Source organism: Oryctolagus cuniculus, chromosome 8 (genome assembly GCF_964237555.1).
Source record: "Oryctolagus cuniculus chromosome 8, mOryCun1.1, whole genome shotgun sequence".
Taxonomy (NCBI): domain Eukaryota; kingdom Metazoa; phylum Chordata; class Mammalia; order Lagomorpha; family Leporidae; genus Oryctolagus; species Oryctolagus cuniculus.
The window spans coordinates 48,310,478-48,382,566 of NC_091439.1; the positions used below are offsets into that span (position 1 = coordinate 48,310,478).

The 72,089-nt window shown below is 37.5% G+C and overlaps 1 long non-coding RNA gene across 3 annotated transcripts; it reads right to left on the reverse strand.

Annotated features, from left to right (window-relative positions):
- Positions 1-32,305: 32,305 nt before the first annotated feature.
- Positions 32,306-58,799, reverse strand: LOC138843382 (uncharacterized). Of its 3 annotated transcripts, XR_011378044.1 has the most exons (5): positions 58,247-58,799; positions 57,403-57,505; positions 52,109-52,298; positions 34,573-34,694; positions 32,306-33,692 (listed from the first exon to the last, which is right to left on the reverse strand). It is a non-coding gene; the product is annotated as an uncharacterized lncRNA (long non-coding RNA). The 3 variants fall into 3 exon arrangements; XR_011378045.1 differs by lacking the exon at positions 52,109-52,298; XR_011378046.1 differs by lacking the exons at positions 32,306-33,692; positions 34,573-34,694; positions 52,109-52,298 and adding an exon at positions 52,335-56,719.
- Positions 58,800-72,089: the final 13,290 nt, after the last annotated feature.

Here is a 72,089-nt window from a genome sequence, read left to right on the forward strand (position 1 = left end):
GCCTCTCTGTAACTCACTTTCACATAAATAAGTAAATAAATAAATAAAAAAAAGACTACCAGGACTACTAGATTTTTATTTTCTACACATGCACATCTTTTGGCTATTTTTAACCAAAAACTCCACAAATAAATAAGAGACAACATTTTCATTATTGACTTTAGTTTTTACTTTTGGAAAAATTATTTATCTGAAAACATCTTATAAGCCATTTACCAGCATTGCACTTGATTGGCTGGTTTGTTGATTGATTATGGTTTTGTTTTGCTTCTTCATCCACAGGGTCATGATGGAATGTAACAGCATGAGAATAGAGACTTGCTTGGTGGCAATATGCCTGAGGAGATAAATCTTCCCGAAATGTTGGGGATTAAGTCAACTAAAATGGTTCTATATATCCTATAGATATATCCTATATATCCTATATATCCTAGCTCTCTGTTAACAAAATAATAGGAAAGTTTTCCCCAGCAGGGAAGAAAATATCCTTGGCTGCAGATTACCTCAGTACTGCATTTGGACATACAGGACACCTAACATCAGAATTATGTCACTCTAAATCATACGAAAATTCACTCTGTTTCATATTTTTAAGAGATTATTTCACTACATTGACTCCCAATTTACTGTATTCTAAAAATTTACTGAAAGAAGAGGGACACAAAATCTTTTCTAAAGTAGAAGTGAAATGAAACAGTGAAAAATTACTGTGCAAGCTGACACATTTTCTCTTCTGTTCCACGTTACTCAATTGTTAAAGTTTTACTGAAAGGCCGATCCTTAGTAGTAGGCTAAGCCCTAGAGTAGGCTAAGCCTCTGCCTGAGGCACTGGCATCCCATATGGGCATCGGTTCGTATCCTGGATGCTCGTCTTCATATCCAGCTCTCTGCTTATGGCCTAAGAAACAGTGGAATATGGCCCAAGTGCTTGGACCCCTGCACCTACGTGTGAGACTCCTGGCTTTGGATTGGCTTAGGTCCAGTCATTGCAGCCATTTGGGGAATGTACTAATGGATGGAAGAGTTTTCTGTCTCTCCCTTTCTCTGTAACTCTACCTCTCAAATAAATAAGTAAAATCTTTAAAAATAAAAATGCTTTATTGAAATACAATGACTTTATCACTTCTTTCTATGTAATTTTAATTATGACTTCTATGTTAACCTTTATCTCACCTCCATTTTGTTTATATCTGCAGAACTACTAGGATTATAGGATTTCACTCCACAGTGAGGGGGTCTGTACTTTCATTTCACATATTTCTTTTTTCTTTTTTTTTTAATTTTTATTTGACAGATAGAGTTAGACAGTGAGAGAGAGAGACATAGAGAAAGGTCTTCCTTCCGTTGGCTCACTCCCCAAAATGGCCACTACGGCTGGCGCTGCATCGATCTGAAGCCAGGAGCCAAGTACTTCCTCCTGGTCTCCTATGCAGGTGCAGGGTCCAAGCACCTGGGCCATCCTCCACTGCCTTCCCGGGCCACAGCAGAGAGCTGGACTGGAAGAGGAGCCGCCGGGGCTAGAACCCGGCAACCATATGGGATGCCGGTGCTGCAGACGGAGGATTAACCAAGTGAGCCACAGTGCCAGCCCCTCATTTCACACATTTCAAAGCTGTCTCTCATGCATAACCTGAATTTGACATGGAATAATATACCTTCAACAAAAACTTTAAAAGTAATATTTATTTCTTCATGTATACATTATGATGTAATGATTGTTATGAAAAGAAAGGAATAATGAACAACTTTCATCATTTTATTGCTTGAATTCTATTTCTATTGTGTATATGTGTAGTTTATTTTCTCAATATTTGTTTATTTATTGAAATCGCAGAGCGAAACAGAGACAGAGACAGAGGCATTCAGACAGAGACATTCCAAATGCTGGTTTATTCTCCAAATGCTCCTAATAGCTTGAACTGGACAAGGAAAAAGCCAAGAGCTTGAGAATCAACCTGTGTGTCTCATTAAGAGGGCAAGGATCCAAGTAATGGGGTCATCACTGCTGCCTACCTGGGTGCACATTAGCAGAAAGTTGGAATGCAAAGAGAAGAGAGAGAAGGAGAGAAACACACACACACACACACACACACACACACACACGGTGGCGGGGGCCGGGGGGCAGGTCTCCCACATGGGTGTCAGGAATGCAAGTAGTAGGCTGTCTTCTGCTGCTACCTAGGTGGATTTACAGGGAGCTGAATCAGAAGGACAGAGTAACAGAAATAACAGAGTGACAGAGTACAGGCACTTGGATACAGGATGGTGATGTCTAGAGCAGCGAATTAATCCACTGCATCACAATGTCTCCCTCAGTAATTTATACTTTTGATGAAGAAGAAAAGAACTTCTAAACATTTTCATCTCAAAAAAGAGGCAATTTACTACATTTTTTTATATTCAGTATTTCTCATTTTGGGCAACCACAGAGTAAAGATCAATAAGGATAAACAATAAATGCAGGGCCGGCGCCGCGGCTCACTAGGCTAATCCCTCACTTAGCGGCGCCGGCACACCGGGTTCTAGTCCTCGTCGGGGCGCCGGATTCTGTCCCGGTTGCCCCTCTTCCAGGCCAGCTATCTGCTGTGGCCAGGGAGTACAGTGGAGGATGGCCCAAGTACTTGGGCCCTGCACCCCATGGTCTCAGGAGAAGCACCTGGCTCCTGCCATTGGATCAGCGCGGTGCGCCGGCCGCGGCAGCCATTGGAGGGTGAACCAACGGCAAAGGAAGACCTTTCTCTCTCTCTCTCTCTCTCACTGTCCACTCTGCTTGTCAAAAAAAATAATAAATGCAGAACATTTTTTGAACTCTGACATTAATTTTGAAATCATGTAAGATGAAACAAGAAAGGAAATATTAGCAATGATTCTTTTAAAATGCTCCTTCATTTGAAATGTAATAGTTTTATAACATGCTTTCTTATATGATAAGACATGTAAATATGTAGATTCTCTTGGTCTTTGTCAATTTTCTCCTTTTTATAACCTTCCTCAAATAAAATGTGACAGTTTCTGTATAGCTAGAAATAAAGTGGCATATTCTGTTATGTGCTACCTACACAATGAAAAGTTTGACTAATAATCATGAAATAATTGCTCTCACAGGGGTCTCTTGAACAGAAACTATAGATCCAACCTTTCCTTTTCCCTACGTATGCTCCTATTTGCAGGATTTCCTACAACAGATTTTCCAAATTTAATATATTTTCTTCCTCTTTGTCCTCACATGAGAGAGGGAAGGAGGAAAGGACAGAGGGAGAGAGGAAGAGATAGAGATAGAGATAGAGATAGAGATAGAGATAGAGATAGAGATAGATAGAGAGGGGGGTGGATTTTCTCTTACTGCTGGAATTGAGGACTTTAAAAACCAAAGTCCACAATAATATAGTGTGAAGTTTTAGAAACCATTTCAAAATGCGTACCCATGGAAGAAAAACAATGCCACAAATTTGAACTATATTACTGTGAGAGGGTTCCCTTCAAACACCCTAAAAAAAGAGCAAGATCATGTCCCTATTCTTCATGTCACCTTCCACTTTTCTTCCCAAACCTACCTGTTTGCATATCCTTACCCCCTGGCAACACGCAGTTATGTGGGCTCACCTTTTCACATTATAGTACTTACAACTAAGTCTCTCCTTCATATTGTGCAAGTATAAAAAAAAAAAAAAACAACTATTCCTTAGAGTAAATATTTTTATTTCCAGACAAAATCTAGAAGTAGATAAATTATATCAGCATCTACTCATTCAAATTCTTGTCCAGTAGCAGAACTTCAGTGATAAAATGTATTGGATCCAAAATCATGTAGTATTTTACTTCATATTTATTGCATACATTTCTTTAAGTAATTTTAAATAATTGAATTTCCAAGAAATATAAATTAAAATGCTAAACAGGAAAAATAAAAGTGCACAATAAAATTATTTGGACATGTCATATGGCTTGCCTATAATTTTTTCCACATTAAATTTTTGCAACTGTCAAAAAGCTATTAGGAACCCTCATTTTGGCAGTATATCTGGTGGCAAAGTGGTTTCTTTACAGATAGTTAGGTTTCAAATTTCTAGAGAGACTGGGTTGCCTCTGCTGTTTACATAAATATGTGGTTCATTACTGTAGGTAATGAGACTCCATCTGCCCTTCTACAATTTTCTACTTCACAACTTATGTTGTAATAAAAGCTTAAGTATTGGAAAAATTCTTAATATTTTCTGGCTCTGAGAACATGCTGACTTTCTAAAATTACCTAGTATTACAAGAATCTGCCAAATATAATTTTTGATTTAATTGAAATTAAACAAAGAAAACTTTCAGTTATCAAAGTTCGACAACAGATTTTAAATCATGATTCTTTAACATAACATTTGGAAAACAATCTTTTATTTTTGTAATATTTTCAAATCTCCAAAAAGTTTTCATAGTTTTATCACAATGCAACCAATATATAGATCCTTAGAATTTGAAAAAAAATGTTCAGTAATTCTCACTAGGAAATAACTTTAAATAATGTTAAGGAACAGATACATAAGAAAATAAAGTAAATTTGCTTTGATCAGTAATTCTCATTCAGTGCTTCACAGAAAATACATGTCTGGGTACCTTTCCAGTCCTATTAAATTAAAATCCTTGAGTATTATGCCTCCCACCCCAAACCAAAAGTTGAGAATGTTCTTTGAGGATCATACATCCTCATAACAACAAAGTGTCCATGCTAAATATGGCTTGTGAAATTCTATTTGTGTTATGAAATGTTGGCATAAACACATAAAGATTTAATGCTAGAATTCAAGGTACATAAAAAATACACAAATGCAAAGCGACCTTGCTTTATAAAAGTTCATGTAATTTTTGAATTGTTGTATTCACATGAATTTATAAGGTCAAACTTATCTTCAACAATTAATATTTGCTTATGTTAATGAATTCTGAATGATTTTTCCCATTTGCTTATTCTTGTATAATAATTTATATCTCTGAGCTTTCATAGCAATCAAAGATGAGTATTACTCTTTACATACAAAAGTAAAACATAAATTTACACACTGGAGATATAATGAACTCATCTAACATAATATGTATTTGGCCAGATTCTAAGAGACAATTTTATTGTCAAAATATATTTTAATATCTTACTCAGTTATTCAGTGTGGAATCACTTCACTGTGCTGTTCAGAAAAAAAATCACTTTTTCTGGAATTTGGTCTATTATCTGATTGTCATTTGTTGATTAGGACTTCCATGATAAAATACACAGATAGTTATTTCCGCATTGGTGAGGGACCCTGAAGTCTCAGAGTCTCAGACCCAGATGTCAGCAGGATTGCTTTCTTCTGGGAACTTTCTTTTTGGCTTCTTCCAGTTTTTCATAAGGCCTTTTCTTTTAGTTTGTTTCTGTCCTAATTTCTTTACAAAGATCACAGTTTTAATGGAAAAATCTCCTGTAATTATCTCATTTATCCCTACTTACCTTCCTATATTCAAATGAAGTCATTTTCTGTGATACTGGAGCTTAGATGTACAGCATACTAGTTTTTAGGAAATACAATTCCATCTTCAAAAATGTTCTCCAAAAATTTGACATCAGCTTAAACCACAGACTCAGCGCTTTTTACTTCACCAACAATAATCCATCTATACAGAATTTATCAGTACTCTCCAAAGTCCCCTCTCTATATCACATACTTATATTACTGTCATGCAAGTAATATTAAATTTGTTCCTGCACTTGTATACTCAACTGAGCTTTAGTAAATGGTATTTATAACTCTTATTGAGATGATTGATACATATGTAATTTTACAAACAGATCTTCAGTCCCTAAAGGTCGGGAACTTTTTCTTAGTTTGTTAAATTAATTTTTTTGCACATCATTCAGAATCAATGAATATTTATTGTTGTATGAATAATTTTAACATTAGAATTTAATATTACTATTTACTATTCATATGAAAGGAATCAATAAAATTTGCAGAAGTTATATTCTAGTCATTTTTATATTTTCCCAACATGGTGAATGCATAGGACATTTGTACTTTGGTTTTGTCAATGTTATTTTCATTTTGACAAAACATCTGACTTTTTTTAAAATTTAGGAATCTGCCTTTTCTTATCAGCTCTCATAAAGATCCAGTCAATGAGATTCTTCTTTCCAGAAGTCTGAATTTGAAACAGATCACAAAAATAGGATAGATTAAGTGTTCAGGTAACCTGATAATAATTCTGTGGTCTCTCTTATCTCATCTTTGGAGACTGAGGTGGTTTATATTTCCTTTGGTTGTGTGATTCTGTTGCTACCTCGAATCAGTTCCAGCTATCCAGAATCTGGCTTCACTCAGTCAGACTTAGTAATCTAGCAGATTGCTGCCAGAGAATCCAAACTTAAAAGTTGGGGTATTTTGTTACTTAGAAGCATTACTCTATTTAGCCATAAAGTGTTGTATATTTTAAAATAACTAGAAGAGAGGATTTTGAGTGTGCTTTTACAAACAAATGATAAATGTTTAAGGTGATGGATATGCTTATGACCCAGATTTGATAAACTCAAGTGTATATATGCATGGAAATATCATATTGTATCCCAATTATATAATTATTAAAGATTCTCAATATTTCATGCTTAAAACAATATTCCAATAAAGGAAATATTTTTGGTGGTGTCAAAAGTATCATTCTACATATAATGATCAATTATTTAAAAAAAAATGGACTTGCAGACAAGAAGATGGCTATGGGAGTCAGCTACAAATATGCTGTGTTAACATCCCAGCAAATTGTATTTGTTGTGTTGTGTTGTGTCCATGATATAAGTTTTGTGATCACTGTACACTATCATGCTACAAGTAGTTATTCATTACATGAGGATTAGACTGGTTATTCCTTCCTTCTTGTATGGGGAGACAATGTTCTTCCAAATCATCTCTGCAAGTTTTGATGGTTTTAGGTGATGGGAAGATCAGTGGTACCTTAGAGATTTAAATATAAATATATGTCCCCCTTCAAAAGCATAGCTGCTCCTAAGTTTATCTGCTTATAATATTTATTTGAAGAGTAAGGGTTTGATTTCTTGGGACTCTTCAGAGAAATATAGGGCATGAAACAATGAAGGTAATAACTGTATTATAAAAATTGATATCATAACAGGTCTCAATTTCACACATTTTTTTCCTTGAGACTTGTCTATGGGGGTAAGGGTTGGCCTAGTTGTTAAGATGCTGCTTGGGATTCCCACATTCCAGATAGACCAATGGAACAGAATAGAAACACCAGAAATCAATCCAAACATCTACAGCCAACTTATATTGGATCAAAGATCTAAAATCAATTCCTGGAGCAAGGAAAGTCTATTCAATAAATGGTGCATGAAGCAAGACCGCTATCTTACACCTTACACAAAAATCCACTCAACATGTATTAAAGATATAAATCTACCACCCAACACCATCAAATTATTACAGAACATCGGAGAAACCCTGCAAGATATAGGCACAGGCAAAGACTTCTTGGGAAAGACCCCAGAGGCACAGGTAGTCAAAGCCAAAATTAACAATTGGGATTACATCAACTTGAGAAGTTTCTGCACTGCAAAAGAAACAGTCAGGAAAGGGAAAAGGCAAGCGACAGAATCGGAAAAAATACTTGCAAACTATGCAACATATAAAGGATTAATAACCAGAATCTGGTGAGAGGAGGCAAGATGGTGGAATAGGAAGGGAGCACACTGATAGTCCGGGGAGAGACAGTTTAATAAAAGTGGAGATACTGCAGATTCAAGGAAGAGTAGGGGAGAAAACAGCAGAAGAAACTCTTCCAGAACGCGTGATTCACGGTGGACCTGCGTGGAGAGCGTGGGAGTCCACAGTTCGGGACACCAGCGGCAGACTCAACACACCAGCGCTGGAACGCGAGGTGAGCCGAACCTCAATAGCCCGAGACACCGGCAGGCAAGTGGAGAGAGGAGACTAGAGGGAACGACCCCTGGGGGGGAAAAGTTCACCAGGCTAACTGGAAGAGAGAGAGAGAGAGAAAAAAAAAAAAAGGTGACTGGTACGGACAAGGGTTTCTCTCTCTCCGCTCACCTCTCAAGGGCGAGCAAGACAAAGAGCAGGCGCCATCTTGGACATACGTCATAAGCAGAGCGACCTCAGGTCTGCACCAGCCCTGAGCCCAGCAGAAAAACCTGACTCTGGGAGGGGCGAATTAACAGGAGATTAGGACCTAGTAAATTTGTGGTGCTACTGAACTGAGACTGTGAAAAAAGAGACGGTGGGGAAGAGAACTCACGGAATTCACATGAGTACTCTCCAGAGACGCTACAATTCCGTAACTTTGGCAACCCAGTGGGAGACTGAAGGAGAATCTGAGCCCACCCTGAGGGCAGAACAGATTCCCTGTGTGGTCCTTGGGAAAGAGCTTCCGATCTCTGGCTCCTGTGGGTATATCATTTGCCTGCTAACTACGTCCAACTTCATTCAGCTGTGTGGAATTACTTCCCTTTTGATTCAAAAAAAGAAAGGAAGAGAGAGAGAGAGATCTACCACACCTAACCTGGGAGTGTAACCTTTGGCACACCAAACAGAGCTCTCAGGCCACACCCATCTCAAGCCCTAAGGCTCCATCAAAAACAGATAGTCCACTTAATCTAGAGTCATAGTATAACAAGAAAAAGCACCACAGTGAAGAAACCAAATATCTCCAATATGCCAAATAACAAACGCAAAAAACCGAGGTAATAAAAACAAGGAAGTCACCATGATGCCCTCAAATGAAAAAGACACCCCAATTCAAGATTATGAAGATGATGACATAGAAGAAATGCAAGAAGCAGATCTCAAAAAATTGATAAGAACATTAAGAAGTTCTCAAAAACAAATTCTTGAACTACAGAAATCCTTAATGGACAAGATAGAAAATCTCTCTCGGGAAAATGAAATATTAAGGAGGAATCAAAATGAAACGAAACAACTAGTACAACAGGAAACTGGGATAGTGATGAGAAATCATAATGAAGTGAAGAATTCAATAGATGAAATGAAAAACACAATAGAGAGCCTTAAAAATAGATTGGGTGAAGCAGAAGAGAGAATATCAGACTTAGAAGACAGAGAACAGGAAAGGATACAGTCAGACCAAAGAAAAGAAGAGGAAATTAGAAATCTAAAACATATTGTCGAGAATCTGCAGGATACTATTAAAAAGCCCAATATTCAGGTTCTAGGAGTTCCTGCAGGCATGGAGAGAGAGAAAGGATTAGAAGGCCTTTTTATTGAGATATTAGCAGAAAATTTCCCAGGTTTGGAGAAGGACAGAGAAATCCTAGTACAGGAAGCTCACAGAACCCCTAATAAACATGACCAAAAGAGATCCTCACCACGACACGTTGTAATTAAACTCTCCAGAGTGAAACATAAAGAAAAGATCCTAAAATGTGCAAGAGAGAAACATCAGATTACACTCAGAGGATCTCCAATCAGATTCACAGCTGACTTCTCATCAGAAACCCTACAAGCTAGGAGGGAATAGCGAGATATAGCCCAGGTACTAAGAGAGAAAAACTGCCAGCCCAGAATATTGTATCCTGCAAAGCTCTCATTTGTGAATGAAGGTGAAATAAAGACTTTTCATAGCAAACAGAAATTGGAAGAATTTGCCGCCACTCGTCCAGCCCTGCAAAAGATGCTTAAAGATGTGTTACACACAGAAACACAGAAACACGGTCATCAATATGAAAGAAGGTAAAGGAAGGAAACCTCACAGCAAAAGATCACAGGGAATTCAAAGCATATATTAGAACTTATCTTTGGTAAATGGCAGGGCAAATTTACCACTTATCATTAGTCACATTGAACGTGAATGGCCTGAACTGTCCAGTTAAAAGACACCGATTGGCTGATTGGGTTAAGGAACAAAACCCATCTATTTGCTGCTTATAAGAAACACATCTTTCCAACAAAGATCCATACAGACTGAAAGTGAAAGGCTGGAAAAAGATATACCATGCCAACAGAAATGAAAAAAAGAGCGGGCGTAACCATCTTCATATCAGACAACATAAACTTTACCACAAAAACTGTTAAGAGAGACAAAGAGGGACACTATATAATGATTAAGGGATCAATACAACAAGAAGATATAACAATTATCAATGTATATGCACCTAACTACAGGGCACCGGTTTATCTAAAAGATTTGTTAAGGGACTTAAAGGGAGACTTAGACCCCAATACAATAGTACTGGGGGACTTCAATACTCCACTCTCAGAAATAGACAGATCAACAGGACAGAAGATCAACAAGGATACAGCAGATTTAAATGACACTATAGCCCAAATGGATCTAACAGATATATACAGAACTTTCAATCCTACAGCTAAAGATTTTACATTCTTCTCAGCAGTACATGGAACCTTCTCTAGGATTGACCACATACTAGGCCTTAAAGCAAGTCTCAGCAAATTCAAAAGAATTAGAATCATACCATGCAGCTTCTCAGATCATAAAGGAATGAAGTTGGAAATTAGCAACTCAGGAATCCCTAGAACATATGCAAACACATGGAGATTGAACAACATGCTCCTGAATGAACAATGGGTCATAGAAGAAATTAAAAGAGAAATCAAAAATTTTCTGGAAGTAAATGAGGATAACAGCACAACATACCAAAACTGATGGGACGCAGCAAAAGCAGTGTTAAGAGGAAAGTTTATATCAATAGGTGCCTACATCAAGAAATTGGAAAGGCACCAAATAGATGAGCTTTCAAATCACCTCAAGGATCTAGAAAAACTGCAGCAAACCAGACCCAAATCTAGTAGGAGAAGAGAAATAATTAAAATCAGAGAAGAAATCAACAGGATTGAATCCAAAAATTTATAAAAAATCAGCCAAACGAGAAGCTGGTTTTTTGAAAAAATAAACAAAATTGACACCCCATTGGCCCAACTAACTAAAAAAAGAAGAGAAAAGACCCAAATCAATAAAATCAGAGGTGAAAAAGGAAATGTAACAACAGACACCACAGAAATAAAAAGCATCATCAGAAATTACTACAAGGACTTCTATGCCAGCAAACTGGGAAACCTATCAGAAATGGATAGATTCCTGGACACATGCAACCTACCTAAATTGAACCAGGAAGACATCGAAAACCTAAACAGACCCATAACTGAGACAGAAATTGAAACAGTAATAAAGGCCCTCCCAACAAAGAAAAGCCCAGGACCAGATGGATTCACTGCTGAATTCTACCAGACATTTAAAGAAGAACTAACTCCAATTCTTCTCAAACTATTCAGAACAATCGAAGAAGAGGGAATTCTCCCAAATTCTTTCTATGAAGCCAGCATCACCTTAATTCCTAAGCCGGAAAAAGATGCTGCATTGAAAGAGAATTACAGACTAATATCCCTGATGAACATAGATGCAAAAATCCTCAATAAAATTCTCGCCAATAGAATGCAACAACACATCAGAAAGATCATCCACCCAGACCAAGTGGGATTTATCTCTGGTATACAGGGATGGTTTAATGTGCGCAAGACAATCAATGTGATACACCACATTAACAGACTGCAGAAGAAAAACCATATGGTTATCTCAATAGACGCCGAGAAAGCATTTGATAAAATACAACACCCATTCATGATGAAAACTAAGCAAACTGGGTTTGGAAGGAACATTCCTCAATACAATCAAAGCAATCTATGAAAAACCCACAGCCAACATCCTATTGAATGGGGAAAAGTTGGAAGCATTTCCACTGAGATCTGGTACCAGACAGGGATGCCCACTCTCACCACTGCTATTCAATATAGTTCTGGAGGTTCTAGCCAGAGCTATTAGGCAAGAAAAAGAAATTAAAGGGATACAAATTGAGAAGGAAGAAGTCAAACTATCCCTCTTTGCAGATGATAGGATTCTTTACTTAGGGGACCCAAAGAACTCTACTAAGAGACTATTGGAACTCATAGAAGATTTTGGCAAAGTAGCAGGGTATAAAATCAATGCACAAAAATCAACAGCCTTTGTATACACAGACAATGCCATGGCTGAGGAAGAACTTCTAAGATCAATCCCATTCACAATAGCTACAAAAACAATCAAATACCGTGGAATAAACTTAACCAAGGATGTTAAAGATCTCTATGATGAAAATTACAAAACCTTAAAGAAAGAAATAGAAGAGGATACCAAGAAATGGAAAAATCTTCCATGCTCATGGATTGGAAGAATCAATATCATCAAAATGTCCATTCTCCCAAAAGCAATTTACAGATTCAATGCAATACCAATCAAGATACCGAAGAACTTCTTCTCAGATCTAGAAAAAATGATGCTGAAATTTATATGGAGACACAGGAGACCTCGAATAGCTAAAGCAATCTTGTACAACAAAAACGAAGCTGGAGGCATCACAATACCAGATTTCAGGACATACAACAGGGCAGTTGTAATCAAAACAGCATGGTATTGGTACAGAAACAGATGGATAGACCAATGGAGAGACTTGAAACACCAGAAGTCAACCCAAACATCTACAGCCAACTTATATTTGATCAAGGATATAAAACCAATTCCTGGAGCAATGACAGTCTATTCAATATATGGTGCTGGGAAAATTGGATTTCCACATGTAGAATCATGAAGCAAGACCCCTACCTTTCACCTTACACAAAAATCCACTCAACATGGATTAAAGACTTAAATCTATGACCTGACACCATCAAATTATTAGAGAGCATTGCAAAAACCCTGCAAGATATAGGTACCGGCAATGACTTCTTGGAAAACACCCCAGAAGCACAGGCTGTCAAAGCCAAAATTAACATTTGGGATTGCATCAAATTGTGAAGTTTCTGTACTGCAAAAGAAACCGTCAGGAAAGTGAAGAGACAACCGACAGAATGGGAAAATATATTTGCAAACTATGCAACTGATAAAGGGTTGATAACCAGAATCTACAAAGAAATCAAGAAACTCCACAACATCAAAACAAACAACCCACTTAAGAGATGGGCCAAGGACCTCAATAGACATTTTTCAAAAGAGGAAATCCAAACGGCCAACAGACACATGAAAAAATGTTCAAGATCACTAGCAATCAGGGAAATGCAAATCAAAACCACAATGAGGTTCTACCTCACCCCAGTTAGAATGGCTCACATTCCGAAATCTACCAACAATAGATGCTGGTGAGGATGTGGGGAAAAAGGGACACTAACCCTCTGTTGGTGGGAATGCAAACTGGTTAAGCCACTATGGAAGTCAGTCTGGAGATTCCTCAGAAACCTATATATAACCCTACCATTCAACCCAGCCATCCCACTCCTTGGAATTTACTCAAAGGAAATTAAATTGGCAAACAAAAAAGCAGTATGCACCTTAATGTTTATTTCAGCTCAATTCACAATAGCTAAGACCTGGAACCAACCCAAATGCCCATCAACAGTAGACTGGATAAAGAAATTATGGGACATGTATTCTATAGAATACGATAAAGCAGTCAAAAACAGTGAAATCTGGTTATTTGCAACAAGATGGAGGAATTTGTAAAACATCATGCTGAGTGAATTAAGCCAGTCCCAAAGGGACAAATATCATATGTTCTCCCCGATTGGTGACAACTAACTGAGCACCAAAGGGGAAACTTGTTGAAGTGAAATGGACACTATGAGAAACAGTGACTTGATCAGCTCTTGTCCTGATGGTTGATGTACAATGTAATACTTTATCCATTTTAGTATTTTTTTTTGTTCTAGTACCATTGGTTGAATTCTGTAATTAACACACAATTATTCTTAGGTGTTTAAATTTTAACTGAAAAGTGATCCCTGTTAGGAATTTGGAAAACATTATGTTGAGTGAAATAAGCCAATCCCAAAGGGACAAATACCACTTGTTCTCCTTGATAGGTGACAACTAACTGAGCACCAAAAAGGAAACCTGTTAAAGTGAAATGAACACTATGAGAAATGGTGACTTGATCAGCCCTCACCCTGACTGTTGATGAGCAACTTGATATGTTATCCCTCTTAGTATTTTTTTTTGTTTGTTCTACTTAATACTTTTGGTTGAATACTGTAATCAATACACAATTCTTCTTAAGTGCTGAAACTTAACTGAAAAGTGATTGCTGTTAAATATAAGAGTGGGAACTAGAGAGGGAAGAGATGTGCAATTCAGGACATGCTCAAGCTGACTTACCTCAAACGGTAGAGTTAGAAACATACCAGGGGATTCAAATTCAATCCCATCGAGGTGGCATGTACCAATGCCATCTCACTAGTCCCAGTGATCAATTTCTTTTCACAATTGATCATAATGATAGGACTAAGAACCAAAGGGATCACATAAACAAGACTAGTGTCTGCAAATACTAGCTGATAGAATTAAAAAGGGAGAGGATGATCCAACATGGGAAGTGAGATACACAGCAGACCCATAGAATGGCAAATGTCCTAACAGCACTCTGGCCTCATAATCAGCCCTTAAGGCATGCGGAACTGGCTGAAAAGCCCATGAGAGTATTTCAGGCATGGAAAGCCAAGACACTCTGGGGGGAAAAAAAAACTAAATGAAATATCTCTGTGAGTGAGATCCCAGTGGAAAGAATGGGTCATCAAAGAAGGAGGTACCTTTCTCTGAAGGGAGGAGAGAACTTCCACTTTACCATGGCCTTGTCTAAAAATGATCAGAGTCAGTGAACTCAGGGGGCTTCCATAGGCTTGGCAGCTCATGACAAGAGCCTAGGGTGATTACTGAGGCCATAAACAAGAGTGTCAATTTGTTAAGTCAACAACAGGAGTCACTGTGCACTTACTCCTCATGTAGGATCTTTGTCCTTAGTGTGCTGTACATGAGATTTAATGTTATAACTAGTACTCAAACAGTATTTTTCACTTTATGTTTCTGTGTGGGAGCAAACTGTTGAAATCTTTACTTAATGTATGCTAAACTGATCTTCTGTATATAAAGATAATCGAAAATGAATCTTGATGTGAATGGAAGGGGACTGGGAGTGGATAATGGGAGGGTTGCGGGTTGGATGGACGTATGGGGGGGAAGCCATTGTAATCAATATTTTGTACTTTGGAAATTTATATTCATTAAATGAATTAAAAAAATATTAAAAAAATAACCAGAATCTACAAAAAGATCAAGAATCTCCACAATATCAAAACAAACAACCCACTTAAGAGATGGGCCAAGGACCTCAATAGACATTTTTCAAAAGAGGAAATCCAAATGGCCAACAGACACATGAAAAAATGTTCAAGATCACTAGCCATCAGGGAAATGAAAATCAAAACCACAATGAGGTTTCACCTCACCTCAGTTAGAATGGCTCTCATTCAGAAATCTACCAACAACAGATGCTGGCGAGGATGTGCGAAGAAAGGGACACTAACCCACTGTTGGTGAGAATGCAAACTGGAAAGCCACTATAGAAGTCAGTCTGCAGATTCCTCAGAAACCTGAATATAACCCTACCATACAACCCAGCCATCCTACTACTTGGAATTTACCCAAAGGAAATGAAATTGGCAAAATAGAGCTGTCTGCACCTCAGTGTTTTATTGCAGCTCAATTTACAACAGCTAAGGCATGGAATCAACCTAAAGGCCCATCAACAGTAGACTGGATAAAGAAATTATGGGCTATGTACTCTATAGAACACTACACAGCAGTGAAAAAATGAAATCCGTCATTTGCAATAAAATGGAGGAATCTGGAAAACATCATGCTGAGTGAATTAAGCCAGTCCCAAAGGGACAAACATCATATGTTCTCCCTGATTGGTGACAACTAACTGAGCACCTATTAGGAAACCTGTTGTAGTGAAATGGACACTATGAGAAACAATAACTTGATCAGCCCTTGAGCATGTTTTCAGAACAAACAATAAATAAAAACATGCCTGCATACTCACCTCAACTTACACTACTCAACATAATATATACTTATGGACTCATAGATAATATCCATTATCTTAGCCAAAATCAACATATAGTTGCTAAAGAATTCAAGCATGTTACTATAATTGAATAAAATTAGAAATAAGTGAAAGAGTAAATAACCTGTTCTATATGGTTAACACGTACAACATGATGGTTTTTTAAGATTTCTAAATACTAGGTTTATTTTAAAAATTACTAATTAAATTTATAACATCGTTAAATAAAGAAATAAGTCCACGCATGCAAAATTATGTCAGATTACCTGTAAGAATATTTACCATTTTTAAATGGAACAAAATTAACTCTTCCTTTCTCTGACATGCATTACATCATCAGATATTTTTCCATCTGTAAAAAAATTTTTGATACCATAAGTCTAGAGGCATTCAAAAATACAAACGCACATACAACATCCTACTTATGCAAATAGTGCATCTGCTACTGTATAAGAAAGCCAGAAACAATTTCCAAATAGATTTAGACACCCATAATTCAGTGACGATTGACTTAATCAAAACAAATTATACCACAAATATTTAAAATATTAATATATTCCCACAATATCATTATGTACAATCTGTTCATTGAGTCACTTCAAATTTCCCAGGACATTTGGATGTCACATCATATTTTCACTGCCCAATACCTATTTCTGTCAATTCAAAAAATTTTCTTCTGCATTTAATTCAGTATGATTATGATTTCTCAAACTATTTCATATTGTTAGCATAGAAAAAATTCTTTGTTGGTTATGGTTAAAATATTTCCACTACTTACTTATAAATTGTATAAAGTGTTATACAATCTTCGTTTGTTTAAATAATTTTAGAAATATTTTATTTGTAAGGAAATATTGACTGTGCATTTGTGCTTTTAATTGGATCAGTGATATGTATAAATTAATTGTAAATCATGATTTAGTGTTTTAGAATAGTGTTGACATTGTTTATCACAGTCTGGTTCCAGGCTGAAATACTGTGTATGAGCTTCCTGGTCAAACCATAGACAGTTACGAAGCTTTACCTGACTGGTCTCATGGGTGAAAGCTGCCCTCCCATGTCAGAATTAATGCCTACCCAATGCATTATTGTTTTCTGGAGGAAGTGAAGTTAAGGACTCAGTCACTCACTTACACCAATCTGCTTCCTCCTCAACCCAACATGTTCATCTGCATTTTTGTATTCCTCTTAGTCCACCTGTCTCCATTCAGATGAGTTTCTGCTTAGACTTAAAGGTTGGGAGTAGGATTGACTAGGAATATACTCTGAGTTAAGATGATTTACTTCTAGCCCTCCTTGTTCCTTCACTCTTCTAGATCCAAGTGGTCCACAATATGGCATAAGCCTTCCATTTGAAGTTCTTCAGCATTGAGAGAGGTACCCATATCTATGAAACATGTCATCTTATTAACTATGGCACGATTCCATGTGTAAAAGTGAAAGCCAGACTTCTTCTTCTTCTTCTTCTCCTCCTCCTCCTCCTCTTCCTCCACCTCCTTTTCCTTTTCCTTTTGGTCTCTTCCTTATACTAACCCACAAGTAAATGTCATTTTTAGTCAAGCTCTTTGTCATAACTGATCACCTTGAAGCTTCACAGCTAGACAATTACTCTTATGTTTCTCCTAACCACTCTCTGAATAAACTTGAAAAATTATCATTTATCTATATTATAAAAAGACAATTTAAAATTCTTTTAGAAAATTATGTGCTTGATATGTCACATGGTTTCCTGAATCAACATTTGAAATGTGAATCAACATTTGCTAAATGTGTACAGCTACTGTGTTTGTGGTGCACGAAATGCTTTTGAATTTACAAACATATTTAGTAATAGTCTGAGTTATGTTAAGTATTAAACTATTAACAGGAGAAATAATTTCTAGTACTTACATTGGCCATAGATAATGCTCAATAAAAGTAAGGTAATGATCATAAGAGTAAAAAATTTATGAAACAGTTATTGGTACTGCTTATCTTTAGGGAGTGTTTTATATTTTACTCAGAAGATTTTTCTGAATCTTTTATTGCAATTTTTTTCCCTAAGAGTGTGTTCATCAATATCAATGTCTATCAAACCTATCAGGGTTCCTAAGCGCATCTCAGTTTTTAATGCTTTCCATTACCACCCATTTTTTTTTGAAGATTTATTTGAAAGGCAGAGTTACTGGGTGGAGAGTGGAGTGCAGGGAAAGAGATCTTGCATTTGCTGGTTCGCTCCTCAAACGCCGCCATGTCCATGGCTGAATCAAGGCTCAAGCTAGGAGCCTAGATTGCTATCCAGGTCTATTACGTGGGTTGCAGTGGCCCAGGCAGTCAGGATATGCTCTGGTGCCTTCCCAGGCACATCATCAAGGAGCGTTATGGGAAGTGGAGCAGCCCACCTGAACCAGCACTCAATGGGAGGCTGTCATCACAGGAGGGGACTTAACCCACTGTACCACTAAGCTGGCCCAATGCTTCACCAACAGTTCTATTGCAAATGTTAGAATTTGTTACTACCACACATGTTTAGGTCCAAATTATCTTCAGTAATTCTATTCTCTACCTCTTCTATTTTGTTCCCCTAAATCTCTTTCTTCCTCAAGCAGTCAAAGCAATCAATCATATACCATTATACGGTCATTTAATATCACTTCTTTTTGCAAGTCAGGGAATGGTTTATCAATGCCATTGCTTTACTTTCATACATTGTTCACTTCTCTTCCTCATATCCATTCTATAAGTTTAGGAATAATGACTTCATTTTCTTTTTTCATTATTGATATGTCAATTGTTTACTATTTATTATGTGCCAGTCTTCAGTTTCAATGGTGAGATTCTTAAGGAGACAAACTGACAAAAATGATTGTTCCCATTTTCACAATTTTTAGTTTATATTGAAGAAAAAAAGTATAAACACTTATATAGAATGGAAAATGGTAGAAGATATTAGAATGAGGATACAGACAGGTTACATTACATAAAGCAATCACACAGCATTCTTAACAGTATTATAAGTGAAATCCACTACTGTAACTGGGAAAAAAAGCATTGCAGACTGAAAGAACAGCAGTTCTATGGATGGATTTTATGGCAGGAATATTTGTGATGTATTAAAGGAAGGATACAACTAGTGGGGCTGGAATGGTATTAGTGAGTGAAATAGAATGATTTGATGCTATATTGTTAGGAGGGGGATGATTGTGCAGTTTTACACAAAAGTTCTCTAGCTTTTACTTTGACAGTAGAAGCCCTGAAGTGTAGTATGCATTAATATGAGATGATCTAATTCACTTTTGGAAGGATCATCCTCAAGGAAAAGTGGAAAATAGAGTTGATGGAAATGGGGATACAGATAAAAAGAAAAGACTCTTAGAAGGCTAATGAAAAAAGCAAAGGAGTTGGTGGTCCCTTATGGATGAAGAACTTAGAGTAAAATTATTAAAAAATATCATGTTTGGAATGTATTTCAGACTGTATTTATTAGTATATTTTGTGTAATAGGTAAGATAGAGGCACCAAAGGTGGAATTGCTTTTTTAAAAAATGGGTTGGTTTGCTTTGTTTTTGGGGGCTGAGCAATTTGAAGACACAGCAAATTGATCAACTCAATCGGATATTTGGAGTGTTGAGATCTTTCCTTGTTCAGAGGTGAGGTATTTGAGGACAATACAGCAAAAAAGAAAGAGAGAGAGAGGAGGTGAGGGGGAGAGAGATAGAGAAGCAATACAATGAGAGGATGGACCCTGGTAACTTCAGGACTAAGTGAATAAAATACTTTGAAGAAAGAATGATCAAATTCTGCCACTACATCAAGAAGATGAAGAAATATTGTCTACTGAATTGAGCAATATGAATATGTATATATGTACCCCTTGAGAATTAAAATATTTGTGTTATATAAGCTGAATATAAACATGAATAAAATTAGCCTAATGTACAATTAGAGGTGTGCAAGTGAAGACAGGAACAAAGGTATTTCTCTCAAATTTTTATTGCAAAGGGGAAAAACAAAAAATTTAGAAGGAAGAATACAATAATGTGTAGAGTGATGTGAAGTCAAGAAATTATTTTGAAATTGAAAGGAGGATAAACCTGCATGCATATTTAGATGTGAATGGAGTTCTTAAGTTGAAATTAAAAGTTCTCTCTTTTTTTAAGATTTATTTATTTACTTGAAAGTCAGAATTACAGAGAGGCAGAGGCAGAAAGAGAAGGAAAAGTCTTCTGTCTGCTGGTTCACTCCCCAATGGCCACAATGGCCAGAGCTGAGCCAGTCCGAAGCTAGGAACCAGGAACTTTTTCTGTGTCTTCCAAGTGGGTGCAGGTGTCCAAGCACTTTGGCTATCTTCTACTGCTTTCCCTGGCCATAGCAGAGAGCTAGATTGGTAGCAGAGCAGCCAGGACTTGAATTTGCACCTGTATGGGATGTTGGCACTGCAGGCAGTGGCTTTACCTGCTATGCCATAGCGCCTCGGGCAAAAGTTTTAAAGTGATGTACTATTGCAGGAGATAGATGGAAGCAATAGGGAAGAATGAGTGAAGTTTTGTGCAGAAATGTTTGAATCAAGCAAAACAATCTTTCTCTACGAGTTCTGTTCATTATAGAAAGAGAAACATTAAATTTTAATGTTCTTGGCCTGCTGGTCCTATTTACTTTTCAGATTTCCCACATACCTTCCTCAAGCATTCTCTTCAAATATCATTGTTGCATTCATTGGAGAGACACAGCAGCATAGTTTGACACCATATCACCTGGACAGAAGACTGAAACTTTTTATACCTTCATATAAAATTCTCCTTGAAATCTTTAATGTGTTTTAGCTAAATGTCTATTGAACATTTTCAACATCTCAAATACACCATTATATATATATATATATATATATATATATATATAACCATAAACCATACTTCTCCTCTTTTGTACATAGAAATTTTATGACTTGAACCAGACTTCGTTCTTATCAACCAAAATTAATTTAAGGCTCAATTCTGTTATACCAACTACATTACTAAACTATAGGTTTTGTCAGTGTGTCTTGGTTTCCAGACCAGTGGCATTGTAAAACAAACAAACAAACAAACAAACAAAAAACAAGTCTGAACTCAAAAGAATATGATTAGACACATATACTTAGGTGTGTTCATATACCTAATATAAAGTGTAAGGGTACTAGGTCTGTCTAAAACAGCATCTATTCAAATAGCTGAAAAGGGATGCATAGCCATAACCTTCCAACAACATTTTATTTCCATTGCCTAACACTCAAATTGGAGTTCTGACATTAAACTCAAAATGGAATTTCTTAGGCAAAAATTTCCCTTTCTAAGAGACCTACATACACAATTACTCTGACATACTTCCAGTCAGTATGCTGTGAGGTGCATAATTTAAAATTGCCCTATAAAAGTGTTTAATTTAAATTTTTTCTTTATTTTATTTATAGGAAATTTTCACAAGCAAAATTGCAGCATTTTCATCAGCTGATAAGTTTGGAACTAAAAAAAACCCATTTCAAAATATTTTCACAGCTAGAGACCAAGGCATACAATTTTATAATTTTCCGTAAAATGAAAAACTACATTATAATCAGCCCTAACTCTTTGTAAATTCTATACATAAAATGGAAACTTGGTACTTTAAATCTAACAGTGAGAAACTGGTACAACTTTGTACTTCTCATGAAATTTCACAGGCAATTAGTGACAGGAAAAGCAGCTTACACTCCCTTTGCCAAAATTCCAGTTTATGCAACTGCCTTGCGGGAAAACCACTAATAATGGTTGCAAGTTCTTAACACGTTTGAGTTCTTTTCATTTACCAAGACATGATAATCAGCTTTGCCAGGCTGCCTTGGCTTCCATCTCTGCCAACTCACAAATAAATCTTTCAAAAAGTCCATAAACAAAGTGTAAACTGTTTCTGTCTGCAGAGCCTTCTGTTAAGAATTTAAGCTCTCTTGTTTTTTCAAAAGAGAAAATTAAATTGAAGTCAAATTGAAAATTATAATCCTTACCAGGAAAATAATATTTAGGTTATATTCAACTCTAAATGATCTGAACATCATAAGAAAACAAAATGCAAGTTCTTTTTTATATAAATATTTATTTATTTATTTGAAATACACAGAGAGAGAATGAGAGGCAGAGAGAGAGAAGTCTTCCCTCTACTGGTTCACTACCTAGATGGCTGCAACAGCCAGAGCTATTCTAATCCGAAGCCAGGAGCTTCTTTTGTGTCTCTCACGTGGGTGCAAGGGCCTAATGACTTGGACCATCTTCTACTGCTATCCCAGGCCATAGCAGAGAGCTGGATTGGAAGTGGAGCAGCCAGGACTTGAACCAGCAAAATGCAAGTTCTAATCCAAAATACTTGAATATCTCAAAAATATGTCAATGAGACCTATTCCTCTGAGTTTTTTTTTTTTTTTTATAATTCTGTGAGAAAAGAACATATTTTTGTCCAGCATCAGCAAAATTGTGTTATGCATATCCTGTTTCCTTGTCCTTTATGGTTTTGTTCTTCCACTACTTATCATCTGGATTTCTTAGTTCCAGACTTTCAAAAATAATGTTTAGGAGAGAATAAAATTAGCTTTCAACGTAACATTGAGCTATACATTTTGTTTGTTTTTAATTTGAGCTGCATAACTCAATATCATTACAACACAAAAACCACGACATGGTAGATGGCAAAAATTGTCTCTTACTTGTTTTCTCTTTTTCCTCACAAACTTCATTAGTACTTCACTTAGTCAAATGACTTCCTTTGACCAAAAGAATGTTAGCACATTTGGCTTCTTTGCTAGTTGTTTAAGAAATGTAGTAAAGATCGCTTCTCAGCCTTTTAACTAAGATCAAGTGTAGGAAATGTAGTAGACTTGGAGAAACACATTTTAGATCTTCCTTCAAGAAAATACTTTCTGTCCAACTTCAGGGAGTGTGATTAGGAGAAAACCAGAGCTATCAATGCCTTCAGACTTTGCCTCAGAGGTAGAGATACTTATCATTGGAAATGAAGCTTCTCTGTTAGTCACTACTAATTCTAGAGCTCCCTAGTGGACTGGAGCAAGGAATTGTTGGAGCGGTTTCATAATTTGTCATCTCACCTTTCCCAAACAAATTCATATTTCTTTTTGCTTCTTTTTGTAGATTTTAGAGACTAACACCTTGCACTTAGAAATCCATCCATGGACTTGATTCTGCAAACTCTGACTAAGACAGAAGGCATCTTCACCATCTGGACAGGAAAGGATTAGTTTACTGCAACAAGATACAATACATGGAGAAATTAAAGTCTCTCCCAGCTGATTCTACATTGGACCAACCAAAGGATGGCCAAATTAATTTAAATACATGGTAGAGCTAAGCTGAAATGAGTAGGAAGTCACTCAGCTGAACTCAAACCCCAATTGCTAACCCATAGTTTGTGATATGGTTCATGGTTGCCATTTTATATCATTTAATTTTGTGATGGCTTAGTAAAGTCTTTCTTCAGGAAGCACAAAATCTGACACTTAAACCTGAAAGACTTCAGTAAAGTAACCTTGCTATAGCACTGATTTGACTAGGTGAACCAGCAAAAGGGCCAATTGCTCAAACCAAGGAGGCACAAATTGCTGAAACTGTGAAGAGACGTCCATGAGTGGAAATCACATTGACAGTGGTATTTAGCTGAAAATATATGGATGACTTCTTTACAAAAATAAACAAAATGATCGAGGAGAGAAAATACATTAGAAAGCCTGGCCAAGAGACTCAAGAATGATATCTAGGTAGTAATTCCCAGGAAACTGTTTCCAAGGAACAATTAAAAGTCTAATAAAGATCTATTCTTTCCATTTTTCCTAGAATAGAGAGAACTTGTAATATGTGCAATCATTCTGGATTTCAGAATGAAAAGGGGCAGTGTCTTTAAGAGGAACAGGAGTGTCCACTGAAGGTAAAAACCATCTTAGCATTGCATATTGGGTGCATCAGAAGCAGTAAACATTTCTTCAGTTCATAAATTCCAGAATCAGGAGTTGCAACCATTTACAAATGTCGCACAGAAATTCTTTTTTTTAACTTTTATTTAATGAATATAAATTTCCAAAGTACGGCTTATGGATTACAATGGCTTCCCCCCCATACCGTCCCTCCCACCCACAACCCTCCCCTTTCCCACTCCCTCTCCCCTTCCATTCACATCAAGATTCATTTTCGATTATCTTAATATACAGAAGATCAGCTTAGTATACATTAAGTAAGGATTTCAACAGTTTGCTCCCACACAGAAACATAAAGTGAAAAATAATAGATGATTTTTTTTAATGATGATGAAATCAGATCAGACCTATTGTCATGTTTAATCCCAGTGAGAGTCAAGTTGGGAGTTGATAATTTCTTTTTTTTTTTTTTTTTACAGAAGATCAGTTTAGTATACATTAAGTAAAGATTTCAACAGTTTGCACCCCCGTAGAAACACAAAGTGAAATATATTGTTTGAGTACTCGTTATAGCATTAAATCTCAATGCACAGCACATTAAGGACAGAGATCCTACATGAGGAGTAAGTGCACAGTGACTCCTGTTGTTGACTTTACAAATTGACACTCCTGTTTATGGCATCAGTAATCTCCCTATGCTCCAGTCATGAGTTTCCAAGGCTATGGAAGCCCTCTGAGTTCTCCGACTCTTATCTTGTTTAGACAAGGTCATAGTCAAAGTGGAGGTTCTCTCCTCCCTTCAGAGAAAGGTACCTCCTTCTTTGAAGACCTGTTCTTTCCACTGGGATCTCACTCACAGAGATCTTTTGCCAGAGTGTCTTGGCTTTCCATGCCTGAAATACTCTCATGGGCTTTTCAGCCAGCTCCGAATGCCTTTAGGGCTGATTCTGAGGCCAGAGTGCTATTTAGGACATCTGCCATTCTATGAGTCTGCTGAGTATCTCACTTCCCATGTTGGATCACTCTCCCCTTTATTTATTCTATCGGTTAGTGTTAGCAGGTACTAGACTTGTTTATGTGCTCCCTTTGACTCTTAGTCCTTTCATTATGATCAATTGTGAACTGAAATTGATCACTTGGAGTAGTGAGATGGCATTGGTACATGCCACCTTGATGGGATTGAATTGGAATCCCCTGGTATGTTTCTAACTCTACCAATTGGGGCAAGTCAGCTTGAGCATGTCCCAAATTATACATCTCTTCCCTCACTTATTCCCACTCTTATGTTTAACAGGGATCACATTTCAGTTAATTTTCAACACTTAAGAATAACTGCGTATTAATTACAGAATTAAACCAGTCATATTAAGTAGAACAGACAAAAAAAACTACTAAGAGGGATAATGTACTAAGTTGTTCATCAACAGTCAGGGCTATGCTGATCAAGTCACCATTTCCCATAGCACAGAAATTCTAAACTTCGAGGCTGGGACATAATTTTGTGAGATTCTTGCTAGTTAAAATGGCAGAAAATATTTTATGTGGAACGATTGTGAATAATTTGTGGCCAAATTACTCGTTTAGTAGATTGTAAAAAAAAAAAATGGGTAGAATTTTTTTTTCTCTAACTTTATGTACTTCAGTAATAACTTCTCCCCATGACTATAAGATTGCCCATGTGACTTGCTTTGCCAATATGAGAGTAAGCAAATATGACACAAACTGGGACTTGAAAATGCTTATCTTCAGGGTAGATTTGCTTGTTGCTCCTAGAAACCATGACACCACATAAGCCAGTTAACCTCCTAGTGTATAGAAGACCTCACAGGATAGAGATGAGGCCTCACGGCCATGGCTTCAGTAGAACTACAAGCTCCCTTCCCTTAGCTAATTGATAGTTGAAAGGAAGCACATGGTTAAGGAAAATTGATATGGGTAGAGTTGCCCATCTGAGTCAGGCCAGGTTGCTAACAAACAGAATATAAAGTCAAATAAAATTTTTGCAACAGATAAGTTTGGGGGAAGTTTGTTACACAAAATAAACCAAGTAAAACAATAAAATGTGAAAAGCACACTGAAAAATTTTCATGAACACTGAGGCATACTATAGCACAAAATAATTTTTGAAATTCATTAACAATATGATCCTCAAACTGATATATGCATTAATTACTATAACATTTCAGATTTATTTCCTTCTATCTACTCCATGAAATATTAGGTTTCAGTTGTGAAGACAAGCATATTGTTACACTTATGGTTTGATTCATGAAAATAATCTAGTTTCAATATTTATTTATTTCAATTAAATACACCAGGATTGGTTAGTAGCAGCTGGAAAAATTGTATCAATCATGTTGGATAATTTGATCTTCAGATAAATAACTTATTACAATAGCAATTTTTAAATAACCAGTACTTTTCATTTAAAAGTCATAGACTTTATTTAATTAGTTGTTTCAAATTTTGAATTTACAGTTAAGCATTTCTTCATTGAGTGTTTAAAAGAAGTAAAATATGTCATCAAGCTGCTGAGATCAGAAAACCTAGGTTAGAAGTTTGCTCCCTTACACAGTCCTTTCTGCCAACAACAGCTGGGCAATCAGCTTTCACTCATAACTATCTACAGTAAGCAGCTTGCCCATAGCCAAGGCAATAATTATAGAAGCAAATGGTACAACCATTTCCTTCCAAGATTTAATTTGGCACACACTGTTTGGAAAAAAAATAGCACCTTCACAAATATTGATCCAAGTCCTAAATCTAATATTCTTGTAGTGTTTTTGACCCAGGTAGATGAAACACATTGAAACACATTGAAATCCTTTCATTAATATGTAAACTGAATCATTTTAAAATTGAATTTTTATACTAATATCCTTGAAATTACTTAAGAAAACTGTGGTATACTGTTAAGCTTCTTATGCTAATTTTGAATAGATACTATCTCTTTGTGTTTCAAGACCTTAACGTTTCACTGTAAGGTTCTGTTAGTCAATTTCTTGCCAGGAAAATAGAAAATACTTTTCAATCTTATTACTCATGGTTTAAATAGTTGCTACTTCTTTTGGTTAATTTTTATAGAGTAAATTTTAACAGAATGTTTTACATAAGTCATGTTACTGTAAAAGAGGATCATGGTCATATTGTATATATATTGCCAGGTGATGTCACACCTAAAATTCCAAATTAGTAGCTTGCACATATTGGTGAATTAAAAATAAACCTGGACAGAAGTTTGTCAGTAGTTTGGATACCCAAATTATCCTGTTGCTAAATAAATGTGTGAGTTCTAGAATTCAGGAGCCACCATTTAAAAGCGATTAATTAATGATGAAATCCCTTAAGTTATTAAATAACACAAAAAAGTTTTCTATTCCTATATACAACCAAAGGAAGCATTTTAAAATAATTCCACCTTAACTGTATGACGTCATCTTTTTTAAAGATTTATTTATTATATTTTGAAAGGCAGAGTAGGGCTGGCACCGCGGCTCACTAGGCTAATCCTCCGCCTTGCGGCGCTGGCACACCGGGTTCTAGTCCCTGTCAGGGCGCCGGATTCTGTCCCGGTTGCCCCTCTTCCAGGCCAGCTCTCTGCTGTGGCCCGGGAGTGCAGTAGAGGATAGCCCAAGTATTTGGGCCCTGCACCCCATGGGAGACCAGGATAAGTACCTGGCTCCTGCCATCGGATCAGCGTGGTGCGCTGGCCGCAGCGCCATTGGAGGGTAAACCAACGGCAAAGGAAGACCTTTCTCTCTGTCTCTTTCTCTCACTGTCCACTCTGCCTGTCAAAAAAAAAGAAAAAATAAAAAAAAGAAAGGCAGAGTAAAGAGACTCACACACACACACTCAACAGAGAGAGAGAGAGACAGAGAGAGATATTCTATCCAATATTACACTTTCTTTCTTTCTTTCTTTCTTTCTTTCTTTTTTTTTTTTTTTTTTTTGACAGGCAGAGTGCACAGTGAGAGAGAGAGACAGAGAGAAAGGTCTTCCTTTTTTCCGTTGGTTCAACCCTAAGTGGCCGCTACAGGCGGTGCGCTGCAGCCGGCACTGCACTGATCCGAAGCCAGCAGCCAGGTGCTTCTCCTGGTCTCCCATGGGGTGCAGGGCCCAGAACTTGGGCCATCCTCCACTGTACTCCCGGGCCACAGCAGAGAGCTGGCCTGGAAGAGGGGCAACCGGGACAGAATCCAGCGCCCCGACTGGGACTAGAACCCGGTGTGCCGGCGCCGCAGGCGGAGGATTCACTTTCTAACTGCTACAATTGTCAGGATTTGACCAGGCTAAAGCCAGGAGGTTGGAATTCCATCCAGGTCTCCCTGCTGGGTGGCATAGACCCAAATACTGGGACCAGTTTTTCCTACTTTCCCAGGTACACTAGCAGGGAACTGGGTTAGAACCAGAGAAGCCAGGATACAAACTGGCGGCCTGAGAGGGGATACATCACAAACTGCAGGCCAAACTGCTGCATCACATTGTCAGACCCTGTACACTTGCTAAAACATTCCTGAAATAGATCTGGTTTGAGGCCATATGAAAGATGAGACATCAGTTTGAAAAGACCCCCATCATAGTAATATGAATTCTATTAAATTGAAGCAAGAATGAACATCCAATTTATGGTGAACCTTGAGTCGAAGAATAGTGAAATCATTTACGAATTACGGAAAGTTTATGGAAAGGAGCTGGTGCTGTGGCGTAGTGGGTAAAGCCGCCGCCTGCAGTGCCGGATTCCCATATGGGTACCTGTTCCAGACCCAGATGCTCCAGTTCCAATCCAGCTTTGGCCTGGGAAAGCAGTAGAAGATTGCTCAAGTGCTTGGGCCCCTGCACCCATGTGGGAGACCCAGAAGAAGTCCCTGGCTCACGACTTTAGATCAGCACAGCTCCTGCCGTTGCTGAGTGTGACTCTAACTTTCAAATATATAAATAAATCTTAAAAAAGAATAGAAGAAATAGGAATCCTTTCAAACCCATTTTTTGAGGTCAACATTATTTTGACACTAACAACCAGAGATACAACAATAAAAGAAAAATGCAAGCCAGTATCTTTGATAAACATAAATGTAAATATTTTCAACAAGATACCGGAAAACCAAATCTAACAGCATATTCAAAAGATTATTCACTTTGACAAGTGTGATTAATCTCAGAATGCAAAGATGACTTACCATATACAACTCAATAAATATTATAGACCAAACAACACAATAAAATAATTTTAAAAGATCATATCAGTAGATTTAAATGAGATGTCTGGACAATTCCAACATCCCTTACAAAATCTCTGAACAAATTAGAGATGCAACGTCTCTCAATATAACAAATCAATAGCTGATGTCATACTAAATGGGGGAAAGCTCATAATTTTTTCTGTAAGACTTTCTCTATAAGCAGTTGAACCATACCATTGAGAAAATGGATCTAACAGACTTTTACAGAGCATTTGCTACAGATGCACATGGTTTATATCATCACATTGAACACTTTATATAACAGACCATATAATAGGAACAAATCAAGTCTCCATAAATTTTAATAGATTGAAATCACATTATACACTAAAGTGAAAGGTATTCCTTGCTTATTGATTAGAAGAGTCAATATCATTAAAAAGTCTATACTGCATAAAGCAGTCCACAGATTGAATGCAAATCTTTTCAAAATACCTATGACATGCTTCACAGAACTAGAAAGAAAAATCGTAAAACCCATATTGAATCACAAAACCCCAGAATAGCCAAATCTATCCTGAGCAAACAAACAAGCAAACAAAAACAAGCTGGGTATTAGGAGATAAAATTAAAAAAGGAAAGAAAATAACAGAACATTCACAGAAAAATGAAAGAAATGACTGTGTATTAGCGTTGCTGCAAATAAAGTTTCATCAAACTTGATTGTACATGTTTGTTGAATCAATGATTAAGAATGATGATAGCACTATAGTTTTAATGATCTGTGATTATTTTAAGACTTACTGCACATGGAAGAAATGGTAATATTTTCATTTGATTATTGTTTACAGCTCTTGCCTATATTCCTGCTGAACTAGTGACTCTACTTGTTGAACACTTTATACAGTGGAGCATTAATCTTTTAACTATTGTAAATTAAAAAAAAAGTTATCTCAAAAAGAAAGAAAAAAGAAATCAAGAAAGAAAAGAAAAAAAGGAAAGGGAGAAGGAGTGTGGGTGGACGTATCATTACATCCTTAGAACTGTATCTTTGAACTACACTGAGTCTGTTCTACTTGTATTAATATCACAGTGAATAGGAAAACAAACTGTTTAACTCTATTGTAGAATACCAGATGATGACAAAAGGGCATAGAAAATAACATATTACAACATTGTTGATGACTCTTAAATATAGTAAAATGACTAAAAGTAGTAAATTTCAAAATATATGATTGCCTTCTAATAGAAGTCCACAAGAGGTCAATTATCCTTTCCACGGGTACAACAATCTTCTCTGACACCAGAGTGGTTGTGCCAATGCAAACAGCAGAAGGATTTGTCAGGTGACGGAATTTGTATTATTCCCTAATTGTGCCTATTGGTGGTTTCATGTCCATAAACAGTTTTCAAAATTTATCAAATTGTATATTTCAAATAGTTCATTTTTTTTAAAGATTTATTTATTTGAAAGGCAGAGTTACAGAGAGGCAGAGAGAGAAAGAGAGAGAGAGAGAGAGAGAGAGAGAGAGACACAGAGAGACAGAGAGGTCTTCCATTTGCTGGTTCACTCCCCAGATGGCTACAATGGCCAGAGCTGCGCCAATTTGAAGCCAGGAGCCAGGAGCTTCTTCTGGGTCTCCCACACAGGTGCAGGGGTCCAAGGACTTGGGCCATCTTCTGCTATTACTTAAAAACAGAAAGAAAAAATAACCAATGTCTATGTTAAATTTTTGGATATTGTTACTTGTAACCCCTGAAAACAGTCATTTGCAAAATAGTTTCTGAATTTCTACAAAACAGTTTCTGTGGAAATTCAGGGTATTTCCAATTGTGTAATTTAAATAAAATGGTGTTGGGGTGTATGTTTGGCACAGTTGTGCCTTGGGGTGCTCACATCTCATATTTGAGTCCCTGAGTTTGAGTTCTGGCAATTTTCCATCCAGCTTCCTGCTAACATGCATGTTGGGAGGCAGCTGATGTGCCTCAAGTACTTGGGTCCCTGCCACCTACATGGAGACCCTGAATGAGTTTTGGGGTCCTTACTTGTTCTTGCCTAACCCTGAGTGTTGTGGGCCTTTGAGGTGTGAAACAGCAGCTGGAAGATCTTCGTGTGTTTGTCTGTCTTTATATCTCTTTGCCTTTCACATCAAAATCGAAGGATAAAAGCAGTGATGTTACTGGTAATACCTTTTTTTTTTTTAAAAAAGATTTATTTATGTATTTGAAAAAGTTACATAGAGAGAGAGAAGAATAAGAAGGAGAAGGAGAAGGAGAAGGAGAAGGAGAAGGAGAAGGAGAAGGAGAAGGAGAAGGAGAAGGAGAAGGAGAAGGAGAAGAGAGAGGTCTTCCATCCGCTGGTTCACTCCCCAATTGGCCTCAATGGCTGGAGCTGGGCCGATCTGAAGCCAGGAGCCAGGAGCTTCTTACAGGTCTCTCATGCAGGTACAGGGGCCCAAGCACTTGGGCCATCTTCTGCTTTCCCAGGCTACAGCAGAGAGCTGGATTAGAAGTAGAGCAGCCAGGTCTCAAACCGGTGCCCATATGAGATGCTGGCACTGCAGACAGCGGCCTTACCTGCCATGCCACAGTGCTGGCCCCAATACTATCTTAGAGAAAAAAAATGAATTGAAAAATCGTATGCAATCAGCAGTACATATCTAGCAAATGTGCAACTTTGATTTGAACACTTTTTTTAGTAAAAATGAGTGGAGATTGTAATAATTATGCGTTAGTCTTAATTCATATTTTCAATTAAGAATTCAAAAGAGTTTAGAATCTCTAGTATAGATTTCTTTTTATTTTTTAACGATTATTTTAGATTAAAGAGACAGAAATCCCTTAACTGTTAAGTCAGTACCCAAATGCTGGCAACAGCCAGGCCTGTGGAATCCAGATCTACTTTAGTGAGAGAAACCCAACTACTTGAGACATTGCCTGCTGGTCCCAAAGCTGCCAGGACAGGGATCTATAGGGAGCAGAGGCAGAAATAAAGCCTAGGCACTCAAATAAGGAATGTGGGCACCCTAGACAACACCTTAACCTCCATGTCAAATGTCTGTTCCTAGTTCTAATTTCTTGAGGTATATTAAAAAGTACACACAAATAGACAAGTATTTGAATTTTTATTGATATTATTTCAGAAAAAGCAATATAATATTCAGCATTTTAATATTACTATATCAATATGCTGACATTTATATATATTAAGTAAATACCTCTAAATGAAATATTTACTAGCCTATACAGATATAACTTCTGCAGTTAATTTAATTTACTAAATTTTCAATAATAAATTTTAACATTTTTTCTATTATCATTTGAATATAACATCTTTTCATGGGGTATAATGCAATATAGATAAAGAAATAAAATATTACTTCAATATAATGTTTAACTATACAGTATAATTTCCAAGGAAGCTGAGCTTTATGTCTATGTGTTATAGATTCCGCAATGGTCTATATAAATTTAAAGAGGCATAATCTTTTCTGTTGAAAATAGGGCAAGAGATGGGGCCGACGCTGTGGTGCAGCTGGTAATGCCCTGGCCTGAAGCGCCAGCATCTCACATGGTCGTCAGTTTGAGTCCTGGCTGCTCCTCTTCTGATCTAGCTCTCTGCTATGGCCTGGGATAGCAGTAGAAGATGGCCCAAATGCTTGGGCCCCTGCACCCACATGACACCCGGAAGAAGCTCCTGGCTCCTGGCTTCGGATTGGCATAGCTTCGGCCGTTGCAGCCATCTGGGGAGTGAACCAGCAGATGGAAGACCTTTCTCTGTCTCTACCTCTCACTGTAACACTGTCTTTCAAATAAATAAAATAAATCTTTAAAAAAAATAGGGGAAGAGGCTACCATCGTTTCTGTTTTAAAACATATTTTTAAAAATTGTAATTATAGGTTCCTTATGATTCTTTATGATGTATATGCAAATCTTTCAAAATTAAATAAGCCTATTACCACTGTTAGTATCCAGGACTTTTTGACAGGCCTGGGATTCATTTCTTTGAAATATTAATCATTAGGGGAGATATTCTAGTTTTTTTTTTTTTTTTTAGGTTACATCTGGAGCATAATTTCAGTGAGCAACTCAGTCTATAATGATAAAGTATTTCCTGTAATATAAAGATGTTTATTTTTATTTTGAATAAAGCTAATTCGCTAACACATATTTTTACCCTAATCACCAAATAAATTTAGGATGAATAAAATGACAAATAATACTGTCAGAACCTCTTGAGGAATAATTATTATTATTATCTTGATAACATTTATCTAATGCTGTGTATCTACTAGTTTGGTATTTATTTTTGTCTTTGGAATACAAAGTTGGCTCTTCGTTGCAAGATGCTGACCACGGAATGATGTAAGCAGAGGAATATTGCCTCCTGTTATTTACAGGCCACACAGAGGAAACACAATGCTGTCGTCTAATTCTGATCAAGTTTCCTGCTAAGGCACCCTGGGAAGCAGCAGGTGATATCTCAATTGCTTGGGTCTTTGTCACCCATGTGGAAGACCTGGGATGGAGATCCAGGCTCTTGGCATCTGCTTGGCCTAGCCCTGACTTTGGTGGACATCTGAGAAATGAACAAGTGAATGAAAAATCATATCTCTCAGTCTCTTGTTCTGTTGCTCTGTCTTCCAACTATGAGAAAACAAAATAAACACTTTTTAAAAAAAATAATAAAAGGAAATCACATAGACACATCTTTTAACAATTTCCAGAAAATGAATGTCAGCTAAAATTCAGGCTGTGATGATAAAGTGGATATTAAATATTGCAAAAACTGGTGACAAGATTAAAAGGCATTATTCTGGTAAAAAGGTTTTTAACTGTCTTTCTCTATACTAGAACAGTAAGCCCCCTTCCTATTCTGCCATTTTTGGAACCTCTTTTGGTAAATGCCAATTTTCCTTATTCTTACTCCTCTCATTCGAAAATCCTGCAGAACCCAGAAACAGGTAGAAGAGATTAGATAACAGCAAGAATTTTTAAAAATAGGGGCAGGTGTTATACTGTGGTGGGTAAAATCAGCATCCCATATGGGCAATGTTTGTGTCTAGGATTCTCCACTTCTGAACCAGCTCTCAGCTCCTGGTAATGGCCTGGGAAAAGCAGTGGAGATGGACCAAGTGTTTGGGTCCATGCAGCTATGTGGGAGATTTGGATGAAGGTATAGGCTTTGGCCTGGCTCAGCTCTAGTTGTTGCAGCCAATAAATACATCTAAAAAAATCTTCACAACAGTTTCTATTTGTTTTGAGGATCATAATTTTGTGGTAAAATTTAAAGTTAGGGAGCATAGCCATAGGAAAAATTATCTCCCTGGCATTTATTTAAGAAGTCAGGCATGGATTTGGATAGTGCATATTATTTTAATTTTAATTATTAGCAATTTAGAAAATGCTGTTCTTTGTAGTATGTGTTGAAAATATTGAAAATTCTTTATAAATACAAAAACAGTCGTTTTTACCTTATTCTCAAATTAATTTATTTGGCAAGTAAACAAGGAAATTTAACACCTACTCTGTAGAGGCCTGCTTTACAGCGCAGCAGCATAAGCTGCGGTCGTTGACGTCCGCATCCCATCCGGGCATCTACTGGAGTCCCAGATGCCCCATTTCCAATCCAGCTCCCTGCTAATAAGCCTGGGAAAGAAGCAGCAGATGCTCAGTTCTGACACCTGACATCCACGTGGGAGATCTAGATGGTGTTCCTGGCTCTGGCTTTGGCCTGGCCCAGCCTTGGCTGTTTTGGTCATTTTGGGACTGAACCAAGAGGTTCAAACAAGTAAATTTTTATCAATCAATGAATCAATCAATAAAGCCTGCTATGTAGACATATGCACTCTTGATGCTACTCATAAAGGAATGGTTTTCTTTTTGCATAAGACAAAAATAAACTTTATGAATTCTAACTGTAGTTTCATACAGAATAGACCTAGGTAGAAATCAGTATTCATTAAAATTCTGTTTAAATAAAAACAAGAACAAGACAAAACGTCAAAACCTGAAACATCAGTTACATAACCAGGCAACCAGATTTAGAAGAAATGCAACACTACTGATATCTACAAGTTAAATTCTGGACGATTTTATTTTATTTTATTTGCTTTTTAGAAGATTTATTTATTTGAAAGGCAGAGTTACAGAGAGGCAGAGAGAGAGAGAGAGAGAGAGAGAGGTTATCTATCCACTGGTTCACTCCACAAATGGCTGCAACGGCTGGAGCTGTGCCAATCTGAAGCCAGGAGCCAGGAGCTTCCTCCGGGTCTCTCATGTGGGTGCAGGGGCCCAAGCATTTGGGCCATCTTCTACTGCTATCCCAGGCCATAGCAGAGAGCTGGATTGGAAGCGGAGCAGCTGGAACTCGAATCAGTGCCCATATGGGATGCTGGTACTGAGGCGGCGGCTTTTACCCACTACACCACAGCGCTGGCTCCTTCTGTATTAAAGTTAGAGCAAACTGTATTAATTTCAAGTTTGTGAAGAAATGGTATGTTTTAGAGTTTGAGTTCTCTTCATTCAGAGAAAACCATATATGTCATGAAGATTTCTCTAATTTAATTCCTTTACATTATTATGCAGATCACTAAAACTTCAAATCAGTCATTTCTATTAGAAATGGCAACTGGTTATAGTGTGAAATTTAAATCTCAAATAAAACAGTTTCTGTCTATCAAGAAAATTCTAATATTTAGTCTCTGCACAGCATGTCCACATGAATCAACAGATGACTTTTCAATTTATTTTACAGCTTGGACTAAGTCTGTAAGACTTGCTTTGAAAATATAACTTGTTGGGGCCAGTGTTTTCGTGCAGCAGGTTAAGCTGTGGCCTGTGGTGCCTGCATCCCATATGGCTCCTGTTAGAGTCCTAGCAACTGTGCTTTCAATCCAGCTCCCTGCTGATGTGTCTGGGAAAGCAGATAGCCTAAGTCCCTGGGTCTCTGCAACCTCTGTGGGAGACCTAGAGGAGGTTACTGGCACCTGGCTTTAGCACTGGCCATTACAGCCATGTGGTGAGCAAACCATTTGATGGAAAATCTCTTCCCATCTCTTCCTTGCTCTCTGTATCTCTGACTTTCAAAGTAAATAAATATTTGAAAAAGAAAAATGAAAATTTAGGAAATATAACTTGCTCATTTTAGACTTATTAAAGCACCTTATGGGCAGGAGTTTGGACTAGTGGTAAGAAGGTGGCATCCTGTATTGCAGTGGCTGAGTTCTGTAATTACTTCCAGCTCTTGACTCCAGCTTCCTGTTATTGCAGCTTCCTGTTATTGCAGCCTTAGGAGAAGCAATGATGGTTCAGGTACTTTGGTTCCTTCCACCCACATGAGTGACCTCGATCAAGTTCCCAGCTCCTGGCTTCAGCCTCAGCCCAGACCCATTCTTTTGAGTATTTGGGAAGTAAATCAGAAGATGAAATCTCTCTCTTTCTGTCTCTCTCCCTCTCAAATAAATAATATAGATAGATAGATAGATAGCTAAATATAGAATTTATATAATTATAATATATAAATATATATAATATATAGTTATAATATATTTATATATTAGTATATTATGTAACATAAATATATTAAATATATAATCTTTAAACAAGCAAATATCATAAAGGCATCAAATCTAACATATTTCCTCTATTTTTTTCTCCTCATAATATATGCTTGATATTGTGGTATATGTATAGCTTTTGAAATTGTAAAGTATTTGCTTGTTTTTAGATTGTATCGTTTGAATTTTTCAAAAATTTCCTTGGGTTTTTTGTCATATCTATACCTCTGGAGGATATCATCATCTGAGCATTATGTGTTAGAAGAGACATTGAGTTCACGAAATGACTCAGTCACATGACGACCCCAATGCTACGATTAATGAATGATCTATCCTCACACTCTTGGAACTTTAAATTATTTTCCAACTCAAAGAAGACTCCAGTGTGCATTACCTGAAAAAGTGTGTACAGTATCTCAGCAGACCTCAATACAGGTGGGATTGGCTTTGATGGGTAAAGGCAGATGGATGATAATTAGGCATTTTCCAAATGTGGCCAGTAGTGCTTGGAGACATGGGGACATGAGAGTAGTATTTGTTTTCCTCATAATTAAGTATCTCTACTTTCATCCACTCTATGCAGTTGCTAACCCTTTTCTGTTTCCTCAGAAAATAATTAGCATGAGCATCCTAATTTCTCCCTGCAGCTTTTCTTTCTCAAACTGAGTCTAGCAGCAGTCTTCATGTCGAGGGCGCTGCAGCAATCAGAGGACCTCCTTTCTCATCGTGATCTTTGAAATATGAGCATCATTAAGGTGAGCAGAAACGTATGGACAGTCACCCCCCACACTGGTGACTTCCTATCACCTAAATGATATCTCCTGCGTATTTCTCCTTTATTCATTCTTTCTAGTTTTCCATTGCTAAAACTATATTTATTGAGACAAGCAACAAGATCCTGTGTGCTTGTGAGTTTTTTATGGAAATAAAATGATGCAGACATGTGTTGCTTTTTCCTAAATAACACAGTAAAAAAAATCCACATTTTTAAATCATTTAGAATGTAAAAAGAAAACCTGTGGCTTCCTTTGTTGTCCACATCTCTACCTTCTTTAATTTCCTGAAGTATCACTGAAGGGTTATTAGTTACATCAGAATTAAGTCCATTATACCCAAGAGTCCATTAATTATCTTTCGCTTTATACATAATGATACAAAAGGTTAGATTTTGGTTGTTCTTGGCAGAATTATCCTGGTCTGCTGTGGTTCCCTTCTTCTTCCCATTTGCCCACATTTGTCAGAACCAGGGGAACACAGAAGAGCTTGAATTAGTCACTTTGAAGAGCACTCATTTGAATAATTAAAATTAAATATTTAGCTATATCCAAAATTATAATTGAGGGGACAGAGAATTCCAGATGGCTGAATAGGGTACAACCAAGCTGCTCTGGAATATGAAAAGAAAAAAGGAAGGACTGCTTCCAGGAGGAAGAAATATCACTGCACCTATACAAACACAGCTGACTACGGTTAAGACAAACGAAAATACTCAGAGACTACACTCTGGGCTCACCTAGAACCAAAGCCAAAGCAACAAGCCCATAGTCCGTGCATACCAGCTAAACCATGATCTCTTCTACAATAAGAGCTACTCCATAAAGAAGAAAGGATGAATACACACGAGGGGGAGATGTCAATGGAGTGACACAGCAGACATGTAAAAGCAAGATAACATGACATCTCCAAAAGAATTCCGGAATTAGATCTTGACTTGAAGGAAAGCTACGAAATAACAGATATAGAATTCAAAATAATGATTGCGAGGAAACTCAATGAGAATACAAGAAAATACAGAGAGACAAATTAAAGTATTGAGGAAATCAATGAATGATATGAATGAACATATTGCTAAAGAGATCAAACTCATTAAGAAGAACCAAATAGGAGCTGGTGCTCTGGCGTAGTGGGTTAAGCCGCTGCCTGCAGTGCTGGCATCCCATATGGGTGCCAGGTTGAATCTCGGTGCTCCACTTTCAGTCCAGTTCTCTGCTATGGCCTGGAAAACAGTAGATGACCCGAATCATTTGGCCCCTGAACCTGGATGGGAGACTTGGAGGAAGCTCCTGCCTTCTGGCTTTGGATTGGCACAGCTCCAGCCTTTCCAGCCATTTGGGGAGTGAACCAGTGGATAGAAGACCTCTCTCTCTCTCTCTGCCTTTTCCTCTCTGTAACTCTGCCTTTCAAATAAATAAAATAATTCCTAAAAAAAAATGTAAAATGATCCTAAAAGGTTTGAAAATCATTTTCAAATTAGCAGAAACAATGTAGTGTATGTTTTAACAAAAATGAATAGCTAACATAAAAGAAGAAAACGAACTGCTGACATCTCAAAAATAGTCTTTTATGTACTTTTGGGTTAAAATTAAATCAAAACTGAACATAAAAAATTTACAATTGACGTTTAGTAATTGTATATAATTCTTGGTTACAGTGTGCTGATTTGATGCATATATATAATGTGTAATGATCAAATTGGGATAGTTAGCATTTCTATCTTATTAAATATTTATATTTCTTGAACTGAGAACCTAAAATTCCTGTCTTTTGTTTTTTTCTAAATGAATAACAAATTGTTTGAATGGTTTTTATCCTACTGTGCTGTAGAACACTAGAACTTTCTCCTCCTATCTGATTCTACTTTGATGTCTATTATCCAACTTTCCTCCATCCTTTCTCCCCTTTTCCTGCCTAACATCTGTGATCATTATTTTACTCTCAACTTCTGTGGAATCAACTGTTTTGGCTCCTGCATATGAATGAGATTACATAGTATTTGTCTTTATATTTCTGGTTTATCTCACTTAACTTGATATCCTCCAGTTCTCTATGTGTCGCTACAAATGCAATATTTCATTGCTATTTATGCCTGAATAATATTCTGGAATGTACACATGCACCACATTTTATTTATCTATTCTTGTGTTCACAGACACCTTGGTGTATTTTATTTGGTTGTTGTGCTGGATTGGCTGTGTGTTGATTTTATTTGTGCTGCAATAAACCTGTGAGTACAGATGTATGACTCTGATGTACTGCTTCTGTTTCCTTTAGATATATCCCAGATGTGGAATGGATGAATCACATGGTAGATTCATTTATAGATTTTTAAAGAAACTTCATAGTGTTATATAAAATATTTTGAGAACCTCCTCAGTGTTTGAATTAATTTACATTCTGATATGGCCTATAGGAGTCTCATTTCTGCACATTTTCCCCAGTATTTTTTAATTTTTGTCATCAATTATAGTCATTCTAACTGGGGAAAATGATAAATAGTTAATTACAAATATTATATGCTCATATCCATAGCTTAGAATTCTCCAGTATGTATCCAAATAACTTCCTACTCAGATGTTATATGAACTTCCCAGTGTCAGGAATTGTGCTCATCACTTTATAAGATTATAATTCTCGCATTTTAGTATTTTATTTGTTCAAGTACTATTGGTTGAACTCTGTAATTAACATACAATTATTCTTAGGTGTTTAAATTTTAACTGAAAAGTGATCCCTGTTACGAATTTAGAAAACATTATGCTGATTGAAATAAGCCAATCCCAAAAGGACAAATACCACATGTTCTCCCTGATAGGTGACAACTAACTGAGCATCAAAAAAGAAACCTGTTAAAGTGAAATGAACACTATGAGAAACGGTGACTTGATCAGACCTCGCCCTGACTGTTGATGAACAACTTAATATGTTATCCCTCTTAGTATTTTTTTGTTTGTTCTACTTAATACTTTTGGTTGAATACTGTAATAAATACACAGTTATTCTTAAGTGCTGAAACTTAACTGAAAAGTGATTGCTGTTAAATATAAGAGTGGGAATAAGAGAGGGAAGAGATGTGCAATTCGGGACATGCTCAAGCTGACTTACCTCAAACGGTAGAGTTAGAAACATACTAGGGGATTCAAATTCAATCCCATCGAGGTGGCATGTACCAATGCCATCTCACTAGTCCCAGTGATCAATTTCTGTTCACAATTGATCCTAATGATAGGACTAAGAACCAAAGGGATCACATAAACAAGACTAGTGTCTGCAAATACTAGCTGATAGAATCAAAAAGGGAGAGAATGATCCAACATGGGAAGTGAGATACACAGCAGACCCATAGAATGGCAGATGTCCTAAACAGCACTCTGGCCTCAGAATCAGCCATTAAGGCATGCGGATCTGGCTGAAAAGCCCATGAGAGTATTTTAGGCATGGAAAGCCAAGACACTCTGGGAAAAAAAAAAAATACCTAAATGAAAGATCTCTGCGAGTGAGATCCTAATGGAGAGAACGGGGCCTTCAAAGAAGGAGGTACCTTTCTCTGAAGGGAGGAGAGAACTTCCACTTTCACCATGGCCTTGTCTAAATATGATCAGAGTCGGTGAACTCAGGGGGCTTCCTTAGCCTTGGCAGCTCATGACAAGAGCCTAGGATGATTACTGAGGCCACAAACAAGAGTGTCAATTTGTTAAGTCAACAACAGGAGTCACTGTGCACTTACTCCTCATGTAGGATCTCTGTCCTTAGTGTGCTGTACATTGAGATTTAATGCTATAGCTAGTACTCAAACAGTATTTTTCACTTTATGTTTCTGTGTGGGAGCAAACTGTTGAAATCTTTACTTAATGTATGCTAAACTGATCTTCTGTATATAAAGAGAATTGAAAATGAATCTTGATGTGAATGGAAGGGGAGAGGGAGTGGGAAAGGGGAGGGTTGCGGGTGGGAGGGACGGTATGGGGGGGAAGCCATTGTAACCCATAAGTCCTACTTTGGAAATTTCTATTCATTAAAAAATAATAAAAAAATAAAAATCAGGGAAAAAAATTATAATTCTCATAAATAACAGCATATGGCACTCATTGTTAGCCCCATTTTACAGATAAGATAAATGGCACATAGAAACACACATAACTTTCTGCAGGTTAAAAGAGTTGATGGGTAAAAGTGTAAATTCAAGTCCAGTTTGAACAACTCCGAGCCATCTGTGATTTATATGACATACGGTTTAGAAATAAGTTTGTAATTGAGAATTCATTGTGACTTCATTTAAATTTTTAATTAATTCTACAACTCTGGAAAATGAAATACTACTCATCCTTAGTAGCTTGGAAAAAAAAAAAAAACATAAATCTAAAAGCCTCCAAATTAGAAACAGCAGTTTCTTGCCATTCCGCTTCCTTAGCAATTCATCACCTTCTAAACAATTACAACAGAAAATCAATTTCCCAAAATACCAGCCATAGGCTCAGACTGAAATGGGGTCAAGTCTGTTCTTCAAAAGTGTAACTTGACCATCTTTAAGCTAGTTCTCCAGAAACATAAGTGACTTTCTTTATACCTCTTTGAATTTAATAAAATAGAACATGAAAATATCTCCACAAAGTGCCTACAACTTCGTGTATGTTCAACAAAGGGCAACCATTATTTTATTCTCCTATCTATATATTTCTAAAAAAATACACATACCTCCCACAATTTAAGAATAAAAATTAGGTAAGCGAAACATACCAAAATGTCTTATAAATTCAATTGGGGCTGGCGCTGTAGCGCAGCAGGTTAATGGCCTGGCCTGAGCCCTGGCATCCCATATGGGTGCCAGTTCGAGACCCAGCTGCTCCTCTTCCAATCTAGCTCTTTGCTATGGTCTGGGAAAGCAGTAGAAGATTGCCCAAGTCCTAGGGCCCCTGCACTCACGTGGAAGACCTGAAAGAAGCTCCTGGTTCCTGGCTCCGGATCTGCTTAGCTCTGGCCATTGTGGCCAATTGGGGAGTAAACCATTGGATGGAAAATTTCTCTCTCTCTCTGCCTCTCCTCTCTCTTTGTAACTCTGACTTTCAAATAAATAAAAAAAAAAGATAAATTAAATTAGCTATTTTATTAGTTCCTGTTAAATGGGTAAGATAATCAATAGAAAAATATTTATCTTTTACTTCCAAGCTTTGTAATATCTAATTTTACAGATTTCATGTTATTATTATAATTTGGTAATAATTCTCAGTGCAGTATGGGTTTTTTTTTTTTATTCTTAAACAACAATCTGAGAAGGAAAGACCTTCTCAGCATTGGCTTCCACATTGCTCCTGTGGTTCATGTTCTCTTGCAAACAGCAAAAACATTTGAACTACGAGCTCTAGAAATTACCAGGAAATGACTGATAGCATATTTCTTAGAGGACAAGGAGAGATTGATTTTTTTTTAATTTATTTGACAGGTAGAGTTAGACAGTGAGAGAGAGAGACAGAGAGAAAGGTCTTCCTTCTGTTGGTTCACCCCTGAAATGGCTGCCACAGCTGGAGCTACAGCGATCCAAAGCCAGGAGCCAGGTGCTTCCTCTTGGTCTCCCATGGGGTGCAGGGCCCAAGCACTTGGACCATCCTCCACTGCCCTCCCGGGCCACAGCAGAGAGCTGGACTAGAACCTGGCGCCCACATGGGATGCCGGTGCCGCAGGCGGAGGATTAACCAAGTGAGCCACAGCGCCGGCCCAAGATTGATGTTTATCATGAGTGAATGACAAGCAAACAGGGACTTCATTTTTATTGTACTTCAAACTGAACAGAAAATCTCAATTGCCATGTTTCCTGGGTAAATTTAAATAGTCCAGGGTTTGTCTGCATAGTTCTTCCCATAATTCCCCACTTCCTGTCCACATAAATCATTCTTCAAGCACTATACTCCTTACATGAAAGATAATTCTATTTACTGCCCTTTTGCACACATAATGAATGGAAAGACATCGAAGTAATTACTCTGTGATTAGGCAAGGACTAAGATATCGTGAATAAACCTCTATTCATTAATATCTTATGGTGCCCCATGCTGTGACTTTAGTAGTTCTATGTTTATACTCTTGAATTCTATCAACTCATGAACATCTGCAAAATGATCCCACATGCAGGGAACTTTAAGATAGGTCATCAAGAGGCCATATTTGTTATATTGTGAATAATTTTACTTCAAAGTCAAAATAACCTGTAGTGAAGTGTATGTAATAACAAGAGAAATTGCAAGCAACACCAATTATCTTAAAGATGTTTCACTTATTTTATATTTAAGCATCTTTACTAAGACATAATTGATATTACAGAGAGCTCTTGAACACGAGCAATTTGATACATTTGGAAATATAAAAATATCCACAATTCCATCAAGCCAATCAATACACCACAAATTCCTCAGCTCCCCAAATTTTCCTGAGCCTCTCCCCCATGATATCTACCCTCTTCATAAACATTTAAGTAAACAATACTTTTTTTTTTTTTTTTTTTTTGACAAGCAGAGTTAGACAGTGAGAGAGAGAGAGATAGGTCTTCCTTCCGTTGGTTCACCCCACAATGGTGGCTGCGCCTGGTGCTCTGCGGCCAGGCGCTTCTCCTGGTCTCCCATGGGGTGCAGGGCCCAAGCACTTGGGCCATCCTCCACTGCACTCCCTGGCCACAGCAGAGAGCTGGCCTGGAAGAGGAGCAACAGGGACAGAATCTGGCACCCCGACCGGGACTAGAACCCGGTGTGCCGGTGCTGCAGGCGGAGGATTAGCCTATTGAGCTGTGGCGCTGGCCTGATAATTCTTATACATTGAGTCATGTAGTATTTATTTTTCTCTTGCCAAAATCATATGAAACTAGAAATCAGTAAAATTAGGAAAATCAGATAATTCAGATATGTGGTTACTAAACATACATTCCTAAATAACCAATGACCAAAGAAAACTCAAAAACAGAAATATAGAAATGTAGGAAATTAGAAAAATACTTTGAGTGAGACAAATGAAAGCAAAATACAACATATCAAAACCTATAGGAAGCAGCAAATGCAGAAGTGGGAGAAAAGCTTATCGCAATAAACACCTAAATGGGGAAAAAAAAAAAAAAGAAAGAAAGAAAGATCTCAGAGAAACACTAACGTTTGCGGAGGAGCAACTGTGACTAAGCAGGAACAAAGAGTGTAAACCAAGCGCTTCCTACAAAGAGACTGGCCCATCTCTCTCAAGGCTTTGGCTGCTAGTTATTCTCAGTCAGTATGGCTAGTGGATTCTTCTGCCAGATGTCTTCACCTTGTTTTCTTGAAAGTTGGGCATACCCTTATGATTGGTGTGTGGGATACTGAAAGCTGTTCAGTCGTCGCAAGGAAAAAACATGATGTCAATGTTAACACTCATGGGAATCTGAGAGCTCAGGATATGACCCATTCTAATGATTCACATTTGCACCTGCCATGTTCTCAAAAGTGGCAAAGCCTCTCTACATGACCATTTGATAAGTCCCTTCATTCTCCATTTTCAAGCAAATCTCATCCTTTTTGTTCCAGTCTTGCTGGTCCCACCATGCCTACTTATAGCAAGAATTCTGCTGGGTCACTAGAGCTAGAATTCTCCCACCAATGGCACTAGACCCAGCAAGCAAGTTTTTATCATTCCTATTGAATATAGTAAGAGATCTTCTTTAAGCAAAATTTCGTGCATCACTCTATGGGTGGCATTCTTATTGTTATTTTTACTACTGGAAGATCAGATATGCTTTCAGAACGGAATTTTAAAGCATAGCATTTTTGTGATGTTTCAGTATCACTTTACTTGGTGCAAGAAATTGAAGGAAATAAGCACTCAGTGAAGGCCTCATATGATTTCCAATTCAACCTTCCACAATCTCAAAATGGAAATGCTAATGTTTGTTTAAATATGTTATCAAAATGTAAATATCATGGTTCATGTTACAGTAAATCCCAGACTAGCAAATGTGAACTCATTAAATCTAATATACATATAATATATTGAATATATATTGGACAATATATATATTGTTCACATGTGCATTCTAACAGTATTAAATATAAGCAGCACTTGAATGATCTTTTTAAAATTGGATTAATTAATATGAAAAATAAAGAGACAGAAAAACAGAGAAGGTTCCCATCAGCTGGTTCACTCCTTATATGCATGCAGGAAGCTAACAGCTAGCTAGTAACTCAATCCAAATATATCACATGGATGGCAGGGACCAATGATTTGAGTCATCACCCCTTCCTCCCACGCACTTCCTGGCAAGGAGATGGATCTTGGGATAAAACTCAGGTACTCAAATGTGGGACACAGTCATTTTTTAAAAATTTTTGAAACATTTATTGTCAGATTAATTGTTCTTATGGTATTGGTAAATTTTAAAAGTAGTTCTATTCAAATTTTATTTTCAAAAATAAAAAAAAAATTCCCAAAAGATTGGTTTGACAGCCAATAAAAACCTCTTCATTTTATTGATTGATTAACAGGAGAAATTAACATAACCAGAATAACTAATCTTGATGCCCACTTACGATGTCTTGTCTTCATAATTAAGCCAAATGCCCTACCCCTGTAACAATATATATGTTCATTAAACCCTAGAAAGATCTCAATACAAATAGAAAAAAAAAGCATGTGCGAACATAGAAAACTGTGCCATTTCATAATGAACCCACTTAAGAGTAGTTTTTAAAATTTCTTGTATGTCTATTTATTACATGTATATGACATAAATTAAAAATTATGAAAGGCAATAAGATAAAAAGTAGGTCTCTTTTATCCTTGACCTTCATTCTCCACTTCTAAATTTTCTTCTCCAGCAATGCCCATTGCAAATAGGCAGGCAGGAAGACAAATACACAGGTAGGTTAACAGACTATTCTGGCTCTGTGGCCTTTGATAAATTACACAATTTGTATATACTTAGTTTCCTAAGCTATAAAATATGTGGAAAAACCTAGAAATAGAAACGTATTTTTTATTGACAAATGGCATTTTGTATTCGTCATTATACTCTGCTTGATTTTGCTTTTCTTCCCAAAGATCTTGGACCTCATTCCATATTACTTATTTATTAGTGTCTTCATATTTTTTAAAAATGTTTAGCTTCTCTAGTATAATTGTACTATAATAAGTTTCATTCTAAAATTTGAGTATACTTTGATCAGTTCAGATATGAAATTGTCATCTTCAGAGAAAATAGTCAATAAATTAACTGCCTTTACAATAGAAGAGATGCTATCCATCCTAATATTTGCAGTAGATTTCCTTCCATAATTTTTCACATCTTCAAAATTAATGGATTTGTAATTCCACAATGTAGTAATGGAAAATATGAAGTTTCATATTTCATACACTAAAATACTTTAAGTTATTTATAGATGTATTCAATAAGATTTATTCAACAGGCCCTGCTCTGGTTTCTAAAGTTAAAGCAATAAACTCAAATTATATGGATAACAAAATAGAGTTTTCATATAAGTATTGGAAAGAAAGCAATATACAAATACATTTTTATGAATAATACTTTAGGAGCCCTTTTAAATTAAAACATAATAACTTTTAAGAAAATAGAAGTATGATGAGTCTTCCTTAATCTGATACAATGTATATGTAAAAAAACCTAAAACAAACCTCATAACTAGTGGATTATACCTTAATAACTTTCATGTTGAAATCAAATCCTACCACCACCAATTTAATTCACCAGTGTATCAATGGTCTTAGTTACTGAAAAGAAGCATCTGATTTAATTAATGTTGGGAAGTTTGAAAATAGAGTCATGATCGCAAGAATTACTGTATATTTAGGGAATCATATGTGTATTTTAAATATTACAAATATATGGAATATGTGTATAGAAAAATATAAATCAATAAATGATTTTAATGGGTTCTCAGAATATAAAAACTATTTTATTTCTATCATTTTTCCAGTTCTATACTGCTGCCCAAAATGTCATAGCTTCTAGAAATGACTTTCTTTGGACCCATGGTTTTGTGATTTGATAATTCTGGTAGGCCTTTATTAAGGAATTCTTCCATTCTGTGTTACATAAACAAGTTTCTGTGGCATTCTGCAGGAGTCTGGCTAATCACAACATTCCAGATTGCTCCATTTATATGTCTGATGCCTTGGTGAAAGTGGCTGACATGCTAGGCCTACACATTGCCTCTCCAAGGATAGCCATAAAGAGTACATATCAACTCCAAACACTCAGACAGTATATCTAGAGAAAGGAAATACAAATTTCTCAGGCTGAAAATTTGCATAGAATAGTAAATTACCAAAAGCCATCCCAGGACCATAATGATTCAGATATGGCAATGACCCCATCTCTCCTCAAGATAACTGGTACTCAGGTTAAAGATGTAAAATAAACTCTGTTTTAAGTACTGTACACAGATATTCTGATTGATTTTTTACTCAGAAAACTAACTTTATAGATAGGAAAATCAAGGCACACAGAAGTTAAGTAATACAGATTAGCCTTTAAAATTTTTTACTAGGGATATGGTTTTGTGGCTAAGATGCTCACACACCAAATTGAAGTATCTAGATTAGATTAAACTGGCTCCAACTTCTTCCTAATGCAGAGTTTGGGAGGCAGCAGTGATTGCTCAATTGTACTTCTGCCACCCATGTGGCAGACATGGATTGTGTTCCCAGCTCCTGGTTCTATACCCAGCCAAGACCCAGCTATTGTGAGCATTTGAGGAGGGGACCCAGTGGAAGGAAGCTCTCTCTTTCTATCTGTATCTCTGTCTTTCTGTCAAATGCTTTTGAAAGCATAATTCCTCATTAACAGCAAAAACAAGCAAAGAATTTGGAAGTACTACTTTAGACATGAAAAGTGTGACATGTTGGTTCTATATAAGCAAATTTCAAAAGCACATGCTTTTGTAGCAGTATTAATTTACTACACAACATAGAAACAATCAGCATTAGTAAAATGATAATTTGTAAATAGCCACATAGTGCAAAAAATCCAGTTTATTTAAAGAGCCAATGAAGTAGAATGTAGACGGGAAAATAATCGTGCTACAAAAATCATAAATTATGCCACTGTTGGAATAGTGAATAGTGGTTGTGTATATGTCTGTGTGTGCATTTGTGTATGTGTATGTGTGTGGTATTTGTCTGATACAAAGAATTGTAGGGCAAAGAGAACATGCAGTTTTCTATCTGGGAAAACTTAATCAACTTGCATGACTGTCAATAGCTTTCCTAAGACAGGTATAATTTGTTGCATGTGATTAAATGTTTAGTTCCTGGCTTAAAAATGAAAATCAGCATTGGACTGGCAAAAGCTGATTTTTTTTTCTGATATGTAGCACTGAAAAAAACTGTTCCATAACTTTATATTCAAGAAACAATGTGACTGGTTTATAACTTATGCCACTTTTACTCTTGGTAAATTGGGTTTGGGGGAAAGGGAGCAGAGAAGAACAAAGGTTTAATTTGCTGAGATGTATAATTCATGGTTAATAAACTGTAACACACAGTCAGTGATATGGTAGTTTAAGGAGAACAGAGGCAAAGAAGCATTTCTTTTCCCCATCACATGTACTTAATTGGCACAGCTCTGCCTCTGGAGGACAAGAAATAATGAAGCTGCCGCAGCCCTGGAATCTGAATTCCTATGAAACTGTTTAGGAGAAAAACAAAACAAAACAAAGCTGCATATGTCTTTTTATTTTATTTTATTTATTTATTTATTTATTTATTTTTTTGACAGGCAGAGTGGACAGTGAGAGAGAGAGACAGAGAGAAAGGTCTTCCTTTGCCATTGGTTCACCCTCCAATGGCCGCCGCGGTCGGTGCGCTGCGGCCAGCACACCGCGCTGATCCGATGGCAGGAGCCAGGTACTTCTCCTGGTCTCCCATGTGAGTGCAGGGCCCAAGCACTTGGGCCATCCTCCGCTGCACTCCCTGGCCATAGCAGAGAGCTGGCCTGGAAGAGGGGCAACCGGGACAGAATCTGGCGCCTCGACCGGGACTAGAACCCGGTGTGCCGGCGCCACAAGGCGGGGGATTAGCCTAGTGAGCCGCGGCACCGGGCCGCTGCATATGTCTTAAAAGGAGAGGTTCTCCTGTTTCATGTGAAACATTTATAGAAATTATACATAAATTAACTTACACCTGTTAAAGAAAACAGAATGTTTATATAACTGTATTTTTATATTTGTAGATGTACACACACATTAGAAAACTAGGCCAAGTTTTGTTAAGCACACAATACATTGATGAAGAGAGCTATTTGTACATGGTATGCACATAAAATGGGCCTGTATACACATTCAAAACATTCCGTGGGATGAGCAGATTTTGTAAGTGGGAGAGATGGTTAAGCAAACATTGGAAGACACACATTTATTCAGCTTCCTTCTGAACTACCAGGCAGGCTTTATTACCTCCATTTCATATATGAGACGACTATGGTTTGAAGGATTGCGACACTTGCACATGTTTTGACTTGTTGTAGGCTGTGTCTGATATTTCAGTGTTGATTGGCTAAAATACAAATTCCATTCTATTTTCTATTTGTATCCCCTCGCTTACAGTAAGATAGAGCTAGCTCTTGTGCCAGTATGCAATAGTAGATACAGATCCTTGCTAATATGCCTGGGAATGCAGCTCAGAATACGGCCTGAGTACTTGGGTTTCTACCATCCATGTGGGTGACCAGGTTGAAGTTTCTAGCTCCTTGCTTCAGCATGATCCATAGTTGGCTGCTGGAGTCATTTGGAAAGTGAACCAAGAGAGGAAAAATCTCCTTGTCTTTCCCTCTATATCTCTGTCACTCTGTCTTTTAAAGAAATACTTTAAAAAAAAAGAAAACATATCTTTCAAAAAAACAATTCTTGGAATCATTAATTTTTTTTCTATTATCTGAAAAGCAGAGAAAGAATCAGTGAGAGAGAAGAGGAGGGAGGGAAGGTAGAAGGGAGAGAGAGAGGGAGGGAGGAGGGTATTATGAGGGGGAGAGAGAGAGAGAGAGAGAGAGAGAGAGAATGAATCTATTTAATTGATTCATTCCCCAAATCTCATAACAGCCAGAGCTTTGCTAGGCTGAAGCCAGGAGCTGGGAACTCCATCATGGACTACCACATGGGTGGCAGGGGTTCAACCACTTCAACCATCACCTGCTACCCCACCAGGATGCAACTGAGAGCAGAGCCAGAACTTGGAACCCAAGCATTCAAATTTGAGTTGTGGGCATCCTATGTTATTTTGTAACAGCTGTGTGAGATGTGTGCCCTGATTTTTGGATTCTGAGTGATTTGGTTAAAGGGTATATTAAGCCTTAACCATTGAGTGTTAATCAGTTCTACAAATGAGGTTGAACTGGGGGTAGCTTCATTATTCTCCAATTAACTATTACTAGTACATATCATGTGTTAACTTTTTATTTCTTACTGTGTATTTATGAGATTTTATAACATAGTGCTTTTTTATATTTTCAAAGATTTATGTATTTGCTTGAAAGGCAAAGTTACAGAGAGGTAGAGGCAGAGAGAGGAAGAGAGAAAGAGAGATCTTCTATCCACTGGTTCACTTCCCAGATGTATGCAACGGCTGGAGCTGCGCTGATCCGAAGCCAGGAGCCAGGAGCCAGGAGCCAGGAGCCAGGAGTTTTACCTACGACACCACAGCACTGGCCCCTTCACAGTGCTTTAAATATTGTCAACAAGCCAATGAAAGCTCCATTTACATCTTGAACTTTGATTCTTCATGAATTGTAGGTTATTTATTCACTACATACATTTCATTTTTATGTTGAAAATCCATTTCAGGGACTGGTGCCGTGGCATAGTGGGTAAAGCTGCCGCCTGTGGTGCCAACATCCCATATTCGAGCCAGTTTGAGTCCCAGCTACTCCACTTCCAATCCAGCTCTCTGCTATGGCCTGGGAAACCAGAAGATGGTCCAAGTCCTTGGGCCCCTGGACACACTTGGGAGATGCAGAAGAAGCTCCTGTCTCCTAGTTTTGGATTGGCTCAGTTCTGGCTGTTGCAACCATTTGTGGAGTGAACCAGTGGACAGAAGACCTCTGTCTTTCTCTCTGCCTCTGCTTTTCTGTAACACTGACTTTCAACTAAATAAAAAAATCTTTTTTTAAAAAAAGAAAATCCATTTCAAACTAACCATGTCCATTTTGATAAGTCTTTCTTAATAATATATAACACATATGATATATTAGATTTGTGATCCTTAGAACAGAATTATGAGAGAGTTTCTATTAGAATTCTCATTTTGAACATGAGGAAATATCAATTCAGAGATTACTACACATGCCTACATTTCGTAAGAGGTAGTGACGGGATGCAAACCCAATCTGTCCTCAGAATCTATCCCATCAATCATGAAGCCAGAAGCAACATCTCTTTCTCCATAATTCATCTCAAAGTGGGTCACTTTTCCATCTTCACATCTCCAAGTGCCACTACCTTTTGCCTACCTATGCATTTGCAGTCAGGTTTCCAATAGTTCTCTCAAATTTTTATGTCAATAGTACATTTTTGTTGTGTTGTTCTGTTCACAGTAATAAACTAACCACATGCTAAGCATTATTCTAAACAATTTTAATGTATTATTTCCTTTAACCCTTGAGGTCATTGATGAGATAGATTTTATGATTCTCATTTCACATGTGAAAACTAGGACACAGAATTCCATAAAGACACTCATGGCCAGAAAGTGCCGAAGAAAGAAGCATACCTCATCTGTCTTTGAAATCCATGCTCTGAAAACCACCACAGTAGTATACGTAGGGTCTTCAAAATGTTCATGAATAATGTATACTAAGAAAAAGCTATGTATAACGGGCCACCGTAAGCAATGCCAATATCACAAACTCCAGTTCAAGTGCTGACTGCTTCACTTCTGATCCAGCTTTGTGCTGACGTTCCTGGAAAACCACTGTAAGATGGCTTAATTGGGTCTCTTCCAGCAAAGTGAGAAACCCAGATGGAGTTCTGGGCTCTAGGCTTCCACCTGACCCAACCCCAGCTATTGTGGCCATTTGCGGAGTGAACCAGTGAATGGAAGAGCTCTCCTTTTCTATGTCTTTCTCCTTCTCTTTTTCACTTTCACTCTGTCTCTCTGTCACTGAGCTCCAGTGGCACTGGTCTTCCTTCTCTCTCAACCACACCATGCTTTTTTGCCTTTGGGTCTGTCCAACTGGGTATTCAACTGGCAGACTTTTTCCATCATACAGGTGTCATCTCCAATGTTACAGCATAGTCTGTCCCCTAGGCCCTTTACTAAAACCACAATCTACCTCAGGTACACCCCACAATCCTTTATCCTAAGTGTGGAATATATACTTAAAATTTTTTTTGAGTTGATTTTCTGATTCTTCTTACCGAAAAGGAAGGGTGGAAGAGTAAGCACAATTTAATAAAACTATGCATGGATTTCAAAATTTTTCCACAAAAATAAACTTTAAAAATATTTGACAGGCAAGAGAGATAGAGGGTTCCCATCTACTGGTTTCTTCCCAAATGCAGTCAACAGCCAGGGCTGGGCCAGGATGAAGCTGGGGCTTAATTTGGGTCTATCTTATGACTGGCGTGGATAAAAGTATTTGATCCATCACATGCTACATACCAGGGTGTACAAGGCAGGAATCTGGATCATACTCAGAGCCAGAACGTGGCTGAGGGCCTCTGATATGTGATTGGACCATGCTTCTTAACTGCTAAACAAAACCTCTGCATCTAAATTATATTTTCATTCCATATCTTCACAAACTATCTGAAGTACCTCCGAATATATTCCTTTTCTTCTTAATCTTCCTACCACCCTATGTTTATCTGTCAATCAAGCCAAATGCTGAGATTTATCTGTGTTTTGCCTCCTTTGAGAATTTTACTTCTTCCCAGCATATAAGCATTATTAAGCAGATTTCCTCAGAATATTTCAACCACATAGGAAAATTCATGAAAAAATTTTCTGTAAAAATGGAATTAAATGATAAATGGGGGGCAAGGTTCTGGTGCAATGGGAAAAGCCACCACAGTGAGATGTAGGGATCTCATATGAGCAATAAGAATCCTAGTTGCTCCACTGTTGATCCAACTCCTTCTAATGGCCTGAGAAACCAGTGGAAGATGTTCCAAGTAGTTGGGCCCTTACCACCCAAGTGGGAAACCAGGATGGAGTTCCAGATTCCTGGCTACTGAATGGTTCAGCCCTGGCTACTGTGTCCATTTGGAGAGTGAATTAGGGATGTAATCTCTCTCTCTCTCTCTCTCTCTTTCTCTCTTCCTCTCTTTCTCTCTTTCTCTCTCCATCCTTCTCTCCTTCCCTCCATCCCCCTCTCTCTAAAAACTGCCAAAAGAGGGACCTGTGTGGTGGGTAAAGCTGATGCCTGAGATCCTAGCATCCCATACGGTTGCCATTTAGGGTCTTGGCTATTTCACTTCTGATTCAGCTCCCAGCTTATGTGCCTGAGAAAGCAGTACAAGATGGCCCAAGTGCTTGAGCCCCTGCACCCAGATGGGAGAACTGGAGGAAGCTCTTGGATCCTGTGTTCATCATGGCCTGGCTATTGTGTCCATTTGGAGAGTGAACTGGGGAATATCTCTCTTTCTCTCTCTCTCTCTCTTTCTCTCTCTCTCTCTCTTTGTAACTCTGCCTTTCAAATAAATAAATAAATAAATCATTTTAAAAAGATACATTTATTTTGATGCTACAAACTTTTGAAATCCATGCATAGTTTCTTTTAATAATACTTTTTTTACTGTTTTAAACACCCTTTTTTATTTGAAAGGCAGAGTTACAGAGAAAGATGGAGAGACACAGAGAGATTTTCTATTAGTTCAGTCTCCGAATGGCTACAATTGCCAGGGCTTGGCCAGGTGGAAGCCAGGAGCTTCTTCCAGATCTCCCAAATGGGTGGAAGGGGCCCAAGCACTTGGGTCATCTTCCACTGCTTTCCCAGGTGCATTTGCAGGGAGCTGGATTGGAAGTGGAGCAGCCAGGACAGGAATCAACACCCATATGGGATGCCAGCATTTTAGGCAGCAGCTTAATGTGCCATACCACAATGCCGGCCACCATAATACATATTTGCATAAACATTTTAAAGATATTATATATATATATATATATATTAAAAATTGCACCTGACTGGGGTTGTGGTGCAGTTGTTTAAACTACTGCCTGTGATGGCAACATCCCATTAGAGGGTTGGTTCTATTGTCTACTACTCCACTTTCAATCCAGTTCCATACTAATGAACCTGGGAAGCCAGCAGAAGTTGGCCCAAGTCCTTGTGCCCTCACACGCATGTGAGAATGGGATGAAGTTCCTGGTTCCTGGTTATGACTTGGCTCAACCTGACCATTGCAACTATTTGGGAAGTGAATAAGGGAATGGAAGATTCTCTTTCTCTCTCTTTCTTTGTCTTTCCCTTCCTATGTAACTCTGCCTTTCAAATTAAGTAAATAAATCTTTTAAAAGTTGCACCAAAATAAACTTAGCTTTTAGTCACAATTTGCTTTCCAGAAACATTTTGAAATACCCATATCTGAAATCAGATTCCTTCTCACCTTCTTTACTATTTTCCTCCATTCCACTATTTCTAAGCTCTTGTCTCTCACCTTTGACATATCCTCAGGTCTATTTCCCTACAGTAGTCATTATGAAAATTTCAAAACTCAAATAAAGCTGTATATTACTTTATTATCAGAATACTGTCTGCTGAAATTATAATAAAATTCATACTTCATTGTATAGCCTACTAGGTTCCAACTGTCTGATCTCTGCCTGTCTTTGTGATACAAACTTAATCCAAGCTCTGTTGTACCCACTGTGCTCAGATGGCACTGGCCTTTCTTTTCTTGCTTAACCATGCCAAGCTTGCTCCTCCTTGCGTCTGCTCATCTGCGGATTCACATGGCAGGCTTTTTCCATCTTAAAAGCAGTTTGTGCTCCATCCCCACTCCTTTAGCACTCTGCCTCAGGTATACCCTGCCATCCTTTAATCCCACATATTTTTTTTTTTTAAAGTATGAGTTGATTTTCTGATTTTTCTCACTTAAAAGGAAAAGGAAGGGTTGATAAGTGCAGAGAACTTGCCTCTGTTTCCCATTGTTCCTGAAACTTCCTGGCACCCAGTATGCACTTAAATATTATTTGAATAGATGTATGATAAAAACACAGCTGGCATTGTGGAATAAAGGTCAAGCCACTGCTTGGGACAATGGTAACCCTTGTCAGAGTGCCCTGGCCCCATTGTTTCTGATCAAGTTTCCTGCTATTGCACTTGGAACAGCAGCAGATGAGTGTCCAAGTACTTGGGTCTCTGCTACACATGTGGAGACCCAGATGCAGTCTCTGGCTCCTGATTCTGGCTTGGTCCAGCCCTGGCTTTTGTGGGCATCTGACAATTGAATCCACAGACGGAAGAGATCTCTCTCTTTCTAGATTTCTTCTGTGATTCAAATACATACATTTATATTTTTAAAGATTTATTTATTTATCTGAAAGTCAGAGTTACACAGAGAGAGAGAGAGGCAGAGAGAGGTCTTCCATTTGCTGGTTCATTCCCCAACTGGCCACAATGGCTGGAGCTGCGCTGATCCTAAGCCAGGAACCAGGAGCGTCTTCCGGGTCTCCCATGTGGGTGCAGGGGCCCAAGGACTTGGGTGATCTTTTACTGCTTTCCCAGGCCATAGCTGAGAGCTGGATTAGAAGTGGAGCAGCCAAGTCTTGAACCGGCAACCATATGGGATGGCAGCGCGTCAGGCCAGATTGTTAACCCACTGCGCCACAGTGCCGGCCCCTCAAATACATACATTTAAAAAAATAATTCTGGAATTATACTTCAGAAATTTTAGCAAACTCATTCTGCTCATTTGAGTACTTCATAAACATATATTAGATTATGCTATCCTGTTCACAAATTATTATAAGTAATATATTATTGAGGTCTTGCTGTATATTCTCACATACTGTATTTAACTTATGAAGCCCATGTTCTCATTTTACAAAAAGAAAACTAAAGTTCAGAGTGGTTAAAGAACATGCTCAGAAATGCAAATTAAAAAAAAACAGTATTTAACTTTTTATCTCATTTTAAATCTCAAGCTCTTTCTAACTGATCTAGTTGTATATTTGATGAGGGTAAATAGTAGTGATAATCTAAAAGAATAAATTATAAAGGTAATTATAAAAATAAAAATTAAAAATTCTTCAGAATATACATGCGAAAGCTATGATTAACAATTGAGTTCCATAAGTGTACAAGCCTCTTAGTACATACAGTATTACTTGTAAAAGAGTTGATCTTATTTTTGAAGTCCCTCCAATAATTGTAGAAAGCTGTGAGAAGAAAAGAAAGCACTTTTTAAATAGACTTTTGAGAAATAACATCTGCTCTGATGTAGCTTTCTACTGCAAAGGTAAATGCCTAGATGAGATCAATTTAAAGTGTATCTCAATATTTAAAAATTAGCACTTAATAATATCATTTTCATCTTTAAGAATTTTTTTTTGAAATTCTGCCTTATTAAATATGCTGTCACATTATGAACTGTATTTACAGAGAGAGAGAGAGAGAGAGAGAGAGAGAGAAAGCTGAAGTTCAAGTGGGTTTTCTTCAAAAGCTAATAATTAAAAACACATGCTAAAATGCTTTGCCTCAAGTAGGAATCTCCAATATGAGGATAGAATTCTAGTCTTTCAAGCATCAAAAAATATGATTTGTAGTGATAAATCCATTGAAAAGACAATTACAGTTTCCTGTAGGCATGTTAAATGGTTATAAGGTTATAAGTGGTCATCCCTCTTGTCAATGCTGAAATATTTCAGAGAGACAAATAATTCAGAGAGGTAAAATATACTTTTCTGTCTATTTTGATTTCATTTAATTGAAATGATATCAAATAAGAAAACAAAATTCCTTATTTGGTCTAGTCTGAAATTGTCACGTGACTAACTTGAATAGAAACAAATTTGATGTGTTTATTTTGGAGTCCTGGTAGCAAATTAATGACTGCACTTACCTGAAGTTAAAGTTGAAAAAGCTGAACGAAGCACCAGAGAAAATGTAATAAGCCAGGTAGGACAGAGCAAGCATTTCAGTAAACACTGTCATCAACATAGACTCTTTGGAAGCAAAATTCACAAACAACAGCAGTTTTATAGCATTCCCGGTAATTTCCTGTTTTCTAACTTGTTACTAAATTAGCCATACAACCCTGGGGCGTTAACAGAGCCCTACCCACTTAGGTACCACTCTGGGAAGACAGATGGTGACTAAACAAGCGCCACAGCTTTCCAAGGACTCGACTTTGAGAATATTTTGCACTTGAGAGCTTCTGATTAGTCATCAGGTGAACAAATATACAATGGCAAATCACCACAACATACAGAAACTTTCAAGAATATGTATTTAACAGAGGACTGCTTAAGGTTGTATTTTGTCTTTGTCTACATAAACTTATTTTAAGCAAGGAGACTGTCGGTATCATTTCAAGCCAAGAAAAACTTGTCCTGATCGGATTCTGCATTTCAAGTCGCCCGGGGTTATTTTTCTTGGTGAAGGCTAACCCCAACATCTATCCTCATTACTTCGGGCTGCGGGCGTCCCGTGCATCCTAGTCCCCGCGGGTCCAGGTACTCAGTGGCTCCAAGAAAGCGCAGAGGACGCGCCGAGACTCTGGTGCTCATTCAGACTCTTAACTTGGACTCCGGGCCCCGCCCCGCTGCACCCCCGCAGCCCTCACCTGGGTGGGCGCCACCACTTCCCATTCTTCCTCACCCGCACTCTCCTGGGGAAGGAAGGGAGCTAAAGATGTTTCCCTGCGCCAGCCTCCTGGCAAACGGAGGCGATGCCTGGGGTCTTACCTCGATCTAGCAGTCCAGAGAGCAGCTCTGGTAGGGTTAGTCGTTGCCTCCAGAAAAAGGCGGTCGCGTGCTGGGAGAAAGAGCAGGAGAGTCCCTGCGGAGCGGCAGGAGCACTGCTGCTCCTGCAACATCAGGTGGGGCTCCGTCGCATTTATTCCCCATTCTTATGACAATGTGTGGGCACAGGCACCATTGATGCCGCGTGTCCTATACTATCATATTAACACAGTAGCCAGTTCTGCGATTCGGCCTCTGCTGTAATTAATCTATGATCTAATGTGCCCACTACTTTTCACTGCTTTCCTGGAGTCTCAGTTCCCTGAGTGCACACACAGGACAGACCAAAGGCTCCAACCAGAGAAGGACTGCAGTGGAGGCTGGTGCCCTTGCTGCCTATGGTGCTGAGTCAGCACCGACTTCCCCTGCTTGAAGGCAGGAACAGATTTGAGGCAGAGGGAGAGTCCTTTCCCTCCGCTCTCCTTTTCAGAAGAGTCACACGCCTCAGGGTCTGAAGCACAAATGCAAGGTCTGTGATTCAAGAAAGTCCGAGATCAAGGTGGATTATTGTTTCCTGAGAGCCACTTCCTCTTAGTGACTTCTCGCTGTGACCTCACATGGGCCTCTTACAAATAAAGGCACTAATCTCATTGATGAGGATTCTAAAGCCCACATGATCTAGTCACATCTCAGAGCCTCCTAGCATTATCACCTTGAACATGAGTATCACATATGATTCCCTCTTGGTTGGCAGACATAAATGTTCAGACCACTGCAGAGTATTTAATTGACATTTTACATAATGCAGAACATATAAATATTTAATAAACATAAAATAATAATGGTGAACTGGGATATGCACAGGTTTTTCTGGATTGGCATTGTAAGTGATCAGTTATTTCTCACTCTCAGTCCACTTGCTTCAGGTTGTGCTAACTCCTTCCTTGACTCCAGTGACAAGACATTGATTCTTTCCATGCAAGTATTTTGTTTACCTGGTGATGGGGATTGTTTCATACATGGACACTTATAAAAAGTCAAGCTATTCAGGGACCACAAAACAGAAAAAGATTCTAGAACTTTGTGTTACAACTTCAAGTTAGAATCACATAGTTAGGCATATTTAAATGCACAGCAACTGCAGACTTCTTATATGAAGATTTGAGGACAAGTAGGGGAAAAAATCTGAGATTCTTAAACATGAAAGTTTAGATACAAGAAAAGGAACTTCTCAATAATACTGATTTTGCAAACCACTGGGACCCTTAGATCTTGCAGAGGTGTCCTCGTGGTGTTTAATAACAGAAAATACTTTTCCTGTACTGGCAAAATCTCAAGACTTTTCTACTGTAATACAATATGGACTTTCCTCGGGAACTTCACCTACCTACTCTTTTGGCTGTAAGGTCTATATCCAGCAGTAAACACCATCCTAAAAGATTATGGTCAGGATGGGTTTGATATTAAAGGTTAAACACTGAGAAGAATCAGAATCTTTAGGCAGGGATCCTTAACTACCTGGGATGGTGCTTGGCCAAAGAACTTAAAATATCAGACTGAGTGACACGGCTGTTAAGATTTCTTCTGATATGCCCACATCCCATATTAGAGTGCCTTGGATCAAGTCTTGTCTCTGCTTCCAATTACAGCTTTCAGCTCTCGTGCACCATGGGAACAGCAGGTAATGGCTCAAGCAGTTGGATCTCTACCACTCACTTGAAAGACCCGGATTGAGCTCCCAGTTCCTGGAATCAGCATGGCTCAGTCCTTGCCATTATAGATATTTGGACTGCTAACTAGTGAATGCCATATCTCTGTGTGGCTCTCTTGGTATTTGTCTTTCAAATGACAAAATAAGTAAGCAAATAAATGAAAGACTGACTCAATAAAAATTCATTGAGTTGGGAGAATTTTCTTGAGACATGAGATAAAATATACTGGGAAGGATGCCAAGGGAAAAGAGAAACTCACTGCCAACAGGCTCTTCAAAGTGATGGCTAAGGCTAAATTTAATGAAAAAACCTGCATGAGAAGATAGCAGACAGTGAGACTATTGCACTGAATACATTATTTGATTCTAGAAGATCCACTAAGAATTATGTTTCACAGAAAAACCAAGACACACAATTCTATAAAGCCCATCAGTAAGAGGAGCTCTAATCTCACTATGATATATGTTGGAGAGTCTCCTCTCCATGAGTTAGTAAAAGGGGTAATTCTTGAGGAGGTACAACTAGATGGCAGCTGAATAAGATTCTCCCTCAGTCATCTCCTCACAGAGACACAAATTTGTACAGCTATTATACAACTATCTATATTTTCATCAGCTGGAAAGCCAAGTGAAAGAACACAGTGGCTGATTTTAGAATAACAATAAGAAAAGATGAATTGAAGAAGGAAGGAAGGGAAGAATTTCAGTATCACCTCTGGGAGGACTTCTTCCCATCCTCCAGCCTCAGGCAGCTGAGGTGTAGGCAGAACCATGATCTCAATGTCAACCCTGAACTAACAGGGACTTCACTATGTGGGTAAACAATGAGCAGAGTCCTCCCTAGCAGTACTCACTCACACCAGAAACACATTTACCATGGGAGACTTCTGTAGCCCTCTTATGACTTAATGCTGCCAAGTTACTGGACTACTCCTTTCTTTAGAGAAACAGCCAATCCTGTGTTACACCCTCCACTACCCAAAATCATGGTACTTGAAATCAGCTGGAGATCTTGCTCACTTGAAGTTTTTTGAAGTATTCATGCAACTGCTGCAAGAAGCAACATTAACCCAGACTTGTGAATCAGTTGAGAAAACTACCTACCCTACCACAGCCCCAGAAAGAAACTTAGTGGCACATACTGAGCACAGTAGCTTGCAGAGTTTCTGAGAAAAAAAAAAAAAATTAGACGGTCCTGCCTACCTTCATGCTTTCCTACAAATACTCAGATCAGGTGGCCTTGCCCACCCTTCGGTTGCAAAAGAAGTAGCCAGGAGGCCCTGTCCCTAAATGCCTTGCCCCAGGAAATAATTGGAGAACCTGTCACCTGTCCTCAGTGACCCCAGAGATCAAGCACTATGTTGAGTGCCCTTGTCTATTGTCATATGCCCCTTGGAAATTGCCAGTCTTTTCTGAGTGATTGGGCTGTGGAGGTCCTTTGGAAACAACTTGGAGGCTCTGCCTACTTTTCTTTGATCCCCAAAGCAGTTGCTCAATCTTTATCCTACAAAGTTAGCCTACTAAGGCCCAGAGAAGCATATTCTCAACTTTTCCCAACCATCCTTTGCCCCAGCAAGCAACTGAGCAGCCTTCCCTGAGAAGAGATGTACTCAGAGGCTACTGGATGTTACCAGGGCTACCCTTGGGCTGTGATCATGGCCCCATCTGGGCACGCTGAGATTTTCTTTCCTAGTGAGCCTGTGGTATAATCTGTCTTCCATTCTTGCTATTCGGAAAACTTCCCTACATTTAACTGGGCTCACAAATGTGGCATTAACCTCATACAACGTGAGCAAATTGACATATGGGCCACACTCTTAACCAAGGACACTGTGTCCACAGCTGCAAGTGAACCCCTCCTAAGAGAGCTGCTTCCTAAATACAATGAGATCCCATACCCCAGAATAGGCTGTTAAAACTCCTAAAGATATTGCTAACATTGATTACAGCTTAAAAGGCTACATGGACACTTCAGTAAACTACCTACCTGGAACAAAGTCAATGCAGCTAGGGCATATTATCAGAATAAGTATATTTACTTTGAAAGCAACCTTATAAAATGTGTAGAAGAAACCAGCTCACCAGATGCACAAAACAATGCAGAAAAACAGAAGTATGTCAAAGCAAGTTGACGTGATACTTCCAAAGGAACACAATTACTCTCTGTCAATAGACAACAAACGAATCCAAATCAACTAGTTGTTTGAAGGAAACTTAATATGATAAAAGATAATAAGATAGATATTTTGACAAAATTAAAATGATTCATTATATATATATATACATAAATTTCAACAAAGAGATGGAGATAATAAAAAAGAACAAATCAGACGTCTTGTGGAGCTGAGGAATTCAGTAAATGAAATGAAAAATACAAATAAGATCCTCAATAGCAGATTTGAACAAGCAGAAAAAGAATTTCTTAAATTGATAACAGGTTTTTGAAGTAACCTAGTCAAATGATAAAATCAAGAACATCTTCAAGACTTTCAGAATAATACCAAGTGAGTAAGCATCTACATTATTAGTGTTTCAGAAGGAGAATAGAAGTGAAAAGGCATAAAATATATCCTTGATGAAATAATTGCTGAAAACCTTTGAAATCCTGGGAAAGATATTACCATCTAGATCCAAAAGTCTAAAGATCCCTTACATATTCAAACAAAATTGATCCTCTCTGTGACATATTTTCATCAAATAAATAGAAATACAACACAAAGAATGCAAGAACAACAAAAGAAAAAAATTGAGTAAGTTATAAGAGAATCCTCATAGATTAACTGCAAATTTCTCATTAGAAGTCTTACAGGCCAAACAGAAACTGGCAGAAATAGTCAAAGTGCAGAAGCAAAAAAGCCCATCAACTATATTATACACTACAAAGCTTTCATTCAGAAATGTAGATGAAATAAGACATTTCATTACTGCCAAAAGTAAAGTAATAATCTTTATCAAATTGGCCCTACAAGAAATTAATAGAAATAAAAGTATATGTAACATCAATGAAAACTCAAGAAAGTAAAAATATCTGCATTAGGGTAAATATACCACAGAGATACAGTTTTACCTTTTGGTGCTACATACTTAAGGGGACTTTACCTGTATTAATGAAGACTATAGTTCTCTATTTTTTCTTGCATTACAATATTAAAGATATGATTATCTCTTTTATAAAGGTAGCCTTTCATAAAGAGAGAGAGAGAGAGACAGAGAGAGAGAGAATGACTAGATCTTCCAAGTGCTGGTTGCTCCCCAAATGGCTGCAATAGGTGGGCTAGGCCAGGCAGAAGCTAGGAGCCAGATGGTGTCAGGGACCCAGGAATGCAGGCCTCCTCCTGCTGCTTTCCTAGGTGCATTAGCAGTGAGCTGCATTGGAAGTGCAGCTGGAACTTGAACCAGTGGTAGTACAGGATGTCGGCAACAACATTGCAGGAAGTGGCTTAACCAGCTGCACCACAATGCTGGCTCAGATCTGCTACAATGAGTTCAAAAGCATTTTGAGCCTTCTCTATTTTCTGAAATAATATGTATTTTTTAAGATTTTATTTATTTGAAAGAGAGTTACAGAGAGAGGTAGAGACAGAAAGAGGTCTTCCATCCGCTGGTTCACTCCCCAGATGGCCGCAATGGCTGGAGCTGTGCCAATCTGAATCCAGGAGCCAGGAGCTTCTTCAGGGTCTTCCACATGCGTGCAGGGGCCCAAAGACTTGGGCCATCTTCTACTGCTATCCCAAGCAATAGCAGAGAGCTGGATTGGAAGAGGAGCAACCAGGACTAGAACCGGCGCCCATATGGGATGCCAGCACCTCAGGCCAGGGTTTTAACCTGCTGCACCACAGCGTGGGCCCAAGAATATATTCTTGTTATTGTTTCTTCTTTAAATGTTTAGTATAATTTGCCACCTAAACTATTTAGAACTTTAACTGTGTCTGGTTGAAGATTTTTGGAAGAATTTAATTTCTTAAAAATGAAAGGATTTTTTCTTTCTATGTCAGTTTTCTGACTTTGCATTTTAGAAATATGTGAAAGAGTTACATTTCATATAAGTTTTCAACCTTGTTTTATAAGCTTTTTTAAAAATACATTTTAAAGGTTTGTTTATTTATTTGAAAGTCAGAGTACACAGAGAGAAAGAGGCATTATCTGTAGATTTATGTGTTAGTAGCTGTAACTTGAAACTGAAAATTCACTTCCTACAACAAGCCTAAGAGACTCAACTTTGTTGAAAACATGAAAGCTAGTAAAATGAAAGTAGGAATGAAAATCTGTTTGAAAAAACATGATCTGGGCCAACGCCGTGGCTCAATAGGCTAATCCTCCGCCGGTAGCTCCGGCACACCCAGTTCTAGTGCAGGTCCGGGAGCCGGATTCTGTCCCAGTTGCCCCTCTTCCAGTCCAGCTCTCTGCTGTGGCCCAAGAGTGCAGTGGAGGATGGCCCAAGTGCTTGGGCCCTGCACTCACATGGGAGACCAGGAGAAGCACCTGGCTCCTGCCATCGGATCAGCGCAGTGCGGCGGCCGCAGCAGCCATTGGAGGGTGAACCAACCGTAAAGGAAAACCTTTCTCTCTGTCTCTCTCTCTCACTGTCCACTCAGCCTGCCCCAAAAAAAAATTATAAAAAAAAAAAGAAAATACATGATCCGGACTCAATCATGTCCTGAATGGATGGCATCTCAGAGGTTCATAATCTATTTAAATTCTGCAACTTCCTTAAATTTTGTAATTTTATACAAAAAAAAACTACAGACCTGAAAATTCTACATTTTGTTTGATTTCTTTTATGTGGAATTCTGAAAAAGGCAGAATTATAGCAAAAACAAATGCAGCAGAGTTGCCAAGAGTTGAAAGAGGAAGTTTGTTTCCACTCAAAGGATCCTCACAATAAAATTTTATGGTGATGGAATGCTCAATTTTAGGTACTATGTAGACCATGACAAATGAGCCTATCACTTTTATAAATATATGGCATAACAATTCTGAAGTGTGTGGGGAAGAAATAAATATCCTGAGCAACTATGCAAAGAGTATTTTCCTAGATGTTAAAGGACTAAAGTTATAATGAAGTATGGACACAATATGTACTGGCTAAATTTCCTCCACACAGGCTACCATTTAACAAATCTGTTTCTGTTTGACATATAAAGTTAAACTAATAATAAACATGTTACTGACAATAAGAACCAAATGTCCCTATCATAATAAATTAAGCAAGCAGTGAATGCTATAATAGACTGTCTTGTTTTGTTAGAGAGTAGCAGATTTTAGTAGGAATTTAAGCTTATTTAAAATAACATATATATGTAAATATATAGAGAGAAATAAATCTGTGTGCACATAATGGATAGTATACATATGTATGTTTCATTATGTTTGTCTGCTGAGAGCTTGATAAAGAGTAACATGGAAGTAACAAAGATAATATTTAGGTATTTCTTTCTAAATTCCTTATCCAGTAAAAGGAACCAGAGATGTCCAAATAAATAGATAATTCTAGTGCTATTGACTAGGAAAATGAAAGATAGGACTAGAGTATCTTTCAGAGCCAACAGATAATTGAAGTATCGAAAAAGGAAGGATGAAAGGAAGGAGAAGAGGGGCAACATGTCAGAATAGGATAAAACAACAAAAAGGAAAAACTTGAAGAAAATCAAATGGCTAGGGCCCGGTGCTGTGGCGCAACGGGTTAATGCCCTGGCCTGAAGCACTGGCATCCCATATGGGCGCTAGTTTGAGACCTGGCTGCTTCACTTCCGATCCAGCTCTCTGCTATGGCCTGGGAAAGCAGTAGAAGATGGCCCAAGTCCTTGGGCCCCTGCACCCACGTGGGAGATCGGGAAAAAGCTTCTGGCTCCTGGCTTCGGATCAGCACAGCTCTGGCTGTTGTGGCCAATTGGGGGGTGAACCAGTGGATGGAAGACTTCTCTCTCTCTGCCTCTCCTCTCTCTGTGTAACTCTGACTTTCAAATAAATAAAAAAAAATCTTTAAAAAAAAGGAAAAGAAATTCGAATGTCTAAATATAGAATACCATATGCAAAAATGTTAAGATTAAATTTAAATATTAATATTTTGCATGATTCAAAACATAAAATAACATCTTTGACTCATGCCTATATATAAAAATTATTTTAAATGATTTATGAAAGAAAACAAAACAAGTAAATGAGTGAAATAAAAAATATTTTAATACCACAGTAATAATTGGTTCAAGCAGGATTCACTGATGTATGCTAAGGTTAGTAGGAAAAACTTCACAAGAAACTCAATATTTGCATTAATTAAAAATATACTTAACAATATTTTTATTAATTTTGTGGTAATTTTAGCACATGTATTTCCAGGAGTTGAAGATAATTTTTTCTCTCCTTAAGCATGCACTAGGTTCAATGAAATAAGTATGGCCAGGAGAAAACAACTTTAGAGATGAGAAATCTGGCAGACACCATGTTAACCCAGATCAGCAATCATTAGGATCATTTAATACACTTTTGATGTGCTACAATGAGAAAGGCATGCCATCTATATTGCATTTCAACAAATCTTAACTTCAGTTTAGCGTAAGAATATGCCAAACAAACAAAATAAAGAACATTTTGCAAAAGACTTGGCCAATAGTCTGCAAAGTATCACAGAGATGAAAAACACTGAGAAATATTATGGTCTCCTACATTGGGTCCTTTAGCACAAAAAGTAATTAATCAGAAACTAGGAAAATCCAAATTATGGCTGTAGTTTAGATAATATTACATAATAAGATATATATATAGAGAGAGAGAGAGAGAATATATACACAGTATATATTATATATTTATATATATTACATATTAGATAAAATATTCACTTATATGGATATAATTGTTTAAAGAACTACAACTAGGAGAACTTGTGTGAATGGAATTCTGTACTATCTACTCTCAACTACAAATATTGTACTATATAACTATAATATTCTGACAACATGTCTGTAAGTAAAAAATTATTCCCAAATAAAACTATTGGATAGGGGCAGGTGCTGTAGCTCAACAGGTTAAGACACTGCTTAAGACCCAGCATCCCATAATGGAATGCTTGGGGTAAGTCCTTTAATGTTTCTGATATACCTTCCTATTAATAGCCATCATGGGCAGGTGCCGCGGCTCACTAGGCTAATCCTCTGCCTTGCGGCGCCGGCACACCGGGTTCTAGTCCTGGTCAGGGCGCCGGATTCTGTCCCGGTTGCCCCTCTTCCAGGCCAGCTCTCTACTGTGGCCAGGGAGTGCAGTGGAGGATGGCCCAAGTGCTTGGGGCCTGCACCCCATGGGAGACCAGGAGAAGCACCTGGCTCCTGCCATCGGATCAGCGCAGTGCGCTGGCTGCAGCGGCCATTGGAAGGTGAACCAACGGCAAAGGAAGACCTTTCTCTCTGTCTCTCTCTCTTTCACTGTCCACTCTGCCTGTGAAAAAAAAAAAAAAAATAGCCATCATGGGAAGCAACAGATGATGGTTCAAATACTTGGTTCCCTGGTATCCATGTAGGAGACCCATATGAATTTCCTGACTCCTGACTTTAGGCTGGCCCTGTCTTGGTGTTTGTGGGCATTTGAGGAGTGAACCAGTAGGTGGAATATTCTCTCTCTTTCTCTCCTTTTCAAATTTATAAAAAACAATTTAATATTTTTAAACTGAAGGAAAATGTGGTAGTTTCAATGTGAAATAACCCTAAATTACAATAATTTATAATAGCTATAATTTTGTAAGGCTTCACCCTTTAACTTCAGGTGAAAATGATGCTTAACATTCAAGGTATCTAATGTTCAAAAGGTATTTTATCAAAAGTGGGTAACTATATGAAGTTTTTCCTTTTGAAAATGTTCACAAGATACACATTTACTCTGTTACGCAGTGTGATTGCAGGAATACTGATTTTAGTGACCCTGAATACACAAGTGTAGTTTATACATTAGTTTTACTTAGTAACACTTCATAACTAAATTGGGTATTCAAGGTTAGAAAATGATTATTTTTAATTAGAAAATTCAGGTACAGATGAGATCTATGAGATAATTTCATAGTTTATAAAATTAAATTCGAAGATGTAAGGATGCAGTATTTCACAGTTAATTTCATAGGCAAAGCAGCTGAGGCTCAGGGAGATACAATTTATGAAACTCACAAGTGTTGTAAAGGAGGCTTCCATTTAGACATTTTGAATAAAAATATCCATGCCCCTTCTAGTAAAAACCATGTTTTCATCAATAATTATACATTTTTGCTGATGTGAGGTAACAATGGTAATGCAAATTATTTAAGCGCCAAAATTCTTGTTTATAATTTTAATGTTTAATTATTTTTAAAATTTCACAAAAGAGATTTGTAAACTCACAACCTCTTTTTAAAAATTAAATATGCCTGCCAGCTCTGTGGCACATAGGTTAATGCTCTGCTTGCAGCGCTGGCATCCCATATGGGTGCCAGGTTCTAGCCCCGGTTGCTCCTCTTTTAGTCCAGCTCTCTGCTGTGGCCTGGGATAGCAGTAGAAGATGGCCCAAGTGCTTGGGCTCCTGTACCCACATGGGACCAGGAAGAAGCACCTTGCTCCTGGCTTGGGATCAGCACAGCTCTGGCCATTGAGGCAGTTTGGGGAGTGAACCAACGGGTGGAAGACCTTTCTCTCTCTCTGTCTCTCTCTTACTGTCTGTAAATCTACCTGTCAAATAAATAAATAAAATCTTTTAAAAAAATTAGATATGCCTGTTTGCAGTGATATCTACATTATGAACAAAGACTGATACAGTTTGTTTTCTACTTTAGGAATTGTGAATTTGAGGGAAACTCTTTATATATATTAAAGTTGAGAACTAGTGAATGACAAGGGAATATGGTAATATTTCTTTCACTTTGGAGAAGTTTTTGTTGTATGTTATGAAGAAACACTATAATCCATTTTCATTTCTTATTTTGTAAATATAAAATAACAGTTTTATACACATCATAGGTACAATTCTACTAACTATACTTCCCTCCCTCCTCCTCTGCCCACCTCAATCCTCCTTCTTCCTTCCTTTTTTGCTTTCTCTAATTTTCACAAAAGCATGATTTCAATCTACTCTATAATCCACTCTATAATCAAAAGCTTAAAACACTGCTAACCATAATATTCAACAAGTAAAAAGTATGAAACCACGGTTCCATAGGAGTATAAGCAAGAGCTAATTCAACTATGAAATGTTTTATTAAGTCCCAGGGTAACCCAAAACAAACATATGTCTAGGTGCGGAAAACTTAAAATCAAAGAATTGAGAAATACTGCTTCATAAAAAAAATCACTCAGCATAAAAAAACAATAAAAAATAAGGAAGAAACAAAAAACTGCATATCAACTGGAAGGCAAGAAATGCAATGGCAAAATTATGTCTTTACTTTCCAATAATTACTTTATAAGTAAGTAGATTACATTTTCCAATCAAAAAGCATACAGGTACAGAATGGGGGTAAAAAAGCAAGATTTGACTACATGATCACTATGAGAGACTTAGTCTATCAGTAAGGAAATAGACTGAAAATGAACAGATGGAAAGAGAAATTCCACAAAAATGGAAGTCAAAGGAAAGGAGGAATAGTGCCATAACATTAAATAGGCTTCAAGTAAAATATAATAAAAATAAACAAGATAATCATAAAGTGAAAATGAGGTAAATATAGGAAGAATATAAAACAAATATATACATATATATATTATATATACCCAACCTAAGAGCACCTAAATATGAAAGGCATGCATTAATAGAGCCAGATCCAAAGGGAGACATAGAGTACAACACAATACAGTGATAAACTTCAACATCCCACTTTCAGCAAGAGACAGACTGTCCAGACAGAAAATCAACAAAGCCTTGAATTTGAACTGTGCTCTTGTCCAAATTGATCTAGCAAGTAGTTATAGACCATTGCCTCTAACAATTGCAGCGTATGCATCTTTTTCTCTGCTGCACATGGAATACTGTCAAGGATAGTTCTATGTAAGGGCACAAAAAACATTTTAAGATTTAAAACAAAAACTTGTATAATATCAATTTTTTTTGTTACCAAAGTGGAACAAACTGAAAATGAGAAATAGTTGGAATTCTATAAGGTGCAAAGTAGACAACATGTTCTTGGACAAACAGTGAGTCACTAAAGAAATTAAATGACAAATTCAAAAGCTTATTGAGACAAATGAAAATAGAAACACAATGTAACAACATTTATGGTATGTAATAAAGACAGTTCTAAGAAGGATGTATAGCAATAATACCTACATCAAAGAGCTAGAAATATTTCAAGTAAACTATAACACACCTCAAAGAAATTTACCTTGTTACCATAACCAGATAAGGACGCATCAGAAAAAGAAAATTATGAGCCAAAATTTCTGATGAACAAAACTGCAAAAATCCTCAACCAGATATTAGCAAATGAATTTAATAACACATTAAAAACTCATTCTCTATAATCAAGTGCATTCATCCCAAAGATGCAAGGATGATTCACCATAAGCAAATAAATAAGTGTGATACAACAAATCAACACAAAGAGGAATAAAACTATATATTCATTTCAATAGACATGGAAAAATCATTTGATAAATTCAAAATCATTTCATGATAAAATTCTCAAAAAATTGGGTATATAAGAAATGTTCCTTAATATATGACTTTAATAAAGACCATGTATGAAAATTTCTCATCATGAATGGGGAAAAGTTGGAACCATTTCCTCTAAGAAACAATGTAAGAGAAAATTGCTGAGCCTGGTGTTATGGTGTAGCAGGTAAAGCATCTGCCTGGGATGCCACCATCCCATTTGGGCATCTTTTAGTATTAGGGTGCTCCACTGCCAATCCAGCTCCCTGTTAATGGCCTAGGAAAAGCAGTAGAAGAGGTCCCAAGAGTTTTAAACCCTGCTACCCATGTAGGAGACCATGAAGAAGCTCCTGGTTCTTGGCTTCTGCCTGGTTCAGCCCTGGCCATTTCCATCTGGGGAGTGAATCAGCAGATGGAAGACCTCTGTTTGTGTCTCTCCCACTTCCTCCATAACTCTGACTTTCAAATAAATAAATAAATATAAAAAAAAAACCAGAAATTCTTATTTTCATCACTTTCATTCAATGCAGTACTGAAAGTCTTAACCAGAGTAAGTTGGCAATACTAAGAAACAAAATGCAGCCACATTAGAAAGAAGGAAGACAAAGTGCCCTGGTTTGTAGATGATAAGATCTTATATATAGAAAATGCTGACTGCTCTGCTAAAAATTATTGGAACCTATAACCAAATTCAGTAAAGTTAGAGGCTACAAAATCAATACAAACATTCAACAGCATTTTTGTATCCTAAGAACAAACTCTGAAATTAAATTAAGAGTACAATTCCATTTGTAATAGTAAAAAATTCAAAATCAAAATATAGAGGAATAAATTTAATCAAGGATGTGGAAAACCTCTACAATGTGAATCACAAAATGTTGATCAAAGAAATTGAATCAGATGCACCATGTTTATGGACTGGTATAATTAACATTGTTAGAATGTCCATATTATAATATTTTATTTATTTATTTATTTATTTTTAATTTATTGACAGAGATAGACAGAGAGAGAGAGAGAGAGAGAGAGAAGCACCTGAGCCATCCTCCACTGCCTTCCTGGGCCACAGCAGAGAGCTGGACTGGAAGAGGAGCAGCCAGGGCTAGAACCCGGCACCCATATGGGATGCCTGTGACGCAGGAGGAGAATTAACCAAGTGAGCCATGGCGCCGGCCCCAGAATGTCCATATTATCAAAAGTAATCTACAGATTAAACGAGATACAATCCCCATCAGAATATCAATGACATTCTTCACAGAACTAGAAAAAAAATTCCTTGATTTTATAATTAATTGAAAAAGACCTCAAAGAAATCTTGAACAAAATTAATAAAGCTAAGTTTAATCTAAAATACAATGCCAAATTAAAATTGTGTGGGACTGACATAAATATTGGTATAAAGTCCAAAAGAACAGGAGACCAGAAATAATGCCATGATTTCCTGTCATTTATTTTTGACAAGAAAACAATGGAAATAGGACAGTCTTTTCTATAAATGGTGTTGGGGAAATTGGGTATTCACATGCATAAGCATGA